At 41.0% G+C, this 63,994-nt stretch overlaps 2 protein-coding genes across 7 annotated transcripts in view; one reads left to right on the plus strand and one right to left on the minus strand.

The window, feature by feature from the left end:
- Positions 1–7,518, plus strand: part of FYB2 (FYN binding protein 2) — a 60,413-nt gene extending 52,895 nt beyond the window's left edge. For 4 of the 6 annotated variants that reach the window (XM_032218463.1, XM_032218464.1, XM_032218466.1 and 1 more), the window contains 5 exons: positions 207–267; positions 2,943–3,027; positions 5,673–5,832; positions 6,620–6,653; positions 6,807–7,518. In XM_032218463.1, coding sequence (XP_032074354.1) covers positions 207–267; positions 2,943–3,027; positions 5,673–5,832; positions 6,620–6,653; positions 6,807–6,813 — 347 coding nt within the window. In that variant the 3' untranslated portion in view covers positions 6,814–7,518. Of the gene's footprint in view, positions 1–206; positions 268–2,942; positions 3,028–5,672; positions 5,833–6,619; positions 6,658–6,806 lie in introns of those variants that run through there. The other 2 variants (XM_032218465.1, XM_032218469.1) reach the window with 1 other exon arrangement.
- Positions 7,519–15,681: 8,163 nt separating this feature from the next.
- Positions 15,682–59,749, minus strand: PRKAA2 (protein kinase AMP-activated catalytic subunit alpha 2). The gene is made up of 9 exons (XM_032217316.1): positions 59,613–59,749; positions 51,188–51,329; positions 48,995–49,088; positions 44,377–44,521; positions 42,064–42,151; positions 41,368–41,592; positions 39,308–39,809; positions 19,705–19,831; positions 15,682–17,963 (listed from the first exon to the last, which is right to left on the minus strand). Exons 1-9 carry the CDS (start codon positions 59,713–59,715, stop codon positions 17,728–17,730), a joined length of 1,662 nt encoding a protein of 553 aa, XP_032073207.1. The 5' UTR covers positions 59,716–59,749; the 3' UTR covers positions 15,682–17,727.
- Between the last annotated feature and the right edge of the window lie 4,245 nt (positions 59,750–63,994).

A 63,994-nucleotide genomic window follows, 5' to 3' on the forward strand; every position in this document is an offset into this window, starting at 1 on the left:
CACTTTATGAATTCAAAGCCCATTCATTTTCTGGGATGCACTGTAACTTTTTAGAGGTTGATGATTGAGTTTGCTTATTTCCTACTGTCACTCCATTTGTTTTTCCTTTCATGTTGCATTTGGTAGACTGTAAGATTTTAGATGCTTTCTTTCTTAATTCTGGGAAATTGTAGATAGTTAATCACACTCTCTGCTTTTAATTGCAGATGTCATGGCCCAGGAAAACTTGGTGTATAATGACATTGACCCAGAACAAAATGATACAAGGTAGGTAAAATAGTCACAAATATATTTTTCTTTCCTATCTAAAAATTTTCATGCCAACAAAACTTTCTTCAGATCTATAAAATTATAGCAGTACCCTTATAATGTATGATAATGTCACTGGCTTCAATAATATATGCAATAGTATAAAATGCAATAATAAGGTTAATTAATTGATTATGTGCTTTTAGAACTGGCCCCTAGTGACCACGTAGATCAGGGGTGTGAAATGCAAGCTCCGTTTTTGCTGGCAGAGGGTTGCAGGAGGCCTTCCCCGCCAAAAATGGAGATTGGGATCCCGCTTTCTCTGGCAGAGCACTCAGGCCACGAGAAGCACCCCGACACAAGTGACATCAAACTAGCCACACACCCCTGGTCTCCCTGAGGTTAAACACAACCCTCATGCAGCCCTCAATGAAATCGAGTTTGACACCCTGATGTAGATAGTCTCCATGATGAACTATCCTTCAGGTTTTCTAGCAGCGGACCTATTAACCACTGAAACTGAATCCATCCAGCTCCCTGCTGGTCATCCTCTTCTCTTTCTTTCCATTTTTCCTAGCATTAGAGACTTCTTCAGAAAGCTGGATCTTTACATAATACATTCAAAGTAAAATAATTTGAGCCTGGTCATTTGTGTTTCTAATGAGAACTCTGGTCCAATTTACTCATGTTTTTGGCTATCCATGGTATTCTCAGGAGTCTTCCCCAACACCAAGATTCAAAAGTGTCAATTCTATTTAAAGACTCTGAAGCACATCTGGGACACTTTTGGGAACATATTTTATTCATTTATTCACAAAACTAGCATCCTGTCTTTCTTCCATGAGGTCAGGCAGCTTCCTCCAATCCTGATCGTCAGCCATACAAGATCCAGTAGATCACACCAAGAAACTGATGCCTAAAGCTCCTTTTATTAAGATTGGCTTTATTAAGAAATGACTGGTATTTTTTTAATCCCTTCATTCTTTTATCTGCAAAGGTTTTGTGTAAGCTTCCAGCAACCTCATGAACTGAAATAGTTTAAACTTTCTGGATGGCATAAATTGTTCCCCTTGTATATAACCAGAAACTTTGTACAACCAGAAGAAGCAGAGTTTTCAGTGCCACACAATAAATGTTTCTCAGGCATTGTGAAGATCACCTTTCCATCTGTCTTCCACTATAGAATTGAAATGTCTTTCATCCTAGATTCTGTATTTTCCTCTCTCCAAGTTCGGTCTTGAGATTCTTCAGTTATACACAAAATTTCAGCTAAGCTTTCTGGTTAACAATAGGGAACTGAGTGCAAACAGTCACATGCGACAACTTTGTTTGTTGGTAGGCATTATGTCTGGGTGACTCTGCAGGTGATATACGTCAACCCTGATAATAAAACTGAACTGGTTCTTCAGCAGCATGAGAATAATTGAGTATTAAATGCATTTTTGTGAGGAATGGAATGCTGTGGAGTCAAAGGCTGCGTGAAATTCAAATAGCCTTTTAATTCTAGCATCAGCTTTTTTTGCTTGCATTAAAACAAAATCCCTTGTAACTTTCCAGCTGGGTGAAAGCTGCTTGGTGCTCTGCTTGCAACCTATTGAACTACAGGTCTGGGTGTACTGTAACTACATGATTCCTATTTGAAAATGGTTTTGTGATTCAGTGGTGCATGAAATGAGGCCTGTTGTGTGGTATCTTAGTTGATCGTGCTGGTACTCATTGTCTCTCTGGAACCTCAGCATTTTCTGACATCCCTGACATTAGGAAACCATGTTCTCTCCCCCACTCTCCTTTTTCAAAAGAGAATATTTGTCATAAAACTGGACATTTACATTTTCTTTGTTGAAAGGAAGAAAGAGAAAAGCAAACAACAATCATGCAGAAAGATAAAGAAAGAACACTGGATGCATTTATTTTTGAAGAGATGGGAATTTCTAAAAACACATTATTTACATTTCTATTATTTATGTAAGAAGCAAAATATAAAGCGGTCCACAATGTTTAATGCTATTCAACAGAAACATTCCACTGTTGCATATTTCAAGCTGAAATTTTATATCTTTAACAATACAAAGGTGGAAGATTTGTGTGACATCAAGTCTAAATTAGGATTCTCTGAAATAGCCATAGTTCAATTTGCCATAATCCAAAATTGGAACTACCCTGTTTTCCCCAAAATAAGACCTTCCGGATAATAAGCCCAATCGGGCTTTTGAGTGCATGGGCTAAAATATGCCCTCCCTGAAAATATTGCAACACAGCAGCAGCCATGAGGTGACCACACACTGCCTCCTGCACCTCAAAAATAATAAGACCTTCCCAAAAATAAGGCCAAGCACTTATTTCAGGGGTCAAAAGAAAATAAGACCCTGTCTTATTTTGGGGGAGGCACAGTAGCTGGTATTTTTCATTTTCTGCCTTTGGAAGTAGAGTTTAACAAACAGAGAAAATTGATATAGTCCAGGAAGCTAACATTTTGGGGTGAGTTCTAGCTTCTTACTGGCAAATAAACACGCAGTTGACTTCTTCGGTTTACTTTTAAGCAGAAAAAAAGTTAGGTGACTGGCTTCAAGGTCATTTGAGGATCTTTCCAGATAAGGGCATCTGGTCTCTGATGCAGATTTAGCAACACCAAAAATCCTGATTTTCCCCTCCCCATGATTGTTAGATTTATTCTGTACATGTGTCTTTCTTAGAAATCTCTTTAAAGTCAAGAAATACATTGTAGAAAAGAATAACAAGATGACAAAAGAGGAACAATCATTTAGAGAAAGATTTATGGTAAGTTTCTCCTTCTTTTAAATAGCTTGGAAGATGTTGGCATGGTTACTGTTGTGTGTATGATATATGAAAATATGCTGTGCAATTTGTCATCTCTTGTCACAATACAGAACTATGAATAGCAACATTCCAGAAAACTATTCTTGTTACATTATATTATCATTAGAAATAGGCATAAATTCTTAGTGGTAACCAAGAATTCGGACCTTGTTTTAAGAGAAAAATATGTGGCTGCAGAGTATGTATGTATGTATCAGGGACTTGCAGTCACTAGACAGGGGAGGTGTGGCCTCACCAGTCATGAGGAAAAGGAAAGAATTTTAAAGAATTTTTTAAAAATAATTAAAGCCAAGGTAGTTGCTGCCATATTCCAAGTCACAGTGACTTGGCATCTGCTTAGTGTTAACTATAGGAGGAGGCGAGAGAACTATGGGCCTCCTGTGCATAAGCAATTTTTCGCCTTTTAAGAGTTAAGCAAGGGTTAAAAAGCAAAACATTTCATATGCAAAGGAGGCACATGTTCTCTCGCCTCCTGTAGAGGGCATTTGACTCGGAGCTCTGGCCTTTCATGAGGGCAGGCAAAAGCAGAGTTGAAATCCTCTCTGAAACAGCTGGAAAAGGTGCGTGTGTGGGGAGGGGGGAGGAATTCAAAAAGTTTGATTGCATGCAGAACCACATTGCCTTTTTAAACACACACACACACACAGACACACAGACACACAAACACACACCTGGATAAAAGTATATAAGCCCAGCTTCACTGATTACAAGTTTGAAAAGGCAACGTGATTCACCTGCAATCAAAGGCTCCGATCGGAAGGCAGCAGGGGAAGGGGTGGGGTATGGCAGAGGAGCTGCTTTCAAGCCTTTGGAAAATATATCCAATCCAATTTCTGTGTTTGTGTTTGTTTGAGAGTGAGTGAGTGAGAGAGGGACCCAACTTCTCTGTGTGCGTGTGTCTGTTTGAGAGAGTGGGGAGGGAGGGAAAGAGGGAGGAAGGAGGGTGAGGGAGAAGAAAAAGAATGGGAAAATTTATTTTGCAAGGGGGGGAAATGCTGTTGCTTTAAATCAGAACTGAGCATGCCTGGCTGTGGAATTCTGGGAGTTGAAGTCCACTAGTCTAAAGTCTATCACCAGCTATAAAGCTCATCGCACGTCACTGGTATGTATGTATGTATGTATGTATACATACATGTGTGTGTGTATAAATTTTATTAAAGATTGTAATTACAATAGTAAAATCAAATACAAACTAAAGTATAAAAGAACAAAAAAGTAAAATAGGTAGAAAAGGGGAGAAAAAGAAAAAATAAGAATATTGCAAAGAAAAAGAAAATATATAAAATATCAACAATTGTAGTAACTTATCACCTTCTGTTAAAATACAGCAAATAATCTTCTTCCCATATCATATCTCTTATCTATAAACAAATCCATAAATATATCTTCATTTCAGTCCTGATGTCAGCAAGAGTCCATTAAGGGTCACCAGGACAACATAATAGCTATTTTAATCTTGATCAAATGAACAAATTTTATAGTTCTTCCCCTTGCTTCTAATAAGGCAATCCTACTTTTGGTTTGCCACTTCTTTCCATAAAGTATTTATTTTCCTGGAAAATTTCACTTGAGAACTGGTGTCACCTCACTTATCCTTCCTCCTGTGCTTTCAACTGCTTGGACCTGTGGTGGAAGATGGTTTCCGCCTCTGCTTGCCATACATATTGCAGGGTTGCCCAGATCCCGGGCAAGCAATGGGAGGAAAAAGACAGTCCCCTGAGGGTGGCACAGCTGGGGTAGTAGCAGCAGAGAGCAACAGGAATAGCTGGTGGAGTGCAGGGCATCAGTAATGGCAGAGATTGGGGGAGGTAGGCAGTGGGCGGGAGTTGGAGCAGAGAGCTTGTGCAGGGCAGGAAAAGGTGAGACAAGAATGCAACTCTGAGGATGGTCAGAGCTACTATTCATTCAGTTCTGTCCTAATGGTCAACCATTCAATGAATGGTCATTGAAGGGTCATAACCCGAGGCCTACCTGTATGTCAAACCACTTTTGAAATTGGAACTTTTGACGCCAGTAAAAAGTATGCTTAATGAGCATTTAAAAACTAACTACAGGGAATCCTTGACTTAAAAACATTCATTTAATGATCATTCAAAGTTACAATGGCAGGGGGGGAAAGTGACTTGTGACTATTTTTCACACTTATGACTGTTGCAGCATCCCCATGGTCACATGATCAAAATTTGGATGCTTGGCAACTGCTTCATATTTATGATGGCTCCAGTGTCCCACTCTCATGTAAGCACCTTTTGCCGCCTTCTGACAAGCAAAGTCAATGGGGAAGCCAGATTTACTTAACAGCTGTGTTACTAACTGAACAACTGCAGTGATTCGCTTAACAAGCATGGTGAAAAAGGTTGTAAAGTAGATCAAAACTCACTAACTGTCTCACTTAGCAACAGAAATTTTGAACTCAGTTATGGTCATAATTTGAGGACTATCTCTATGCAAATGTTTGAAATCTTTGGCATTCTCAGTGTTTCTTATCCATACTGTATCTGTAATAAGCTCTAGTCCTGCTCTCAATTAAGTTTATGTACTGTATATTGTAGCTTGGTTTCTTCCCCTCCCTTTCTCTGCCATAGTATAATAAAGAAATTACAGTTATAAATACGGCAGTCGCACATTGCTCAAATACTCCTATCAGAGGAAACCTGGACTTGAGGATTTTGCCTGGAGAACAACTTGAAGTTATAGACATCACTGAAGGAAATCAACTGATATGTCGGAATTCTGAAGGCAAATGTAAGCTTTCAAAGGAATAAAATAGATGAGCATAATAGAATAGCAGAGTTGGAAGGGACTTTGGAGGTCTTCTAGTCCAACCCCCTGCTTAGACAGGAAACCCTACACCAATTAAGACAAATAGTTATCCAACACCATCTTAAAAATTTCCAGTGTTTTAGCATTCACAACTTCTGGAGGCAAGTTGTTCCACTGGTTAATTGCTCTGTCAGGAAATTTCTCCTTAGTTCTAGATTGCTTCTCTCCTTGATTAGTTTCCACCCATTGCTTTTGTCCTACCCTCGGGTGCTTTGGAGAATAGCTTGAGTCCCTCTTTTTGTGGCAGCCCCTGAGATATTGGAACACTAGCATGTCTCCTCTTGTCCTTCTTTTCATTATTTCCTGCAACCGTTCTTCATGTTTTAGCCTCCAATCCCCTAATCACCTTTGTTGCTCTTCTCTGCGCTCTTTCTAGAGTTTCAACATTTTTTTTACATCGTGATGACCAAAATTGAATGCAGTATCCAAGTGTGACCAAAGCATTATAAAGTGGTATTAACACTTTAATTTAATAATAATTAAACAAAAAACTGTAGGTGGTGTCAGAAATCAGAAAAGCTGATTAAAATTTTTTTTAAAAAAAAATTGGCCATCTCGGTATGATACTGAAGTAGGACTTAAAAAAATATACATCATTTTTGCATTTGAATATTTTTTATTGTAGGTTTAAACAGTTAGTTTGTAACTGTGACTAAAATTTATAACAAAACTCATCCTACAGTAATCAATTTTATTTTATCTTTCTTAGATGGATATGTGCAATTAGAACATTTGAATTTCAGGTAAGGTTTAAAATGACCCAGTTCTTCTGAGACATGGGATTAATTAAAATCAGAACCTGTAATAATTCAAAGCTATAGGTTTTTTTTATGGATGTCATGACACCATTTGTATCCTGGAATAAATGTAGCTTTGTGTTTTTTTTCCTATATCAGGCACTAGTGCTGTACAACTGAAGGCCAACACGTGTGACTTATGGAAGGACGTTGTAGGCACAATATAGGGAAAATAGTCTGCATGAATTTTCGTTGCTTGGGAAAGAAAACAAAAATGGAATTGTGGACAACGCACTCAGTCTGAATTCTTCAGAAACTTACAATTGCTACTTTTTTAATGATTGTCATAAAAGTGACTTTTTTGTATTAGTGCTTGATATTCATGCTATCCTGTCCAGAGTTTATCAATTTGGTACAGGCCAAGGTACAAATAACTTAATGCCATTGTCTGTAAAACACTTTTTTTTCGACTTTGTTTCAAATTACAACTCTTCCCAGAGCAGCTTTTTTTCATGGTAATTGTAAATGTCACTTTGCTTTTTTGGATATTGTACAGCAATACTTAGTCTTTGTGTGCAAGACCTATTACCTGCTATTGACACATTTCTTTTTCTATGTATTTTGTCAATATTAGGAGTATTACACTTGGTTTTATATTTAATCCTGTATTTAACCAGTGTAAGAATTTGTGGACTAAGCATTTAGAAAAAATATTGGGAGTCCATTTGATGCACTATTTTTAAATGTAAATAGGATAAATAAAATATGAATTGGTAATTAACACATTGCTGCTAATTGTAGAGTTTGACACAAAACTTTGCAGAAATTAAACACATACTTAGAAGTGTTTACTGTTTCATTAAAAAAAAAACAAATGTATCCAACTCTGAATATTTACCAATATAACAAATACTGCAATCAGAATAAGTTTCCTTTGTGTTGGAAAGTCCTATTTGCTTTAAATCTGCTGTCAAAGGAGGAAGACAGAGGATAGGAAATATAAAGGTGAAGTTCCATTGTGAAAACAGATACCTGCCTGTGCCTGAGCAACTTTGATGAGGAAATGGATTTACATCCTTCCATAACAACTTATGATCGGGCAACAGTGTAATTTTTTTTTTAAATACACACATACACACACATACTATCTATCTATCTATCTATCTATCTATCTATCTATCTATCTATCTATCTATCTATCTATCTATCTATCAGCTGATCTTCTTGTATTAGGGTCTTTTTCCGTGTATGGTTGAGATTGTCTTGGTGACGTTTTGGCGGGGTCCCACTTGGCATCTCCAGGCTGGTGTTTTTGGCTTCATTTTTGTGCGAGTAAGGCGTGGTCGGAGCTGTCTTTCTATAAATCTTGGTGGGGGTGTGTGGAGTGCTGGCTTTGTTGCTGTAAGTGGGTTCATTGGCTGGCCAGTACATACATACATACATACATACATACATACATACATACATACATATATGCAGGTCTTGGCGTACATATATATATACATACACATACACACACATACAGGCAGTCTCTGTTTAGTGACCATTTGCAGTTATGATGGTAATGAAAACCAACCAATCCTAACATTAATGAGCTTCCCGGGTCCGTAAAACAAAGGAAAGCTGAAGTTGGACCATAATCACACTCACTGTTCCACTTAAATTGCCAGTCTCTACTGTGGTTGCTAAATGAGGACTACCTATAACAAATTTGCATACCGCACAATTCAATTTAATTTAATGCAAATTATAAATTTATAACCTGTCATGTTATCAGCCAAATGTCAGTTAATGTGATGCTTGTCGAGTGTAGTGCACGGTAAGGCGATTAATTTTCTCAAGGACCACATAAGAAACTGGGATTTTTACGGAGGGCTGCCACCGTGAACTGGACAAGGACAGCCAAAGGCCTACAGGTTGTAAAATGCCCATATTGTAAAATGTGTGGTCTAGTGCATACACAGTTGCTGCTGGGGTTTTAGATGCTAATTGTTGCAATGCAAAATGGAGAAAGTTTCCATTTGAGGAAACACACACACACACACACCCCGGACTCATTTTAAAGAACTAAACAGAATATAGGACATTAGGGATATTTTGCATATGGCTCTTTCTCTTCTAGCTTCTCTGTTCACTTGATTTATTTCAAATATTTATGAAATCTATCATTAAGAATTCATGGTAAGTTATTGTCCATTAGAAAGCAACAAAAAATTCCGAAACCACTTAAAAGTAATTTTCTTGCTACCCCTTTGGGCATTACCATTATTTTAAAAATACTTTACTGTGATATTTCATTAATACACACAAACTTTTTCTAAAAAATTTTCATTTCTAGTTTCTATCAAGCTATAATCAATTGCCCTGTTTTCCTTAAAGTACAGTGCATATTTGAATAATGCAACAATGACGTTATTAACCTACTTGTACTAAAGCAAGTAAAAGGAAGTGACTTGACTGTTGTTCAAGTCACTGGAAAAAAAGAATAAAATGAACACAAGGTAACAAAAAAGACTATGAGCATAGATATTGCACATGTTTTTCAAGGTTGTGAACTATATTACAGTTTTTCTTTTTCTATGAAGAACATCATAATTGGATAAATGTAATGAATGTTGGATCTATGTCATTTATCAAATGACACATGGACGGCAGATTTCCACTTATCTTGCTCCAAAAAGAGCAAGGCAAAACACAATAAGGCAGCCCCCCTCCCCCCCCATCCATGGACTGGCAACATGCCAGAAATAGGGCCATGCAAGTTCTATCAGCGGGATGCAGGCAGCATACAAAACCACACTCCCTCTGATCCGAGGCAAAACCTCTCTCCATGGAACTGACTTCTGGTGCCCAAAATAGGGCATACATCCCAACGTGAGTGGCAATAGGTTTACTCATAATAGGCAAAAGTGAAGTTTTTCTTCAAAAGTTGCAAACTGTTGCCAGCAAAAAAAAAAAATGGTTTCCTGAGTTTGTTCTTGGTGTAGAACATTATTCTTTTTGCTTTTAATGGCAATTCCTTGGAAGCTTACATTTTCTCTGAGCAGAGTAATGAAGAAAATAACCATAACCACAGTATTTATATTTCTAAATTTTTAAAGTATAAAAGGGCTGAAGAGTTCTAGTGTTTACTTTTATAATCTGTTTATTGAAGTGCAAATGTCAATCATGAAGTAATAAATCACATGCAATGAGATACAATAAACATTTTTCAGCATAAAAATAGGTACATGAAACTTCAATATCCTTTTTTTAAAATTATAAAACTAAAAAAAATAGTGTGCTTGTGCTGCCTTCTTCTAAATTATATCAGCTGAATAATGATCTGGACTATAAATAACAGTGAAACATGAAAGTATCAGTGAATATTATTTTGTGAAATACAACTTTCCATAAGGATATTGACAAATTTTGCTGTGCCTGGTTATGCGAATCCTATGAATTCTCTTATTGCAAACAATATCTGAGACATAACACTTTGTTTTCTCCATTTTACCACCTGTTGTTCTTGTTGTTAGCCACTTCTGCTAATTTCTACTTAATATTCAGTCATCTTATTTTCCCCTTAACTTACCCTTTAAGGAGAAATGGCCCCTTTCCTCCCCCAGTTTCTTCTCAGAGTTTGTTTCAACAGTGCTATTTTCCAAAAATACAGTAGTTCCAGGATACAAATATATAGTCCTATAGCTTGTATTTTGTACATTGAAGAAAAAAATAGTCACACTGAAGAAAAAAATAGTGCTAGATATACATACATACCACCAGTGTACCTTAATATGGAGAATGTGATTTCACTTCAAATTAGGGATGAAATAATACTGGAAGACTGGTAACCATTCAAAAGTTTTATGAGTTTTACAATAATTACTTAGGAAAATGAATAGACAGACATGTCAACTTTTCAAATAAACATTATGTCACATTATTTTAGATTACTTAAGGCAGTTTCAGTTGTAGTTTCAAAGCAATTAGGGAGAACTTAACGGGAGATACAAAAATGTTTAAACTGGTAACTAACTTTTTATGAAATCTGTCAAGAAATACAATTATAGATACCAAAAGCAGCATTTCCATTTATCATTCATTTAAAGGTTCACTTTCCAATCATCTAGCTTTCATGAACAGAATAATGTTTGCAGTGATGGCAGAGCTTATGAACAACTAAAGATTTGATGATCAAAAGTCATGTGGAGACAAATAAGGAAAAGGTTAGTGAAAGGTTTCTTCCTTTCTCAAAAGCAGCTTTTGTGAGACAAGCTATCTTTGGGGGGAAAACAATGATTTCCTTTCATAGAAATAGGTTTCTTTGTCAAGTACAGGTAGTCCTCGACTTACAACAGTTCATTTACTGACTGTTCAAATTTACAACAGGACTGAAAAAAAGTGGCTGATGATTGTTTTTCACACTTATGACCCTTGCCGCATCCCCACAGTCATGTGATCAAAATTCAGATGCTTGGCAACTGATTCATTTTTATGACGGTTTCAATGTCTGTGGATTAGGTGATCCCCTTTTGCAACCTTCTGACAAGCAAAAACAATGGGAAAGCCAGATTCTCTTAACAACCATGTTACTAATTTAATAACTGCAGTGTTTCACTTAATAACTGTGGCAAGAAAGGTCATAAAATGGGACAAAATTCACTTAACAAATGTTTCACTTAACAACAGAAATTTTAAAATGGTCCACTTGGATGTGCATTGCCGTTTGAAAGTACTGAGGAACTATTAACACTAATAGTTAGGATAAATTCTGGATAGGAGTGATAGAGGCGAAGAGGAGAAAAACCATATTAACATTTTAGCCAAACATGAATGCAGCTTTAATTACATTGATATTATTGTTAAGGGGCAAAGAAACACAAAGAGCTGACTTGCATTGAGTTAGGCCACTTGTCTACATAGGAAGAATGGTGCCTTAGCCATGGGTTTCCTTGATGCAGTGCGTTATGTTAAACAGATGAATGTTTATGCTTTTATGGCTACTTTTCAAAAACGGGCAGTACAGCTAGTCAAGAGATCAAAAATGGAGTGAAGATCAAGTTAAAACATCTCTCTGAAGATCTGAATACACCGATGTTCTTGACTTACCACAATTGAGCCCCAAATTTATGTTGCTAAGTGAGAAATTTGTTAAGTGAGTTTTGCCCCATTTTACAAGCTTTCTTGCCGCATTTATTAAGTGAATCATTGCAGTTGTTAATTTAGTAACAGGATTGTTAGGTGGATTTTTGCATTGACTTTGTTTGTCAGAAGGCTGCAAAAAGTTCATGTGACCTCGGGACACTGCAACCATTATAAATATGAACCAGCTGTCAAGCATTCAAATGTAAATCATATGATTATGGGGATGTTGTAACAGTCATAAGTATGAAAATGGTCATAAGTCACTTTTCCCAGTGCCATTGTAATTTTGAATCACTAAACAAACTGTTGTAAATTGAGGCCTATCCGTAACTTTGTAGCGGTTCATAAGACCTGCCTACTAAAAAATACATTAACTACTATTAAGTTAGAACTCATCACGAATAACTTTGGTTGTACAGCATGATTATAGTAACAAGTGTTGTCATGCAAATGTCATCAATTAGGCAAAGTGGTAACAGACAGTACACTTCAAGTATTTTAAATAACCTGTGCCTATGGTAATGAAGGTAATAGACTTTTCTGCAAAATGAGCAAACGTGATACATTCTGTCATTTTCAGTTGCTGGTGCAAAAAGGCACAATTTTCCATATTTAACTCAGATCACATATTCAAAAACGACAACAATGCTACTATGGAAGAAATTAAGATAATGCAATGGCCATTGGAAAATTCTTCTTGCAAGGAAATTAACCCTACTTAAAATTCAATTTAAGTAGCCTTGTTTGAAATCCGAAACCTAAAGGATTACACCACTATTATCTGTGAATGAAAACTTGTTATATGAGCCACTGCTCTCACTGTCTTTACACATTCTGTATTGATTCAAAGGGATGTTGGGGGAGGGGAGGAATTAGTGATTTTCTAACTGGAACATGCCAATAAACCAGTGGTTGAAAATTGTACTTTCACTTCAACAGTGTAGAAATGTGTTTATCCTGTTTGTTGGGGGAAAATAACATCACTATCAATCCTCACTTAAATAGATTGGTAACAGCTACCTGAATCTATACTGAATATCACATTAGCTCTATAGCTCAAGCAGTGCCCTTTCAGAAGGCAAAAGGGTAATTCATCTTAATTCTAGCCATCCTTTTGACAATTTAGTAGACGGCTGACATTTGTGTACATCCAAATTCCAATCCCAACTCCACAATGAAAATGCAATAGTCAGGAGGGTCTTTACACGAACAAACAAAGATAAATTTCAGTTGGCCGTCAGAATATAATTGTGTTGCAATCAATCGTGTTTTATCTTTCACACATGTGATATTTCTAACTGATACTTATTGAATGAGCCTTACTAGTAATCTGAATTGGATATTAAAAGAAGAGGTAAAGTGCAACATGAATGTAAAATAATAACGTGGACATTAAGAAATTGCACCTTTTGTGAAAACATCTGCTTCCATCCAGATGGAGGAAACATTTTTTAGCAGGGCAGGAAAAATTTACATTCATCTTAAACTGATAGTGATAATAACCATCCTTTTTATTAATAGAGCTTCTCTTTCCCAGCTTCTTTGCATCTCCATCTTCAGCTTTCATTGGGAGCACAGAGAGTATGTTTTTATTCCTTATGGAGTGCAACTCTGCCTTTCTAAACTTTCAAAATTTTGAGAAAAATAAAAGTAGTTCAAGTATTATGCATACTGTAGACCAGGGGTGGGGAACTATGGCCCCCTTATGACTTGTGGATTTCAACTGCCAGGCTGGCTCAGGAATTCTGGGAGTTGAAGTCTACAAGTCATAAAGGGGCCATAGTTCCCTGTGGCAAGAACGGTCATAAAATGGGCCAAAATTCACTTAACAAATATCTTGCTTAGCAACAGACATTTCGGAGTCAATTGTAGTCATCAGTCAAGGAAAATCTGTACCTACATCCATATTCAGCAAAACTGTGACTGTACTTGTATTCCTTTAATTGTATCAAAATTCATTATATGAAAATAATCCTGTAAAATCAATATCCTCCAAAAGGGAAAAAACCGATGGGCATCTCAACAGTCATTTTCAGATAATGACTGTTGAGACGCCATATCAAAAACTGAGAAAAGTTCAATTTTTGAATTATTTGGAAAGGCTTCATGCAAAGTTATTTGGATAATGTTTCCCCCATTTTGCCTAAAATAATGTTTTGATTCCATCATAATTTATACCTACTACATTTCAGGCTGTTATTTTTAATTCAACCTCAATTTATCAACTTATTAATATCAAGTATTATTAATATCAAGTATTAATAAGTATTACAAATAGCTACTGTAAAATTAAAGAGCAGCTATTATGAGAACAAAGCTTAATTAAAAACTCTGAAACAATGAACTGCAGCATCTACAAAGTTTCACCCTCATGTTCAAAGAATACTACCATTTCCAGTAATAAAGTGTTTTGTTACTACACATTTAGTAAACGTGCTGCCTTGAGAAAGCCTAAAGAAAATGAACACTAAACATAAGTCACTCCTGCTTTATCTGTACCTCAGCAAAGTCACAGGCAGTTAAGCTTTAGAAGTACACAAAAGCCCTGAGGTCTGGAACAACACTGTCAAATTCATATTCCAGTTCTCATGAAATAATATTGTAAAAGGATGCTGTCAAGGCAAAAATGTTTTCCTATTGAAGGGGGAAATGACAAAGCTTTACTCACAAAAAAGCATATCTGAAATCTAGAATTCAACAAACTCGTTATGTTTCAAGGTAATTAGTGATTAATGCCCATTAATCTGTTAGTTTTAAAAATGTACTGCGGACAATCTCAACGCAACAGTTACATGTGACTCCCTTATGGCAGATATTCTAGCCAATTTAGATAATGCCATGACTTTAAACTGCTGTATTTGTGGAGTTTTTTGTGATTAATAAAAATGATACATATCAAAATGGCAAGTTTTCTGTTTATCATTGTAAAAAAAAAAACATCAAGACCAATGTTATGCATTCATGATGGAGCATGTCATCACCCAAGACCACTCTGGACTGACTTTTGATTATGCACAGTGACTCGCTGAAAAAATATTCACTGCAGTGTCATTTACTGGCAATATCAATTTGGTTCTAATGCATCTCTCTGTTGCACAACTTTTGGCTCCATAAATTATTCTCAAATTCTGGGGATGAAGGGATGCTAGAGCCAACACAAACAACGAGAGGTATATCATTGTTGGTTTTTTGCCTGTGTTAGAATGTCCCTAATGATCTGGAAGTGGCAAATCAGAAATGAAGATTAAAAACCAACAAAAATGGGCATTAGTAATTGAAAGAGATTGATGATTTGACCAAAGGGTGAACTGGGAAACATCCTTGTCTGTGAAAGATCTCAAATCCATCCACTTTCACAACCGGCTTCTGCAGCAGTGCCAAAAGTGCTCCCTTTGGATCAATGTTTCAAAACTAAAACAAATAGACTCTCCCATCTTTTTTTTAAAAGGATATATTAAATATTTTGGATAGCAATGCTCTATGTTCTTATTTAAACCTAAGTCTACCCAAAGATTTATTTTCTGAACAGAAACGTACAGCAGCAGTCCCCAACCCACTTTGCGGGGGCCATCACCAGCCCACGGCATGCCAACAACCTGCACAAAGAAGCAATGCCCCTTCTGTAGTATGCAGACAGCACGCAAAACCACACCCCCTCTTGTCCATGAAAAATTGTCTCTCCACAGAACCGGTCCCCGGTGCCCAAAGGTTTGGGGGCTGCTAACGTACAGGATTACCCTACAAGTGAATGAAATATGCTGTGTGTGTCAGTAAACTTTTCTTCTCAAAATCTGCCTAAAATTAGCACCTAGTCAGAGGTGGGTTCCTACCGGTTCGGCCGAATAGGTGGCAACTTGGCGGCCTGCCACACCCCCGAACCAGTTCTCTCAATGGCGTCATAGGCGCCACCATCTTGTTTCTGTATGCGCAGAAGCATTTTTTTAGTACTGCACATGCACGCTCAGGGATGCAGGGTGCATCCCTGAGTGACTCGGCAGTAGCAGCAGCCGGAACCCACCCATGCACCTAGTGAATATTGTTATAGACAACTAAAGCTACAGAAGCATTTAAATATTAGTTAGCTTTTTAAGCAAGAAAAACTTGTCTTGAGTGCCCTGTTCTTTTTTTCACTTTTCTTGACTGCTGCTAATGTTCTCTGCTATCCTTTCTCTGAAAAAATGTGGCTAGCCTGCAATTACCTTGCTTTATCAGTTTATTACGCTTTTTTTCTGAAAGAGAACATTAACCAAAGGAACTCACCCCTGAAGGAAAACATTTTTTTTCTTCCTTTCCCCACAATTCTGAGTTTTATATTGCGGCTATAGACGTTTTGATCTGTTGCTGCCATGAGATTAATAAATATTACTAATTTAAATATGCAAACCTAGCATTTTGATATATTTGATGCAAAACGCAGCCTGAAATGATTGATGGGAAAACTAATAATGAGATAAAAAGCAGAGTGCAAATTTTGTTTATGAGATATATTAGATGGTCTGAATCTAACAAAAGCTGGATGATGAACAGCAGAAAGGGCAAAGTGGTTATGAAAGGCTGTGTTGAAAAGAATTCCTTCAATGAAAATGGAAAGTCCTTAATAAAAAACAACAACTTTAATTAAAACTGGGGAAATGTAGCTGCTGGATAGTTTGCAAAAGGAATTGGTAACCCTGACTACCATCCACCACTCGAAAGAATTGTATTGAAGTGATTTCTGAATTTGAATGGTTTTCAACATCTAAGTTTGGGGGATTTCATATATTGAATCATTTAGTTTAATTCATCTCTGAGGATATTTTTTCTACTTGGGTGAAAAACAGATATAACGTATAATCCAGCAGCAACAAAAATGTAATAAAAATGTGTTGAAATCAGGAAGAGGTTACTTACTGCCTAATAACTGAAGTAAGAGATGTCTCTGCATTATTTGACACTTGCTACCTCTAATAAAAGCAGTTGCTTTATTTAATTTTACCACAATGTCACAAGAATTGCTTTATAATGAATCATCTAATCTCATATTTGGAGACATCTGATGCTCCAGGTGCTTAGCTCTAGATCTCTGTTTTCGAGTCAGTAAGTCTTGAATGCTGTTCTACGCTATTTAGGAGGTAGACTGCAATAATTATTTCAGATGAATCCATGAGTAGGATATAAAAGCACTATTGACTTCCATGCATTCCAAAAGCATTTCCATAGCAGAAAAAGAATATATGAAGTTTGGCCAAAAGGATTACCATAATATATTTCCAAACTTAAATATCTAAGTCTAAATTATAATTATTTAAAATCTGATATTTAAAAAAAATCAAAATTCCACTTTTCTCTGGTCTACAGTCCTACTCTATGGGTGATTTCTGAACGTTATAATACTTGGAAGAACAGCAGAGACAACCTTTTCTTCCATGAGTATAAATCTAAATTAATTGGATCTAGGATTCTATTGCTTTTGTTTTCTAAAGTAAGTTTTATTTATTTATTTATTTATTTATTTAAAAAACCTTTTGATGGTCAAGTTTTCAGGAATATTATTGCACTGTTCATTCAACATGACATGAATGTTATGAATTCTTCAATTGTAGAGTTTTTCAGATTTTTGGCAGCAGTGCAGCATTTGATTTTGAGTGGCAGCGAGTAGAGTCCAATAGCTACCAGCTTTTGGCTGAAGTCTTCAGTCTTCACTTCTGTTAAGCACTAACTCCACTGCTAATCATTTCTACCATACCTATGAAATAACACCAACAATCCCAGATTACTGGCAAAAATTCAGCAAAATCTGCAGATAGACTTACCTAAATCGAACACCTTTGTCTTCTCTCCTAAATACCGTATTTAAAGTAATTTCTGGGTACAGAATCTGATATTTGTATGTTCAAAATGAGGCTTTCTTTGCCAAATGGCATTACCAAGGCCTATGCTCATCCACTGAAATCAAACCTCTGAATTATACCTGTCAGCCAGCCAGTGCAATAATGAGACTGGCACACATTTCAAAGAAATCCAGTGTATGGCTCCCAAGACGTGGTGTCACAGAGGACATGCTCCCAGTCAAAGAACCAGTAGGGGATCCGGGAAGTGACTGGCAATCAACAGTGGCGGAGTCAAGACTTAGTCTTGGTCTGTGCAAACGAGCTGCTGAGCTTGAGCGTTGAGGTGTAGAAGAACCCGATCTTTGTTCCATGACATCATCTTGAAAATACAGAGAAATGATTTAAAACTTCTTGAGCTGGCAGGAGGCTAAAATTCCCCTCTACTCTTTCATTTTACTTCTGACTTGGCTTTTCTGATGGTGGACAATTCACTTAACAAAAGCTAGTTTGAAGAATAGACTGAGGTAAGCTCCTGCTCTTATTTGATACCTCCTCTTCCCACTCATCATCACCATTGTCACCCTCCTCTTCTTCCTCATCCCCATTTCCATGAAATGGAAGCTGCTTCTACAAGCAGCCTCCTATGCAATCTCCAGACTTCTCAGACCATGTGTCAATAGTCTCATGTAATTCCCATTCCTCTCCATAAGTCCTATACTTCTGATGTCTTCTTGGGAGGAGAAGAAGAAACTGTTCTGCCTTAATGTCTATTCTACAAGAGTAACATGAGAAGAGGTTTTTAACTGTATTGCTACACTTACTTCTTTCAAGTCATGCTTTTCTTCAAACATTTCACCATAATTATCCTGTTTCCCCGAAAACCTCCCCAGATAATAAGCCCAATCGGCTTTTGAGCACACATGCGCTAAAATAAGCCCTACCCCCTAACTAACCCCCCCCCAATTGCAACACAGCAGCAGCCAAGAGATGACCATGCTTGCTGTCTCCTGCACCCCAACAATAAGACCTCCCCGAAAATAAGGTCAAGTGCTTATTTCAGGAGTAAAAAAAATAAGACCCTGTCTTATTTTCGGGAAAACCTGGTATGCCATTTTTATGCTCTTCGCTATTCTAGAGTTTCACCAAATCCTTCCCTTCCCTTTATCTTAAATAGCTTGTAACTGTCTTCAAAACAACTGACAGCTATCTCAACTTCAGTCCCATTGGTCTCAAGCGAAATGTTACCTGTCCAAGAATCAAATCATATATGCATGTTCCATTAGATGCAGAAAGTATCACTATCAGATAAATCAGTGTTTTTCAAACTAGGCAGCTTTAAGAAGTGTGGATTTTAATTCCCAGAATTCACCAGCCAGAATGCTGGGTTGTCCATTGCCAAGTTTGAAAAGTACTGAGATAACTCGTTTAGGACTGTGATTTTGCTCAGAACTTTAATTTGTAAATAGTATTGAAACTGGACTGAATTTTTAACAGATTTTGATCCCTAGTTTACAAATCTGGGAAAGCAGTGTGTGAATCTTTTATGAAACAATTTTATTAACAAATTGCATTATATATGTTTCTCTAATTCCGTTCAGCATCTATGATTTAGACATCCCACCGCATTCAAGAAAGGGGGGGGGGATCACAAAGGGGTAAAAAGAAAACCAAGGAATTGAGGTAGTTTTTGGAGATAATGAACTGAAAGTGATACTAATGATATAGTTTCAACTTGTAGAAACAAGAATAATGGAATCATCTGGGTGAGGGTGGGGAGGAGGAAATTCATCGCTTGTGGAGAAAATGCTATTAGGAGTTCAGAAATGGTCTGTGATCAGAAAAGGCTTGCTAGACTATTTCCTGCTGAGGGATTATTATGAATCTTGAAAGAAGCAGAAATATTTCTTTTTACCCACGTGTATCATTAATCTGTCACAGTGAACACTAACTGATGACAAATGGACTGAAGAAGTGTGGCTAAACAACAATTGTTCTGACTAGTAGAATCATAAAGTAGATATAAAGTGTGATGGGGGCGGAGAGAGAAGATGGAGCTGTTTGGGTTTCTTTTTTAGTCTTCCTTCAAGCTTGGGAGTATTTGTACAGAATTTCCCACATACCATCAATGCTTTTAAAGTCCAACAGGTAGCTGCGATTGTCCACCTGATAGAGCTGCAAACTCATTTTCACATAATTTCCTGTAACTGGATTCTTTCTACGCACTCGAAGGTGATAGGCATTCACCACCTAAAACACATAATTACCATTTGAGAAAAACATAATTATGGAAAAGGAAAAAGAATTTTGCATAAAACAAAGGAATGTAATCTCAAGACATTTCCCTTCTGTAATAAATCCAATCCAGTTCAGTGGGATATACCTTTCAGGAAAATTTAAAAAACAACAACATGTTAACTAGTTTAATCTCAGTATTGCAGTTTGAGAAAAAAAATATGAATAGGGTTTTCCACAATTGTGCAAAAAATGATCAAATAACCTTTCCTTACAGATATTTTTACAAAAGTCTCTTAAATCCTCTCAGAACCTGCTTTCGGGTTTTTATCACTAATATTTTCTGTTTTAGGCACTGCTAGTATACAATGAAAAATGGTTGAGAAAGATAAGTTATTTATTCTATTTGAAAATTCTCCAACCAGCTTGCTTAATTATAGTTTTGTTCACACCAAACTTTAGCATGTTGCTACTCTGTATTGAGATAAAAGTTATTGGTAGTTGGGGGATTTAGAAATTTTATAGAGATAAATTAGACTGACAGACAAGACAGATGAGAGGGAGACAGAGAGAGACAAAGACAGACAGACATAAGAGGAGGAGGGAGAATGAGAATCCCCAAGGTGTTTTTTTAGGAGGCAACTGGACTTTCTGGTTTTTCTTCATCCAGGAAGCTTCTTCAGCTCTGAAAGAAAGAATAAGAACCAAAAAAAGAACGAAAACACATCAAGGAAGCCTTCATTTTTTTTCATTTCATTTTCCCTTTATTTGTATGCCGCCCTTTTCCCTGGGGGGGACTCAGGGCGGCTCACAGTTCAAAAAAAGGGGGGGGGGAAGGACAAACAATTTTCCGACATGAAGACAATACAACATATTAAAAAGAAAACACAACAGTCACACAATTCGAGTGGGGTTAGAATCTTAACCCCAGGCCAGCCGGGACAGCCAGATCTTTAGAGTGGCGCAGAAGGACTGGAGGGTGGTGAGGGTCCGGATCTCCACGGGGAGTTCGTTCCAAAGGGTCGGAGCAGCCACCGAGAAGGCTCTCCTCCGGGTAGTTGCCAGTCTACACTGGCTGGATGATGGAATTCGGAGGAGGCCTAATCTATGCGATCGTATCGGTCTAGTGGAGGTAATTGGCAGTAGGCGGTCTCTCAAGTACCCAGGTCCAGTACCATGAAGGGCTTTGTAGGTGATAAGTAGCACCTTGAAGTGCACCCGGAGATCAACAGGCAGCCAGTGCAGCTCGCGGAGGATAGGTGTTACGTGGGTGAAGCGAGGTGCACCCACGATCGCTCGCGCGGCCGCGTTCTGGACTAGCTGAAGTCGCCGAATGCTCTTCAAGGGCAGCCCCATGTAGAGCACATTGCAGTATTCCAGCCTAGAGGTCACAAGGGCACGAGTGACTCTTGTGAGGGCCTCCCGGTTCAGGTAGGGACGCAACTGGTGCACCAGGCGAACCTGGGCAAATGCCCCCCTGGTCACAGCTGACAAATGATGTTCGAAGGTCAGCTGTGGATCCAGGAGGACTCCCAAGTTGCGAACCCTGTCTGAGGGGCATACAGTTTGACCCCCCAGCCTGAGAGATGGAACACTTGGCCAATTCGTGGGAGGGAAACACAACAGCCACTCGGTCTTTTCTGGATTGAGCACAAGCTTGTTGACCCCCATCCAGTCTTTAACAGCCTCAAGACCCTGGCTCATCACATCCATTGCTTCGTTGAGTTGGCACGGGGTGGACAGATACAACTGAGTATCGTCCGCATACTGGTGGTATTTTATCCCGTGCCGTCGAATGATCTCACCCAGCGGTTTCATGTAGATGTTGAAAAGAAGGGGGGACAGGACCGAACCCTGCGGCACCCCACACGTTAGGGGCCTAGGGGTCGATCTCTGCCCCCCAACTAACACCGACTGTGACCTGTCCGAGAGGTAAGAGGAGAACCACTGTAAAACAGCACCTCCCACCCCCACCTCCCGCAGTCGTCGCAGAAGGATACCATGGTCGATGGTATCGAAAGCCGCCGAGAGGTCAATGAGCACCAGGATGGAGGCATGGCCTCTATCCCTGGCTCTCCAGAGATCATCGGTCAACACGACCAAAGCGGTTTCTGTGCTGCAGCCAGGTCTGAAGCCTGACTGGAAAGGATCGAGATAACTGGCTTCCTCCAAGGATCGCTGGAGCTGAAAGGCCACCACCTTCTCAACAACCTTCCCCACAAAGGGGAGGTTGGAGACCGGACGATAGTTATTTAAAACAGCTGGATCCAAGGATGGTTTCTTCAGGAGGGGTCTCACCACCGCCGCCTTTAAAGCGGGGGGAAAGACCCCCTCCCGTAGCGAGGCGGTAACAACCGCCTGGATCCAGCCTCATGTCACCTCTCTGCTGTTTACAACCAGCCAGGAGGGGCACGGGTCCAGCACACATGTGGAGGCTCCTACAGCTCTCATCGCCTTGTCCACATCCTCAGGGGTAACAGCTTGAAACTCAACCCAGCGATGGCTTACCAGATCATCCCTTAGTGCCTCGGCTGGTTCTGCAGAATTGGAGTCCAGGTCCGCCCGGAACCGAGCAACCTTGTCTGCGAGGAATTGGACGAATCCTCAGCCCTGCCCTGCAGCGGATCGCCCGTGTCCCTCCTATTTAGGAGGGAACGGGTTATCTTAAACAGGGCGGCTAGGCACGACTCAGCAGACGCAACCAGAGAGGCAATATGTGTTCTCTTAGCCGTCCTAATTGCTCGAATGTACTCTCTGGTGCAGGTTGTTAAACATGCTCGGTTCGATTCGGATTTACTGGACCTCCATAAGTGCTCTAGGCGTCTCCTTTGGCGCTTCCTCTCCCGGAGTTCCTCAGTGAACCAAGGAGCCCTCCGGGATCCACTGCCTCGGAGCGGCCGTAGTGGCGCAATCTGGTTGAGAGACTTCGTCGCTGCCAGGTTCCAGGCAGCAACCAAAGTCTCTGCCGGACTGCGGGCGAGAGTATCAGGAATAACCCCAAGTTCCGTCTGGAACCCCAAAGGGTCCATAAGTCACCTGGGGCGGAACCACCTGGTCGGCTCCTCCTCCCTACAGTGGGGGTTTGGTCTCCGAAAGTCAAGCCTCAATAGGTAATGGTCTGACCATGACAGGGGCAAGATCTCACTACTTCAGAACGTGTGGCTATCCCAAGTGGGCCTTCATAAAATCACATACACACAGACCCTACAGGAGCTCCTCCACAATACATTGCAGGCATATTGGAAAAGCTCAGGAGGATCTTCAGTATCATAATATACGTGCACACTTTAAACCCAAGAATACACTATGGCAGAAGCTTGTCCACCCTAAAGATAAAACACCCAGACATAAACTGAGCAACATCGTATATGCAGTACAATGCAGTGAGCCCTGTACAGATCTGTACATTGGGGAAACAAAACAACCACTTCATAAGTGCATAGAAGACTAGCACATCAGGACTAGATTCAGCAGTCCATCTGCATTTAAAAGATACAGGCCATTCTTTTGAAAACAGCAAAGTCCGCATTTTGGACAGAGAGGACCGATGGTTTGAAAGAGAGGTCATAGAAACCATCTATGTCAAAATTGAACAACCCTCTTTCAACAGAGGGGGATGGATACGATATCATCTATCTCCAGTCTACAACACAGTCATTTCATCAGTTCCAAGAAGGCTCCATACCAGTGGTGGGTTTCAAAAATTTTTGGAACTTACTCTGTGGGTGTAGCCTCCTTTGTGGGAGTGGCTTGTTGGCCATGTCACCGAGTGGGAGTGGCTTGCTGGCCATGTGACCGGGTGGGAGTGGCCAACTTGGAATATGTGATGAAACTCACTTAACAACACTCTTGCTTAGCAACCAAAATTTTGGGCTCAATTGTGGTCATAAGTTCTCTTTCTTTCTTTCTTTCTTTCTTTCTTTCTTTCTTTCTTTCTTTCTTTCTTTCTTTCTTTTATCTCTCTCTCCCACTTTCTTTTTTTTCTTTTTTTCTTTCTTCCTTTCTCTTTCTCTCTTTCTCTTTCTGTCTCTGTCTGTCTCACTCTGTGTGGATCTGTCTCTCTCCCCCTCCTTCTCTCTCTGTCTCTCTCTGTCATTCTCTCTCTATGTCTGTCTCTCTGTATCTCGCTATCTCTCTCTCCTCCCTCCCCCATCTGTTACTCTATGTGTATGTGTGTCTGTCTATCTGTCTCTCCCTCACTCTGTGTGTGTCTCTCTCTGTCTCTCTCCCTCCCTGTCTCTCTATCTCTCTCCCCTCCTTTCCTCTCTCTCTATCACTCTGGGTATATATGTGTGTCTGTGTGTGTCTGTCTCTCACTCACTCATTCACTCACTCACTTAATCACTCACTCTGTGTGTCTCTCTTTCTGTGTGTCTCTGTCTGTCTGTCTGTCTGTCTCTCCCACCCTCCCTCCCAACCCGCAGATGGGCTCTGGAGCAGCGGAGCCTCTTTCTTCTTTTTAACCAGGTGATCTTTCCTAAGACATAAAAAAGAACCTTAATTGCAGGCTCAACAAAAGAAGCTGGAAAGAGATACTGAAACCTGGGACTGGAGAAAAACCTTTTCTATCCTCTTACCAGCTCATCTGGGAAGACGAGTAACACGAGGGTGATCCCTCCCCCCGCGGATGGGTTCCAGACCAGCGGAGCATCATCCTTCTTTTTAACCAGGCGATTATCTTCTTCTTAGACAGGCGATCTTTTTAACTAGGAGATGTTTAACCAGGTGATCTTCGGCTGCTGCACAAGCACATGGGCACGCACTGCCCTTTTCTCTCTGATAGCCGCCTGGTTAAAAAGAAGGAGGCTCCACTGGTCCGGAGCCCATCTGTGGGGGGAGGGATCTCCCTCGCGTTCCTCGTCTTCCCGGATGGGCTTTGGACCAGCGGAGAAGAAGCGGCCAGGGCTGTCACGCTGGAAACTCAAGCCCCATTAGCCCCAAAAGCCTCTTCTGGATGTCTATTGCAGTTGCGAGGAGCCGAGGAGAGCGTGGAGAAGGTTTTCAGTGCTTTGGGAAGCCGCGAAAGCGGCTGGAAGAGGCGAGCGGCTTGGTTTAGTCTCCCTGGACGTTGCAGCAGCAGCCCCAAATGCGCCAATCTCGGCGTTTTTCATATTGGGACGTGCTGCAAGAGGGAGTGAGTGAAGACCTTTTCCAGCTGGCGCAAAGGACTTCCCTGGACTTGCTTTGCTGAGCAGGGGTGACACCTCCACCACCAGCAGTCCGGAAAAGGTCTTCACTCACTCCCTCTTGCAGCATGCTCCGATGCGAAAAACGCCGAGATCGGCGCACTTGAGGCTGCTGCTGTGACGTCCAGGGAGTCTAAACCAAGCCCCGCGCCTCTCCCTGCTGCTTTTGCGCCTTCCCAGAGTGCCAAGAACCTTCAGGCTCTTCTCCGTGTTCTCCTCAGCTCCTCGCAACTGCAATAGATGTCCATAAGCGGTGGGGGCTATATGCTCAGAAAAGCAACTTCGAGAAGATCCTTTGCTAGGAGGCAGGTTCTAGGATGCCTGCCGCAACCAAAGAACCTTCCCGAAGTTGCTTTTCTGAACACGGGGAAAACGGACGGTATTTTGTCCCTTCTGTCTCCCCGTTGCTCAGAAAAGCAACTCCGGGAAGGTCCTTTGGTGGCGACAGGTGTCCTAGAAAGAACGTTGGTCTTACCTGAATGTGTCTTTTAAGTGATGTGGAGGGAGGGGTCATGGCAGGGTCTTATCACAGCCTGATTGGTCCGTTAGATTGAGAGAAAACTTCTTAGCCTTCAGCTATCCCATTGGCTCCCAGTTTCCTCAATGGCGAAGTGTCCTTATCTGCGAACAAAACAAACAGAGACCCCAGGAGAGACCTCCCGGCCCTCCCCAGCACCCTAACTCAACTAGCTAGGGTGGGAACGTGACCCCTCCCTCCACATCACCTAAAAGACACATTCAGGTAAGACCAACATTTTTTTCCCGGTGATTTAAAAGGAGGGGAAACGGCAGGGACATACCTAAGTACAGTCCCAGGGAGGGAATAAGAAAGACCCAGGGGAGGGGCAACTGCCACCTGTTGAAGGATCCTTCTACTGAAGGACGCCTCAGCCGAGGCATAAATGTCCAGCCGGTAGTGTCGTATAAACGGAGTCGGAGAGGCCCACATGGCCACTCGGCAGATGTCTTCAAATGGGGCCCTGGTGGCCCAGGCCGCAGTCGTGGCGGTGCTGCGCGTAGAGTGGGTGGTGATACCTGCAGGGGAAGCCTGACCCGATGCTTCGTAGGCAGTCATGATGGCTTGTCTCAGCCACCTCCCTATGGTGGATGAAGAAACCCCAGTCGAAAAGAGACAAACAAAGCCTCAGACCTGTGTATTGTTGCAGTCCTTCTTAAGTAAATCCACAGAACACGGCGCACATCCAGCCTATGCCACAGCTGTTCGCGCTCATGGGACGGATCCGGGCAAAAATTAGGCAGAATAACCTCCTGAGCCCTATGGAATGGGGAATTCACCTTCAGGAGGAATGTGGGATCTAAGCGGAGGACCACTCTGTCATGATGGAACTGACAGAGGTCGTCCCTAGAAGAGAGAGTACCCAACTTGGATATATGCCTGGCCGAGGTGACAGCTACCAGGAACACCACCTTAAGGGTGACTAGGCGCATATGAACCATCCTGAGTGGCTCAAGTGGTTCCCCTGTCAATGCTCTGAGGACCAGTGGGAGATCCCAGGTGGGGAATCTATGGAACAGTGGCGGACGAAGGTTTGCAGCCCCTTTTAGAAAGCGCTTAATGAGGGGCGCATGGGTGAGGGTATGAGAGCCCTCCCCATCCAAAACCGTGGCTAAGACTGCCACCTGTCTGCACAAAGTGTTCCGGGACAGACCGTCTCGAAACTCTTTCGCAGGAATCCAAGACGACGGAGATTGAGGCCCTGGGGGGATCAAGGTCGTGGCTAGAACACCACTTTGCAAACGCCTTCCAAGTGGAGTTGTATATTCTGGTGGTGGAAGGCCGCCTAGAAGCTTCGATGGTGGCAATGACCCCCTCGGACAGATTAACGCTCCTCAGGAGTCGCCGCTCAAGTGCCAGATGGTCAAATGGAGCCACTGGAGCTCCGGGTGTACCAGGACCCCCTGACACAAGGCAATTTCCTCCCGAGATATCCTCCAGGGCAGGGAGACTGACAGTTGGATTAGATCCGCAAACCACGGTCTCCTGGGCCAGTAGGGGGCAAGTAGGATGACCTGAGCCCATTCCCTGACTATCTTCCTGACCGTCCCGGGAATGAGGGAAATGGGAAGGAATGCCTAAAGTAGGCCCGCTGGCCAGTGGCTCCTGAGAGCATCTGTGCCCTCCGCCTCTCAGGACCAGAACCGGGAGAAGCGCGGTAACTGGGCGTTTCTGGGTGTGGCAAATAAGTCCACCACTGGCATGCCGGACCTCTGGCAGACCTTCTGGAATAGTTCTGGAATGAGCTGCCACTCTCCATTGTCCAGCGTCGCTCGGCTCAGCCAGTCTGCTTGGTGATTCGCCTCCCCGGAGATGTGCTCTGTGGCTATGGAGGCTAGCTGTCGCTCCGCCCACATCCCCAACCATAAGGCCTCCTGCCACAAGGCCCAAGAATGTGTCCCCCCCCCTTGGCAATTTACGTGTGCCTTTGTGGCCACGTTGTCCATGAGAAGTAGGATGTGTTGGTCCTGAAGTTGATGCTGGAAGTATCGGAGTGCTTGCTGTGCCGCCTTCAGTTCTAGCCAGTTTATGTTGTGGCAAAGATCCGGGGCAGACCACCGACCCTGGGCCATGTTGGAGTCCATTGCTGCCCCCCAGCCGAAGAGGTTCGCATCCGTTGTTACAGTTATTCTGTCTGGCTCCCAGAATGAGCCCCCCCATTGTACCGCTGGGGATAGCCACCACAAGAGGGATGAGCGGACTTCTGGTGTCAGGCGTAAAGTGTGGCTGGGATTGCTTAGGTGCCTCTTTTGGAAGGGAATCAAAGCCCACTGGAGTGGACGTAGGTGCAGCCTGGCCCATGGAACAATCCCTATGCAGGGTACCATCTTGCCAAGTAGCCACCCAGAGCAGGTGGTGAGAAGTGACAGATGTGGCTAGGGAGCTAGAGGAAAACCTAACCGTGTCTAAGGTGGCATCAGCAGAGTATTGTGAGGCCGCCATAATTTTGGATGGAATCAAAATGTCCTGATGGAATCGCTCGTCTTCTATCGGGATACGGTTCTGGTGTTGGGACAGCCACATCACCGTAGTACGGTTAAAGTACGATGCTGCGGCCCTAATTGCCCAGTGTGGCACGACAAAACCACGCTAGTCAAAAGAGCACCGACAAATACGTGTCGACAAGTACGCGTCGTCATTAGCGCGTCCACATTACTGCGTCGATATCAGCGCGACGACGGCAGCGTGAAAAAGTGAATGCTTTGAATTAACGTTTGTTTCAAACGCAGTAAAAATTAATGTTTGTTTTAAATGTAAAATGCAGCTTTTGAATGTTTTTTAAATGTTTGTTTTATATGTAAAATGCAGCTTTTGAATGTTTTGAAACAGTGAAATGTAAATAAAAGTTTATTTTGTTGCATCAAATCAATCAGTTTTGTTGACTAGTTTTATTATTATTTATTTATTATTTATTATTAAGTTTATTATGTCACTAAATAAGTTAGGTTTAGGGGTTTTGTTTAGGGTTTAGGACTAGTTTTATTATTATTTATTATTTATTTATTATTTATTATTAAGTTTATTATGTCACTAAATAAGTTAGGTTTAGGGGTTAGGTTTAGGGTTAGGTTTAGGGGTTAGGATTAGGTTTAGGATTAGGTTTAGGGTTAGGTCTAGGGTTAGGTTTAGGTTTAGGGTTAGGTTTAGGATTAGTTGCAACATGCGCGCGATTCCTTGACAGTTGACAGCTTTGACAGCTGCAACATGTTAGCGCGATTGCGTCTGCGTGATGACGCCACGCTAGCGTCGCATTTTGTTGATACATAGCTTGGAAAGGCGCGGATTTGCCCTCCGCCTTTATGTCAGTGTGGTAAGGTCGATTTCGCTTCAGCGATTCGAACGGCGCAGATTAGCCCTTCGTGCTTAGGTCTCCGCGGAGAAGGGCTTCGCGATATTGTGGTGGAACCATTGCCCAGGCTGTGGCATTAAAAATTTTCCTGAGGGTAAGCTCCGCACATTTATCTTCAGGCTTCATCTTGTCCGCCGCGTCCCCTGATACAACCGGGGAAAACGAGACAAGAGCTGCAATCGGAGTGTCGATCGCAGGCAACTGCAGGGCCTGAGAGAATGCCTTCTCCATGTTATAGATGCGACGATTGTTGCTGCCCATGTGGAGAAGTTAGTGGGGCGAGACCAAGGCCCTTTGAGTACCTCCAGAAAAAGTGGAGGAGCCAGAATCTCCTCTTTATTGACGGCGGTGTTGGAGAACATCGCCATGTCAGGATCCCTGGGAGGTGGAACAGTGGGATCCCCGGTCCCTATTTTAGTGATCTTGCGTGCCTTGTGAAGCAAGGTCTTGAATGCTGCGGGTGGAAGAAGGTTAGAAATCAATTGTAAATTGTAAATTTAATTAATTTATATGCCGCCCAATCCCGAAGGACTCCAGGTGGCTTACAAAATACAGGACTAAAAAGATAAAAAATTAAAAATAAAGAAAGAGACAAACAGGTTAAAAAGCAACACATTATACACTCAATCTAGGTGGGGCTGGACCTCATTTGTGAGGTCAATAGCCCCAGGCCTGTCGGAATAGCCAGGTTTTTATGGCCTTTCGGAAGGCCGAGGAGTGGGAAGGGTCTGGATCTCTGGGGTAGATCCTTCCACAGGGCCGGAGCAGCTACAGAGAAGGTCCTCCCTCGAGGAGTCGCCAGCCGGCATTGTCCGGTCGACAGCACCTGGAGAAGGCCCATCCTGTGAGATCTTATCGGCTGTTGGGAGGTGGGTGGCAGTCTCACAGATATCCGGGTCCAGGGCTTTAAAGATGATAACCAGCACCTTGAAGCGCGTTTGAAGACCAATAGGGAGCCAGTGCAGCTCGTGGAGGATAGGTGACATGCGTGTATCTAGGTACACCCGATATCACTCGCGCGGCTGCATTCTGGACCAATTGTAGTCTCCGAACACTTTTCAGGGGCAGCCCCATGTAGAGTGTAGAGAGTAATCAAGCCTTGAGGTGACAAGGCTTGATAGTGTAGAGAGTAATCAAGCCTTGAGGTGACAAGGGCGTGAGTGACCATTTGAAGTGCCTCCCGGTCCAGGTAGGGCCGCAACTGGTGCACCAGGCGAACCTGGGCGAAAGCCCCCTGGTCACAGCTGACAGATGATGTTCTAGTGTCAGCTGCGAGTCCAGGAGGACACTTCCACCGCTGGGGAATGGGGAATCCGGACCGGAGTCCTCATCCTCGGAAAATCCCATATCATTTCGGTTTCCATCACCCCACGTGGAACCCTCGCTAACTAGGGCAGGATGGAAAATGGCTGCCCAAGCTAAATGCTTGGGCTTGCGAGGAACAAAGGATAAACAAATTCATGGGACTGAGACTCCAGATTTTAAAAAAGGGGAACCCTTGCAGGAGATTGACCACCGGACAAGCCAGGAAAGCGATTATCTGGAGGGTGTCGCTCTCGGGCGGCCCCTGGACGGCATTTCTGTGCTTCCATACCTCTTTGCTGACTGGTGGTGACGGCGGCGGCGTTGCACGGATGGCAGCGGCGACATTGTACGGGCAGCGGCAGCGACATCACACGGGCGGTGAGCGTTTTTCGGCGGCGCTGCTGGTGGGAGACTCTGGATCTAGGCTGGACCTGCTGGACTTTTGTTGGGCAGTGTCGGTGCGGCGGTCTGTGCCTCACCCTGAGGAGGGGGCGGTGAGTCGCTGCAATAATGTGTTCTGGGACTGGGCAGCTGGTCTTTGTCACTGCTGCAGTTCTTCTAGCCCCCCCCCCCTCTCTTGGTGCGGCCTTCTTTTTGCTTGGTTGTTGCCGCTGCGGGGCTTTTGCGCTGCCTGATACCTTGCTGCCTGACATTTTGCTCGTTTCTTACTACGGCCAGTGCGGCCAGCGCCATCTGCTGCTCCCTCAGGGGTACCATCTTCGACAGCACCTCTCGTGGGTCAACAACGAGAAGCATTAGGGACGAGGCCGTGAACCTACTACCTTTTTCAAACTGGCGCCTAGCCCCCCCCCCCGCAACCACTCCAGTCATCTTAGACTTTGGGCCCTCGGGCCCCTTTTGCACTTTCCAGACTTACAAGAGGGAAGAGGGATTGAGGAACTCTCCCTCCTTCATCATTATTAGTTCCGGCCTCTGAATCTGCACGAACCCGCTTGAGTGGAATTTTTAAGATCTGTGCAATTTTCTGTGGATGGAGTGTGTATGGTGTGAATATTGATGAATGAACCCACTTAATTTTAACTAATTTTATACTATTGTGTTATTGTATTTTTGTATCTTTTTAAACGACCATAGTGGGGTGTGCATGAGAGAGTGACTGTGTGTATGAGAGGACCGAGAGCGCAGCCTGGTGCCTCCTCCACTGAGTGCATAAGCAGAAGTGGAAGGGGGCCCAGGCCTATCTCTCATCCTAGAATGAATGACAGATGCGGCCTGCCAGGAAAAGCGGGGGCCATGGGTGAGGGGGGGTGTCTATGGGGATGGGGGCGGGCCAGAGCATCCCGGTCATGAAGGGGAGAGGCAGCTATGATGGAAGCTACAGGGCTAGCCATTACTGGGGAAGGAGGGCTCGCTACGTCACAGAGATCCCTTGTTCCGGCCCTGCAAGCTCAACTCAAGGACCTGGTGGCAAGAGAAGCCAGGGCCCTGGTCTCAGGCTGCTGCTGCTAAATGCCAGGTCTGTGGTCCATAAAGCTCCCCTTGTCTGGGACTTACTATTAGACGAGGGGGCAGACCTGACATGTAATACTGGGCCACGAGGGCTGGGCCACGAGGGAGGAGTCCCTCTCTCAGAAATGTGCCCAGAAGGGTTTCAGGTGCTCCACCAGCCACGACACCAGAGAAGGGGTGGAGGAATCGCAGTCATTATCCGGGAGATATTAGCTCCTCGCAGGATCCCTGCTCCAGAGAATGTCGGGTGTTAGTCCGTCCTTGTGAAGTTGGACTTAGGGGGTCAAGTGGGCTTGTTGCTGACGTACCTACCACCCAGCTGCATCACAACAGCCCTGCCTGCGCTCCTGGAGTCAGTAGCCGGGTTGGCAGTTGAGTTCCCCAGACTGATAGTAGTGGGGGACTTCAACCTGCCATCCCTAGGCGAACGCTCTGATGGGGCCCAGGACCATGGACTTGACCCAGGTAATTCAGGGTCTGACTCATAGAGCGGGACACACACTCGACCTAGTGTTTCTCTCAGGGCAGTGGAGACGTGATCTTGAGCTAAGGGGAATAGAGATCTCGCCCTTGTCATGGTCAGATCACTTCCTGTTGAGGCTTGATTTTCGGAAGTTACTCCCCCACTGCAGGGAGGTGGAACCGATTAAGTGGTTCCGCCCCAGGGACCTGATGGACCCGCTGAGATACCTGACTCTCTTGCCCACAATCCGACAGAGTCCTTGGTCACCGCCTGGAATACAGCGCCGACTGAGGCGCTAGACTGGATTGCGCCTTTGCGGCCTCTCCACGGCAGTGGATCCAGGAGGGCACCTTGGTTTACCGAGGAACTCCGGGAGATGAAACGCCAAAAGAGATGCCTAGAGCGACGCTGGAGGGCTAGCAACTCCGAATCCGACCAAACACTATTAAGAGCCTTTATTAGGACTTATTTAGTGGCGATACGGGCAGCAAAATATGCACATTTTTCCGTTCTTATTGCGTCCGCAGAATCTCACCCAGCCACCCTGTTTAGGATAACCCGTTCCCCCTGAAAGGGGAGGATACAGGGGATGCCTTACAGGGACGGGCTGAGGAGTTTGCTCAGTTTCTGTTGGACAAAATCACTCAGATTCGGACAGACCTTGACTCCATTTGGACAGAACCAGCGGAGATGCCGAGGGAGAGTCTTGCTCAGATTTCCTGGAATGAGTTCCAGCTTGTCACCCCTGAGGAAGTGGACAAGGCCATGGGAGTGATGAGTGCCTCCACCTGTTTACTGGATCCGTGTCCCTCCTGGCTGGTTTCGACCAGCAGGGAGGTAACACGAGGCTGGCTTGAGAGAATTATGAACATTTCTCTGCGGGAGGGATCTTTTCCACAGCCTCTGAAGGAGGCGGTGGTAAGACCTCTCCTCAAGAAGCCTTCTCTGGATCCAGCTATTCTTAAAAAATATCGTACAGGCTCCAACCTCCCTTTTTTAGGGAAGGTTGTTGAGAAGGTGGTGGCCCTTCAACTCCGACGGACCTTGGATGAAGCAGATTATCTAGACCCTTTTCAGTCTGGTTTCAGGCCTGGTTACTGCACCGAAACCGCTTTGGTCGCACTGACCGATGATCTCTGGCAGGCCAGGGATAGAGGACATTCCCCTAGTGCTCCTCGACCTCTCAGCAGCCTTCGATACCATCAACCATGGTATCCTTCTGCGACGGCTGGAGGAGGTGGGAGTGGGAGGCACCGTTCTGCGGTGGTTCTCCTCTTACCTCTCCGACAGGTCGCAGTTGGTGTTGGTTGGAGGGCAGAGGTCGACCCCTAGGCCCCTTAATTATCGGGTGCTGCAGGGGTCGGTCTTGTCCCCCCTCCTATTTAATATCTACATGAAGCCACTGGGTGAGATCATTCGCCGGCACAGGATTAAATACCACCAGTACAAGACGACACACAGTTGTATATGTCCGCCCCATGCCAACTCAGCGTAGCGGTGGAAGTGATGTGCCAGTGCCTGGAAGCTGTTAGAATCTGGGTGGGAGTGAACAAATTCGCACTCAATCCTGACAAGACTGAGTGGCTGTGGATGTTGCCCCCTAAGGACAGCCCAGCTAGTCTGTCCCTAAGCCTGGGGGGATAAAATTTACTCCCCTCAGAGAGGGTCCAACTTGGGGGTCCTCCTGGATCCGCAGCTGACGTTAGAACATCACTTGTCGGCTGTGACCAGGGGGGCCTTTGCCCAGGTTCGCCTGGTGCACCAGTTGCGGCCCTATTTGGACCGGGAGGCACTGCAAACAGTAACTCATGCCCTCGTCACCTCAAGACTGGATTACTGTAATGCGCTCTACATGGGGCTGCCCCTGAAAAATGTTCGGAGACTACAGTTAGTCCAGAATGCAGCCGCACGAGCGATACTGGGTGTACCTTGGTATCTACACCTATCCTCCGCAAGCTGCACTGGCTCCCTATTGGTCTCTGATCACGATTCAAGGTGCTGGTTATTACCTTTAAAGCCCTACATGGCCTAGGACCCGGATATCTACGAGACCGTCTTCTGCCGCACACCTCCCTACGACTGATTAAATCGCACAGGGTGGGCATTCTCCTGGTGCCATAGGCTAGACAATGTCTGCTGGCGGTGCCTCGGAGAAGGGCCTTCTCTGTTGCCGCTCCGGCCCTATGGAATGAACTACCCCCAGAGATCTGGACCCTACCCACTCTCATGGCCTTCTGAAAAGCTATCAAAACCTGGCTATTCCAGCAGGCCTGGGGCTGTTGACCTCTTGACCGAGGTCCAGCCCCTATTAGACTGGGTGCATGATGTGTTTCTTTTAATCTGTTTCCTTCTGTTTGTTTTTAACCTTTCTTAAAATTTTATTTCTGTAAGCCGCCTGGAGTCCTTCGGGATTGGGTGGCCTTTAAATTTAATAAATAGAATAGAAATAGAATAGAATAGGAGAGACGTCCCTGGACCGAGTCCTTGAGGAATAATGAGACTTGGCATGGTAAGAAGGTTTATCCCTCTCGCAATGCCACAAGATATGGCAGTTGAGATCAACCTCTTGATACTCTCTGGGAGGCGTTCTAGATCCTCCATGTCCTGATAGGGATCTGGATCACATTGATGAGACCCAGGACAGTCACCTCTAGAGGAACCCTCCAAGAGGTCTTCAGGTTCATGCACCTGAGGTAGGGGGAACCCTGGCAGGGAGTAAAGGGACCCCTCCCTCCTAGAACTGATGTAAGATCTGGAGGGGGAAGCTGATGGGAAGGAAGGACTGAAGCAACCCCGAGGAGAAGGTGAGTGTCGTGGATCGGGCCCTACTGGGGACCTAGACCTGGATCGGGGCCTGCTGGATTGGGCCTGTTTCTCTGCCCTAGCAATTGACTTCTCCAAGGCCTTTTGCCTTCTAAGCTCATCCTTTTCAGCCGCTCTGGATGGTCTTGTGCTAGCCCATGGCTTAGGTGCAGTAGACCGGGACCTGGGTTGGTCTGGTGTAGTAGACCGGGACCAGTGTTGATCTGGGAGGCTCTCCATGCCCATGGGGGTTGGGGTGACCTCTGCTGGCAGAGAGTTGGCCCTGGCCGCCATTTTGTGGCACTCACGCGTCCTGAAGAGCTGCTCCAAGGTCGACAGTCTCCAGCCGGTTCTTCTTTAAGATGGTCTGGCACAGTAGACCAGGACCTTTCTGCAAGCTGGCTTAGGTGCAGTAGACCAGGAGCTGGGTTGGTCTGGTACAGTAGACCGGGACCTATGAGGCACGGGCGAATGTTTGGGCTAGGCCATGTGTCAATTTATAAAATGGCTGCCGGAGCTCCATTGGAGTTTTTAAAATGTTCCGCTTCGCCGCCGCTTGAAAGGCTAGCCGCTGGTGGCTCACTAAAGCCCCCGACGAGCTTCTGCAGACTCGGAGGGAGCCTGCGACAAAGGAGCAGCTGGAAAATCACTGTTAGGCTCGGCTGGGTTGCTGGTAAATGCGAGGAGGTTGCGTCAGCGTGCGCGATGTGCTCAGCGCCCCCTCGCCTCTTTCGCGCCAAAAAGCCTCCAAATCGAGCCGTCTGTGCTGTGGGATCTTCCGCGGCTGCGAACGGCCCCCGGCACCCCCGCAATGGCCCCGGGGATGCAGCCGAATTTATTCAATTTAAGTAATTTAGACAATTTAGAATGGCCAATAATACGAATTTAAGCCAGGAATTGTAGAAATATCACTAGTAAAAACGTTTCTTACCTAGAGAGCCAAATCAACAGTCCTAGGACCAGAAAGACTGAGAGGAAACTGGGAGCCAATGGGATAGCTGAAGGCTAAGAAGTTTTCTCTCAGTCTAACAGACCAATCAGGCTGTGATAAGACCCTGCCGTGACCCCTCCCACTACATCACCGGAAAACCTGCCTGCTAGCAAAGGACCTTCCTGAAGTTGCTTTTCTGAGCAACGGGGAGACAGAAGGGACAAAATACCATCCGGCCGGGACTGGTATACACGGCCGGGGGCGGGGCAGGCTTACTTCCGGGTCCAGTCACTAACCGGTTCGCAAGAACCGGCGGGGACTGGCAGCAACCCATCCGTGCTCCATACCCATTTGCACCACTCGGGTCACAGATAAACCTCCAAGTGGCCTCAATGACTCTCTAAAAGAATGTAAATGATCAGCTGTCTGCAAGGAGTATAAATCTTTTTATTCCCCACCAACCACTCAGACCTGAAGAAGTTTCTTGGATAAGAAGTGAAACATCTTCAAAGAAAAACCAGAAAGTCCAGTTGCCTCCTGAAAAACCACCTTTGGGTCAACCATTACCTGAATGACTGAGAATCTCCATAGACAGAGAGAGAGAGAATAAATAAAAAGTTAAGCTTTCCTGAACAGATTATTGATTCTAAGACTTAGCTCTCTAGGAAGAAAAACTGTACACCAAGATGTAAAATATTATTTGGGGGCAGTCTATGCATGCTATTAAATAATATCCTTAGGGGAGAAAGTCAGGAGGAGCAGAAATAAAGAAATATATTGCCTCTGTTCAGACTCTTTGTCCATGAGATTTTAATCAATTAGACAATAAGTTTAAGTTATGTTCAAGGTTTATTCCCATGTGATATATGATAATTTTCAACATATAAACAGAGTGATTTTTCATTAGTAGTTTTCAATGAAGATATTAATAACTATAGAAAAGAGATTCTTCTCCATTATGTTTATCAGGCAGTGGAACACAAATGCTAGTGAATGGATTGGCCATCTCCTCTGCAAAAGGAAGCTACGATGCTTGGAAATCCGGATCAGCTGCTAAGTGCCCGGATTGCGTGTGACCTTTGAGGTGCTGCAATGGTCAGAATTTTGAGACCGGCTGTATTACGAGTATTACTCGTTTGAATGGTCACTGAATGAGTAATGGTTAAATAAGGGCCACATATATTTAACCATTCAAAACAAGAGATAGGCTTGGCACAGTGGTGGCAGCATGTGTGTGAAAATGGGATGAGCTCAGCCTCTACCATCTGCCCTGCTCAACGCCACTAACCCTGAATGTCTCAAACAAAGCTGCTGCCACCAAACAGCCCATGGCAATAGCAGCAGGGGCTGTGAAAATGAAATGCACACAGCCTCCACTGCTGCCTGCCCAGACCTTAATTGGCCCAAACACCACCTTTGCTGCTGAATGGCCCACAGGGGAGAAGTGTATGAAAATGGGGCACCTCCAGCTACCGCCACTCTGCCCTCTGCCTACCTGGCTCTCCTTCCAGCTGCCATAACAAGTTGTCCCATAGCCAATTGACCGTATTGAGTTATCCTGCAACAATTTGGTGGTAGTGAGCTGGCCACGCCAAGGTGGCCATGCAGAGTTACCCCAGACCCGATCATATGGGGAAAAACTCACTTAACCACTGTTTTGCTTAGCAATGGAAATTTTGGGCTCAATATATGTATACAAGTAGTGCTCGACTAACAAGTTTGTTTGGTAACGATTTGAAGTTAGAACGTCACTGAAAAAAATGATTTATGGCCATTTTTCACACTTACGACCATTGCAGCATCCCCTATGGTCATGTAGTCAAAATTCAGATAGCTGGCAACTGACTCATATTTATGACAGTTGCAATGACACAGGATCATGCGATCCCCTTTTGTGACCTTCTGATAAGCAAAGTCAATGCGGAAGCCAAATTCACTTAACAATCATGTTACTAATTAAACAACTGCAGCGATTTAGACAACAACTGTGACAAGAAAGGCCATAAAATGGAACAAAACTCATTTAACAAATGTCTCGTTCAGCAACATAAATTTTGGGTTCAATTGCAGTTGCCAGTCAAGGACTACCTGTAGATCATAAAATTTATAAAAGTAGGAGAAACAGGAACCTCAAAAAAGATCTCTGCCTGATGCTGACTTTACGTGTCAGAAGATTGCAAAAGCATCACCCCAGTATACTGTAACCATCCTAAATACATGCCAGTTGCTAAGCATCCAAATATTGATCATGTGATTGTGGGGATACTGCTATGGTCGTAAGTGTGAAAAATTGTCATAAGTGTTCTAATCCCAGTCTTAGCAAGTAATCAAAAGCTACTTAAAGGTAAAGGTTCCCTCGCATATATATGCTAGTTGTTCCCGACTCTAGGAGGCAGTGCTCATCTCCGTTTCAAAGCCAGAGAGCCAGCACTGTTCAAAGACGTCTCCGTGATCATGTGACCGGCATGACTAAATGCTGAACCACACAGAACACTGTTAGCTTCCCACCAAAGGTGGTTCCTATTTTTCTACTTGCATTTTTACATGCTTTCGAACTGCTAGGTTGGCAGAAGCTGGGACAAGTAATGGGAGCTCACTCTGTTACGCGGCGCTAGGGATTCAAACTGCTGAACTGCCGACCTTTCTGATCAACAAGCTCAGCGTCTTAGCCACTGAGCCACCACGTCCTTTGATGATAAACTGCTTACTCGCCAGTAAATACAAACCCCTTTTCAAACAGGGTAGGAACAGTCTTTTATTCACATGGATAAACAAAGAAAAGCAAATGTAATTAGTCCCAGCAGAACCTGGTTCTGGCCTAGAAATCCGAATTGCTTGCTGTCTCCTAAAAACAAACAGTTGTCTGCGACAACCAGCCACTCCCAAACCACTACTATTTTTTCCCCAGCCAGGGAGAGGCTGGCTAATTATCCACATCTGCTTTCCTTTGCTCTCCTCTCTTTTCTTCTCTGCTCATACACACATCTGGGATGGGCCCCATCTGTTCCTCCCCCTCATTCAGCTCAGGCCCCGAAGACAGCTGCCTCTCCACCTGGGGGAGGACGGAAGGCCCTGTCTATGTCTCTGATGCTGTTTCTTTATCAGAGCCTTCCAAAAGCTCCAAAGCTGGCCCAGGCTCTCCCTCCACCTCCTCCTCGTCTGTCTCTGCTGCTAGTTCTGCTGGCGGCCAAGGTCACTTTTTTTCAGTGCATTGTAATGTTGAATGGTCACTAAAGAAATGGTTGTAAGTCAAAGACTACCTTTAATATACTATATTTAATCTGTTTTATGGGCATTATGCCTTAGCTGATTTTTGACTGTAACCAATAAAACTAAACTAAACTGATACAAGCCTCCCTGGACACATCCAAAGGTAGCATTCACATGCTTTAAATTAAAACGTACATAAATACATAAAGTTGCTCATCTGAAAAGCCTTCAAGAGCCATACGGCACTGCTACTCTTACCTTCCATTCAAAATCCAAATGTTTCATTGCCCGGTAAACCTCCGCCATGATATCGTAAGGCTTGCTTTGACTTCGTATTCCTAAATGCCACTTGGCTTTTTTCACAGTCGACGGTTTTGGCTTAGTGGTGTTCAATGCATCCAAAGAGCTTTTTGCTTTGGGACTATCCGCAACGAGAGGCGGCATCCTTTCTGGATGAGGTTTTACCCCTGGGGGGATATGCATAGAGTCATCCATAAAAGAGCCACTTGGTGGGCTGGAGGCGAGGTAGAACTCACTGGCCTGATTCATGATTCTCCGGTTGTCAATGATCAGGTGATACGCAACCGCAAGCTGGTCCTGAGGATCTCCACTGTACAAGCTGGCCATCACTTCTGACTCGGTGCATTCAAATTTCTCACAAACTTCCCTCACAGCATCATCATCCATGACATTGGCATCATATGATGGGTCTTCTGGGAACAAATAACTGGGCAGATCTTGCTTGAACCATTCGTGCTCTCTAGAAGAAAATAAAAATGGTACTCCAGTTAGAACAATGCCATTTGTTAACTGTGTATTGAAATCTCTTTCAAATTCCCAAGTGGTCTTTATCATGTTATACAACTTTTCAGGACAGTTGGGGGAAATTGGAAAGTCTTCTTGAGATTACTCAATTGTGGGGAGAAGCAGACATGCTATTCTTGTGGTATTTTTTTCTTATTATTATCACATTAATCATCCCACATCCCTGAACCATTCTGCAGTATTCCTCACTGCCCAAACTTTCTGATATGAAAAAGTTTATGTCTAAGGCAGGGGTGCCAAACTGGATTTCTTCGAGGGTAGGATCAGCATTGGAGTTATACTCCACAGGCTGGCTGGAGGGGGGGGGGGAAGAGGGGACTGGCGCACACACACACACACACACACACACACACACACACACACAAAGTTTTGGCCATCAGGATACAGGCTGTCGAGGCCAAAAAGGGGTGCGGGAGGCCACATGTGGCTCCCCACGACCCTTTTTGGCTGCCAGAGGGACCAAGGGCTGTTCCTTTGCTTCTTCCAGACCGGCCCCATGGGCCAGATTTAAGCACCCCGTTTGACACCTTTGGTCTAAGGTCTCCCACTGGAATTTAACTGAAGTATGAAAACCCAGAAATACTGCAGAATGCTGGAAATATGACTGTATATTAAAAGATATGACATTTAATCATCTTGTAACTACATTAATACAAGTTCCCTCCATCTCCCTGAAGATGTTATTCTTTGCAAGAAGAAAATGAAAACTATTTCTTTTCCATCAAATTAAGACAGAATTGTAAAGCAAACCAGTCATGGAAGAGAAAATGTTAAATGGTGATAACAATTATGTATGCTTGCACACTTTCAGTTTTAATGACCAGAGGGTTATGACTGATTTAGGACTGATTTGTGTGTTCTTGATAAACCTCTAGATATGAAAAAATAATTGTAGAATATACTCAGCCAAGAAACTGTTGAATCCAAGGAAAGGGGGAATTTTAATTTGACAGACCTAGAGTCTCCTATGAAAGAGATCCTGTGTATCCCCCAACAGAACATACATGCACAATCAATAGTTCAAACCACATATTGCATGAAGATTTCAGAGTTTTGGAACGTGGCACACCTGGAGATATTGAAATAAGGCTGAAACAAAGGACAGAAATCCAGTCCATGGAGTGGTATAATAGTTGTAGAGTATCATGATATAATTAAGGCTCTTATACATATTTTTATAGCTAAACAGTTTTGCAATTTATTAAAATGTACCTTTATTACATGCTACTTTATTTACATTCTATTTTATTACTCAAGATTATTTTAAATCTCATCTCAGGTTTTCTAATAACTGTCTGTGGAGACTCCAAATTCAATTTATTTTAATTTAATTAACAATTTTCAGCCTACGTTTAATCAGATTGGGAAATGATTGTCCAATCTCTTTCTAATCATCAAATTACCCAATAAACACTTTTGTCTGGCATTCCTCTTCTTTCTTACTTTAGAAAAATGTTAACCAGCAGCATGTTAGAATTTTGGCCCAGGCTTACCGTATGTCTTTGATGGTGGCTCGTTTGAGTGGATCAACCTGTAGCATATGCATCAGCAGGGTTGCTATTGAATGGTTGAGGTATTCAGGAATGTAGAAGACGCCTCCCCGGATTTTTTTAAACAGGGTTGGGACATGCTCATCATCAAAAGGAAGAGTCCCACAGAGGAGAGCATAAAGAATAACACCACAGCTCCAGATATCAACTTCTGGGCCAGCATACAATCTGAAGAAAAGAAAAAAATGTCATTAATCTATGTCTTAATGTAATATTAAATAGTTGGGAGAAGAGGAGGAAAGCAGTGCTAAATAATTGCCTTCATTCAAAATGAAGATCAGAAATTATACAACCCTCCTCCTCCTTCTCTTGATCATTTTGTCCTGATTCCTCTCCTTTTTTATCTCTCTTCAAACCTTCTCCAAGTATTCCTAATATATTCTTTGACACTCCAGGTTGTTGATACTTAGCAACGTGGCACAGAAGAATCTGTTTCATCATGTTTTATCAGCTAAATTGAAATAAAATGTTTCTACCTATTGGTCAACACATGGTATCTGTCACCCTCTTTTTTAGGCTGCTGTTTCTTTTTAAAAATAAAATCATGTAGCTCTCATTACCTAATTAAATTAATAACACAAATCATTTCACTTCATTCCCCAAGCATTTCAATATGCAATCATTTCTTTCATCTTCTACCTTCCAGAGATTACTTCTGGTGCTGCATAGTTGGGTGAGCCACAGCTGGTTCTCAGAAATTCACCATCTGACATCATATTGGATAGCCCTAAAAAAAGAAAACTGTTTAGGTATTCACCTATATAAATGAAGCAAAAAGGTAGAAGAACTCAAACTGAGAAATTACAGTTGGAATGCAATAGAATGGAATGGAATAGAATAACCAACTATAGAATAATAAGAAATGAATCCTAGAGATGTGCAACTTTTTTCTTTTTTTTTCCTTTTTATAAATTTTTATTTTAAACACATAAACACATCAACAAAAACAAACACATGATTTAAGACAACATAGGAACAAGAAGTTCCATCAGATATCATACAGCAGTTCCGTATCGGTTTCTTTGCAGTTAATGTTTTCCCTTCTATACCTTTCTTTCTTACATTCATTGTCTCCTTATTCGTTATCCATTTTTATGTAAAATTCTATATTTATTTATACTTAGCTATTTATAACCATATATTGTTTACCTATATTGTGCTATATATTCTTACTATCATTTATTCTCTTACATACAATTCTAGGTATACATTCACATGGATATTCTTTTTCTTTGCCATTCTTATACTATTACATTTAAAAGATTATAAGGTACAGTTTGGATTGTTTTGTTTACCAACCCTAGCGCCTGTTATGACACCACCTTATTTTCTCTTTCTTTTCTCTTTCCCTTCCTTCTCTACTTCCTTCCTTCCTCATCTCCTTCCCCTTCTTTCTTCCCTTACCTCTCCCCTGCTCTTACCCTCTCTTCTAGTTTGTATCTGACTTTTCCCTCTCGTGCGTTTCTTCTCTGCTCTCTCTCTTTCTTGCCTCTGTTCTTCTCTCCTGTTTCTTTCGTTATGTTCTGATGTTTCTTCTTCTTGACCTCTACTTTCTAATTCCTCTTTGCTTCCTTGTTCTATTTCCCTCTTGCAGTATTCTTCGCAACTTTTTTTCTTACAAACTAGTCACCAAGCACTCCCCGCCCCACAAAAAAATCTGCTTGGCTTGTTTTGCTGCAAGGATGTCAGCTTCTTCTAGACATTTCCTTCATATATATAGAATCTCATTTTTTCTACAGATTCCTGCATCCAAATTAATCCTACCAATAATTAAATCTTGCACACAGAGATCTAGAAGAGAAAGTTCTGGATACCAGACAAAAAGTATAAAACTTTGTGTTTTATACCTGACCTGGAATATTCTTATTTATCTAGCATAAAGATGAGCATTAGTTTAAGTGACATATTTTTATTTTTTGCTGTTTCAATTTGAAGGGGAAGTAAAACAAATGAGAAGGGGAAAATGGAAATTATTTATTTTAAAAGTATATACAGTATACTACATAGATTGTGTTTAAAATGAATTTGTTATTTTGCTCACTTAAGACTGGTGTTATGACAAAAGATCTATCACTAGAGCAGATATTTTTGTAAATATATTTTCTTCATTATGATAGGAAAGCAAAGAGAGCTAGGAGAAACACTTGCCACCACTGATAATTCACAATGTATTTTCCAATGAGTTTACTAACAAAAGCAATTTAGGTTATAGTGAACTTCACATGGCTGAATATTACTCCCCACAAAATAAATAGTAGAAAGATAGTTGTTCTAGAAATGGCTCAGAATCTGCCTGGAATCTAACTTCCTAATTTTGTTGTTGTTCTATTGAAAACCTTTCAGACATGGAGTTTCTTTACCTATAGTTTACTACCTTTGGAGAAGACTGAAAGCCATCTTTTATTTTGGGTCTCAGGCCTGCCACACTTTCTATTATTCTACTATGCATTTTCTATTGTGGAAAAATGGGAGGGGGTATTATGAGTTGTGTGATATGTAGTCATAACAAAAAAATTTCTAGAAAGCCAAGGTGAACTTTTGTCTCTGCACCTCTACACCTGACTGGAACTGGATGGGTGGAAGCTGCCAGCATGGCAGTGGAAGATTGGACCATGTGATGGACTTATGGGTGTGGGGCAAGATCTTGAACTTTCAATTGGGTGGGAAAACTGGGAAGCTTTCAGATTAGGGTTTTCCCAGATGTGCCAACATGGCTCTCTTAATAAATTGAAACTTTGAGGAATCCTTTGCCTCAGACTCTGATTTACTTTTGGATGCTATTTGGAACCCTGAGATTAAGCCAATGTTTTCAGTTAAAACAGCTCTTCACAGTAACACAGAAGCTTCTAATGTTGATGGAAAATAACACTGAGTTCCCTGAAAGACATTGACACAGTCCAGGGAATGGCTCGTAGCCAATTACATTTTTGGAATGCTATTAGGGTCACATACCAAAATCAGCTATCTTGGCATTCATGTGTGCATCCAGCAGCACATTCTCTGGTTTCAGATCTCTGTGAACTACCATATGCCTATGGCAGTAATCCATAGCTGACAGAATTTGCTGAAAGAGGCGCCTGGCTTCAGCTTCTTCTACCTGCAACAACAACAACAACAACAACAACAAAAGCTAATAAATGCTCTACGACACGGATGTCAAACTCGCCGCGTCACATTGTCATCAAGTGATGTTTTACGACATTTTCCCCATTTGCGGAGCTGGGGTGGGCGTACCCTGTACGTAACACATCTGCCCCATGGGCCGCCAGTTTGATATCCCTACTCTAGGATTTTCTGTATACCACACAACAATGCAGCAATCCTCTTTTGGATGAACCACAAGACAAATTTAGAATTACAGTACGGTTAATAGCACTACATTGAAAAACAAGGAGAGGTGATATTTTTACACAGTTTCTGAAAATTAAGGCTGTCCAACAATTAAGCATCTCCTCACCTGGTTCTCTCTGAGTTTTCCCTATATGGCCTAGATCACTTCATTTAGAGACCAGTCTAACTTTGGATTAAATTTAGATTTTTTTTTGTCACAAACTCTGGCCTTTTTTAACCGTATATATACTGTATTTTCTATGAATCCTAGAAACTGAAGAAACAGTGAGAAATTCTCCAACTGCTAGTGGGAATGAGTTATGATCAAGCAAGAAATTTGCTGATGGGGATACTCAGGAGAAATAAGGCAACACTTCTGCAAGGGCAGGATTTGATTACACAATTTGCAAACCACACAATAAAACAAAGAAGCAGATTTCTTCCCCAAGTAATGCAGTGTGTTTACAGTGAAAAAGATGAGATGGGATCAATGCCCTAGAAGTAGCAAGTGGTGTTGTCACATTGAAGATAGTCACCAGGGGCCTTTCCCTTTTATTTTTGTGTGAAACTATATTTTATACTGTTTTTATGTAATTTTATGTAGCTTGAAAATCTTTTATTTTATTATAATCTAAAACAACATAATGAATTTTTGATACTGGTCTGTGACTGTAATAAAACTGATTGATGAACTGACAATTTCAGTCATTCTCAAACCACATGCCCACTAGCTCAGGTGAGCTGGGCTGAAAGATATAATAAAACACATCTGGAGGCAAACTAGACCGAGGTTTTAAAACTGTGATGATCAAAGAATCAATGTATTACTGCATAATCCTCTCCAAGAACTTTCCAAAGATCTATAGACATTCATAAATGATCTTGAACATTTTTGTGCCTATTCCTTATCCGACCCCTAACATAAGTCACAGTTGGCAAAAATGCAGGGAAGTGTTTTTACATCAGTACTGGAGTCCCTGATTGGCATAAAGAGGCATTTACCTTGCTGATACTGTTGCTTCTATCTATGGGCTGCTTCATCCTTTCACACAGCAGGATGAGAACAAATAGTGATGCTAGCAAGGAGAAGGATCAGCAGCTACTATGATGTGCTTTCATGCCAGTCATTTCCCCAAGCACATATACAAGCAGCAGTAATAACAAGTGAAGGACTCCCTAAAACAGCTGTCCTGCTTTCAGCGGCAACCAACATATTCTGAAATATGTTATTCAAAAATAATTGTATACAAGGATAGTCTAGGAAAATGGCAGATTCTTATTTCTGAAAACAGACCTTGATTTTGACAACAAATTTCCTGATGCCTTATGCTTAATCCCATTCTTTTGAGTGCACAAAGAATATTGAAAACTTTTCCTCCAGAACCAACTCTAATTCTTTATAAGATCTAATCCCAAGGTATTGAGTTTTATTCTAACTATGACTTTATCATGGCTTGATTTAGGAAGCTTCTATTAAACCAAAATACAGTTTCCTGAGCTTAGACAGCATAAGAAATCCTTGCATTTCAGCTTTGATGCAATTGTTGATTTTAAAATACAGAAAAAAAATGTAAGTGTAAGCTCTAAGTCTGATACAATTAAAAAAAAACTAAAATGACATGAAATCTACCCCTTTAAAAATGGGAGAAACCACACGAGTGATTCATATCTATCCATTTCTCCCGCACACATCAGAACAAGTCTGGTGTTCCTACAGCTTGGTTCCTGGAACATTTTATGTTTATAAAAATAATTAATGTAAATTTTCAAAATGAACTCTGCATACATTTTATATGTGGAAATAATAATAAAAAAATTACATACTCCAGTGTTCTGAAGTAGAACTAGTACATGAAGAGTAGGATGAAGAGATAGAGTACTGTGATGGTAGAAAAGGTGTGTGAGTTCACATTTTTAAAAAATATTATGCATAAAACCTAGAAGCAATTCCCGGTGTGTGTGTGTGGGGGGTGTCAGTAAAGGTCATTTTAAGTCAAATCCTTCTAAATGATGTATCTGCGGAGAGAAGTTAATTTTCACACAAGAGACATTTTTTAAGTATACTATTGAAACTTCAAGCTACAAGATGTCATCAATTACAACAAGACAACCTAATTTGGCTTTGTCTGTTTATAGAGAATGATGTAGTTGAGTTCAAAACTAAAGTGGAATTACTTCATTAATTAATGAGCCTTATCAGCTGATTATAATGATAGAATAATCAAAATAACTGCATACTTTACATTTTATAATTAACTATTATGTAACACATTCATCACTGACTAAAGTTATAAACAGTAGACTAAACTACAAAAATGCAAAATAATGGTAGAAAATGTTACTCCTATATTAGATTTATATAATATGCATGAGGAAGCATTTTGCTCTCCTAATATTTTCCAAAGATTAAAGAAAAATGGTTTACAGATGGCACCTGGAACCAACAAGGTTAGCTAAAATCTCAACAAATACCTCCCCAAAATGCTGGAAATGTGAATCAATACATGGAACATACTACCACCTATGGTGGACCTGTGAGGAGGCTAAAAATTCTTGGAAAAGGATCAAAAAAGTTCAAAAAGTAGCTAGAGGTAATAACAGGTGTTAAAATAGAATGAAAACCTGAAGGTTTTTTTTATTAGGAATAATGACTGTGAAATATAAAAAAGAAATTCAGTATTTAATATTACATATAATTACGACGGCGAGGATTGCCTTTACCCAGAAATGGAAAAACAAATTAATTCCAAGTGAAGATGAAATAATAAGAAAGGTTATGGACTGTGCTGAAATAGACAAATTAACAAAAGAAATCCAGGGAAAGAAGAAACAGAATACTACCAGATATGGGATAAATGGTATAGGTGGATGGAGGAAAGAAATAAGGATCAATGAAGAAAGACAACAAAGCCCAAAAATGGTAGTTAAGGAGAATTAACACCTATATATGTATCCAAATGGTTTAAATTTACTAGAGGTAATCAGCCAATATAGCAGACAGATGAGTAAGATAAGAGGGTTAAGAATGGTGAAACGCAAATGAAATATAATAGAAGGGGAAACAATGTAAGGTGAGCGATATCACTTGGCAATTGCTCTTAGAAAGAACAGGAAGCTCCTGTTCGTATTGTATTGTGTAAATGTGGTGTATGTCTAAGTTTTGTGTGTGTGCATTTTACATGTTTGTAAATAAATTTTTTTTAAAAATTAAAAAAGAAAAAGAGAGAAAGAAAGAGTAAAAATTAAATCTGCTTTTACTTTACAAATTACTTAGATTCTCTTATAATGTTCATCAATAACTATTTTGAAAAGAAAAATAATCCAAAGAATAAAGTACTTTGAATTGTATTATTTGTCTATAAAACATGTTTTTGCTGAAGCATTTGTGCTGTTCTTAGCCTAAATTCTTATTCATATTATTGACTAGTAAGCATATCACTAACTAAACATACCTATAAATCTTTCCACAACACCAAATAAATTCTTATTCATATCATTGGCTAGTAAGCATATCACTAACTAAACATACCTATAAATCTTTCCACAACACCAAATAAATTTTAAGATTGTGTGTGAAATGACAGCTGTATCTATGTTTGCATGTTTCTACAAAATCAGATGAATTACTACCTCCAAATCACTGTTACTGTGTATATTTGGTATGATGTAAACCTTGGCCACTTTAAAAGGTCTGGCTGGCTGGGGAATTCTGGGAGTTGAAGTCCAGGCCTCTAAAAATGACCAAGGCTGAGAAACTCTGATCTAAAGTTAACCATTGGGCTGTAGAAGATTTAAAACAAAATAAGGTGATGGAGATTGCTTCTGCTTAGCGCTTATATTAATTTCCAATTATTTAAGATATATTCGCTTTGAGCCATGATGATGATTAGACTTGCTGAATTGTAAGACTGCATAGCAACTCTCCCAATTTAAAGTTTATTTGATGTGTTGGATTTTAACATCATTATCCAAGTGAAAATGGTCCAATTGTTAAATGCAATGCATCTGGTGGGCACCAGATGGGGAAGAGTATTGTAGCCAATAGCTATAATAAAGGAAGAAATATACATCAGTGATTTGATTCAATAACAAGCCATTTTACATATGTCTAATAGGCATGGCCTATTCTTGATCTTACTGACTTAAAAGAATCTAATTTAGCAAAGCAACTCTATTTTCCACTATTGTCTCTTTGTCCTTTTACCACATGCATTTTATTCCAACTGGATAAGACACTTACATGTCCATGTTTACAGATATAATCAAACAATTCTCCACCAGACACATATTCCATCACCATGAAAAAATCAGTAGGGGTGCTGATCACCTGATACCTATTGAAAACATACAAGAAAATAATAGCATCTTAAATGTTTTTGCTAGATGAAGTTCGTAAGAACCCTTGTCGAATCATAAAGCAGTCCTTAACAAAATCACTGGAATTTACTTTCTATATCATTGCTTTTCAATTCTAAAAGATAAATTGTTCCCTTTTTTTTTTGCAGAGCAAATATAAATTCCTTTGGGACTCTGCTCAATTAAAATGTTTGATAGATCTTCATTCCTCCTACTCCACCCCCTACATTAAACTTCTTCACTCCTCTAAGATCTTTGTTCAATAAATCTTCTCAGAACTAATATTCTGAACATTGCTACCAAGAGAAAATTAAGACACTTCAGACTCAAAAGTCAAAATATGTTAGTATACGTCTAATGGTTACATAATAGGAACGGTTCCTTCACCTCACAATGCAGGACTGGTGGAGTTTTCATTAGCTTTCTCATTTAGTCCCAAAACATGGTGCAATAATAATTATTCCTATTTACAATCTGTCTGGATCCATAATACAGATAGTTCTCAACTTACGACCACAGTTGAACCCAATTTTTTTGTTACTAAGCAAAATATTAAGTGAATTTTGCCCCATTTTATTATCTTTCTTGTCACCGTTGTTAAGTGAATTACTGCATTTGTTAAATTAATAACACGATTGTTCAGAGACTCTGGCTTCTCCATTGACGCTGCTTGTCAGAAGATTACGACAGGTGATCTTTATGACCCTGGGACATTGTAACTGTCATAAATATGAGTCAGTTGTCAAGCATCTGAATTTTGATGACTGTGGAGATACTGCAACAGTTGTAAGTGCGAAAAACAATCATAACTCACTTTATTTAGTTCCGTTGTAACTTTGAATGGACACTAAATGAATTGTTATAAATTAAGGACTACCTATATAAAGCTATTATATATATTCACTATTATTAAGAGCATACAATATGTCTATACCAGTGGTGGGATTCAATTTTTTTTACTACCGGTTCTCTGGGCGTGGCTTGGTGGGCGTGGCAAGGGAAGGCTACTGCAAAATCCCCATTTCCTCCCGATCAGCTGGGACTTCGGAGGCAAAGAATAGATGGGGGTGGGGCCAGTCAGAGGTGGTACTTACCGGTTCTCCAAACTACTCAAAATTTCCGCTACCAGTTCTCCAGAACTGATCAGAACCTGCTGAATTCCACCTGTCTATACATGTATTTACAATAATGCAGCAATTTTAATGGAGGTCCAAAATGGACAACCCAGAAAGATCTCAACCATGCTATAAGAGGAAAAAAGACTTGCTTTTTTTCTTTAGGCATTGCTCACAGAATTGCACAGCTACTGTGCTTGAATAAACCGAGTACTTTCTTTTTATGCATTATTCAATGAAATTGGAAGACATTTCAATTTTGCTTTTGAAATTTTAATACATAAATATACTATTGAAATAGTCTATCTCAGTGTTTCTCAACCTTGGCAACTTGAAGATGTCCGGACTTCAACTCCCAGAATTCCCCAGCCAGCATTCGCTGGCTGGGGAATTCTGGGAGTTGAAGTCCGGACATCTTCAAGTTGCCAAGGTTGAGAAACACTGGTCTATCTAGACTTAAAGATCTATTTCTCACTTCATGAATCTAACATGAACACCTACAATATGTGCTTCTTTGCTTTTATCAAGCAACTGTCCAATCTTGTACCAGTTATCCCAGAAAAGTATAAGATACTGTACTGTTTGTTACAGAGCAAGAAATATAATCTAGTTTGAAACATTTTGAAGAACATTTTATAATGATCCAGAGTCATCAACCGTGATATGGGTAGCATGTAAATTTAATTAATAACAGCAATTAATATGGCAGTAATAACCTAACTGAATCTCAATATGTATTTTGCTGATTGAGTTTCAAAAGGAAGAATGTCCATACAAGAATTCTATGGACATGGGAGTAAATTCGATATAAGAGCAATAAAACTTACTTTGTGATTCCAACACTTAATTTATATTATTCTTAAACATATTAGAAATACAGCAAAATATTTGCAATACAGAAATACATAGTTCACACTTTTTTTGTATTTTGCTACAAAGAGAAAAAGAGTAAGTACACTTACAGTTTGATAATATGGGGATGCCTGAAAAGTTTTAAATTTTGGATTTCTCGTTTGATCTTTCCAACAACATCCAAACTACGAATTTTTTGCCTGTTTAAAATTTTCACTGCTACTTTATGTCCAGTAAGCTGGTGTTCTCCAACTAAATAAAAGAAAGAAAAAGTTGAATGTTAATTTCTGCTTACATAAAAGAGGTTACTGATTTGTGAGATGCGTCATTTATGCACTAAAACTACAATAAAATAAACCTCCCTTTTTATGACACTTTAATCCCTGAATTCAGAGTAAAGCCAGGGCGACTGGGTGGGGCTGAACTGGCTGCATGCCCTTCCTGATTCCACAAAAATACAGAATCCACAGAATATTTTTTTTTCTGTATGCCCTGGGAGAGAAAAAACTGCTGCTACCTAGGATTGAACTCTCGACCTTCTAAACAGGAGGCCACTAGGCCATCACGTTGCTCAGTGTTGTATTAACACTACAATCTCTACTCAGAAAAAAGTTTCCCTGGGTTTTTCAAGACTTTTTAGACTGCAAGACTGCAATCTCTGCAAGGCTATGAAATCCTACCAAAATAATAGGAGTTAATGAAACTTATTGTATTGTTGAGTTGGTATATATGGAATTGCATTATTACAGAAATATGAAAATAAAGTTTATTCCAAAACTGTGTATTTATCTTTCTGGAAGTTACATTATTCCAAAACCAATAGTTAAGATATTGGATTGTGGATAAATTTGTCTAATTACTTTTACAACATTGATAAAAGTAGTAACAAAAATATAAATTAAGTCTGAGTTGAAATGCTTTTTCTTACATCAAGGGCAGCATAAGTTTTAAAGAGTATTGTATCATGATTTTTTTTTATATGTGCCACCAAAAGGAGCCATTTTTTTCCAGTTCACTTACTAGCAATGACAACTGTGCACTGAAGGAAAGTACCGGTAGGTACCAGTTTGCCTCTCTGTATAAATGAGATAAAGGACATGTCGCTGGTGACATGTCATTGTTAAGAGCTAAGGCTGAATGCCCCAAAAGATTTGCCACATGATGACTTCTAAAGCTACTTTAATACTTACTGCTTTGACTCTAATAAAACAAAAGTAGGGAAGGACAGTATCCTGCAGCAATCTGGTTATCGCCACTCTCAAAATCACTAATGAGAAGAGAAAGCTTTCATCATTTCTTCTTTTGTGAATGCTATTTTCAACTAATTATTTGCATTAATTAGGGCAACCTTGCTTTGCCGACCTTCTTCAATAATATTTTATATTATACCCCCATCCCGGATCAAAATTGGTTGTGCTAGCTCAACCTGACAGGAGCTCCAGTTCAAAATCATCAAGATTTCTGTACATTTCTGTCCACCTGTCTTTCAACAGGCCACTTGCTACATAAAATTATTTATAGCATTTCATTATTTAATTGAGTTCTATTAAAAGCTTTCTCTCACCCATTTGCTATTGGTTGCAAAACTTTCTATTTTATAAGTTTTGAAACAAAAGGATGGCATGTTTCGTTGCATTTAACATACACAATTAAGAAAGAAAAATCAAAATTCTTACAGTATGTTTATTTAGAAGTAATTCTAAATAATTGCAAGGAACTCACTTCCAAGTAAAAGTATATAGATGAGACTGCAATCATATGTGATTGTTCTGTAGATGTTTATTTGACCTTTAGCAAAAAATAAACTTTTCTAAATAAAAATTTTAAATATTTAGTTTTTAGAGCAATATTTTTTGGAGGGGAAATAGAAGATACAGAAAATGAATCAAGCTGAACTAAATCCAAACTACTTCACAATAATAAGTATCAATACAGATAATCCTCGATTAACAACAGTTAATTTGGGGACTTTTCAAAGTTACAACAGCACTGAAAAAAGTGACTTATGACTGTTTGTCACACTGACGACTATTGTTTTCCCATGGTCATGTGATAAAAATTCAGATGCTTGGTAACTGGTTCATATTTATGACAGTTGCAATATCCCATGTTCATATGATCACATTTTATGACCTTCTGACAAGCAAATTCAATGGGAAGACAGATTCACTTGACAACTTTGTTAGTACTGTATTTTTCGGACTATAAGACGCACTGAAATATACGACGCACCATGATTTTGAAGAGGTAAGTTTTTTTTTAAAGTTTTTGTACTCTACAGGCCTCCCAAACCCTGTGCATGCCTTGTTTTTTTGTGAAATGAAGCCTGCAAAGTGCTCCTGGGGGGCTGAGGGGGCAAAAACAAGAAACAAACGGCCTGTTTTTTGCAAAAAAGGGGGGCATGCAGAGGCTTTGGGAGGCTTGTAGTGTGTTCCTGAGGGCTGTGGGGGACATAAACGAGCAAACACGGCCCATTTTTTGCTCATTTTTGTCTTCCCCAGCCCCCAGGAGTACTTTGCAGGCTTCCCAAACCCTCTACACGTTCATTTTTGTGAAGGGGCAGTGTTTCGGTAGGCCAAAAATGTGTATAAGATGCACTCAGATTTCCCCCCTCTTTTTTGGGGGGGGGGAGTGTGTCTTATACTCTGAAAAATACGGTAATTTAACAACTGTGGTGATTCACGTAACAACTGTGTGATAGGAAAGGTTGCAAATAGGTGCATAACTCACTTACTGTATATACTCGAGTATAAGCCTAGTTTTTCAGCCCACTTTTTGGGCTGAAAAAAGCCGCCTCGGCTTATACTCGAGTCAGTGAAAAATTTGCCCGAAATGGAGGAGAAAAAGGGGCGGGGCCATGCCGCTGGGTGACACTCGTGAATGGCCCAGTGCCCCTGTGAGTTTCCCCTCCCTCTGTGTCAGTTTGCCGCGCAGTGCGCACCGCACCATCCCCCCTCCTCACGTTCTAATGTAATGCAGGGCTGTCTTACAATTCCCCTTCCTCCCCCTCCTGCCGCTCTGCAACGATGTCCCACCTCCTCCTTGTTATGGCAAGCAGCCACATAGCGATGTCCCACCTCCTCTGGTACAGTGATCCAATGATAGGAATCACTGTGCCGTGTGTCATAGGAGGTGGGACATCGCTCCCGCGGCTGCACGGGACATCATCATCACAGCGGGACATCAGCATCATGAGGTGAGTGAAGTATTTCATTGAATACACCGCTAGTTTACTGTTTTTCTTTGAAATAAATATTCAAAAACATTATTGGTATCTATTTTTATTTTTGAAATTTACCGGTAGCTGCTGCATTTCCCACCCTAGGCTTATACTCGAGTCAATAACTTTTCCAGTTTTTTTGTGGTAAAATTAGGTGCCTCGGCTTATATTCGGGTCGGCCTATACTCGAGTATATACGGTAACAACAGACAATTGTGAGCTCAATTATGGTCATAAGTCAAGGACTTCCTATGTTCATTTCAAAGTCTATCCTGAAGGATCAGACAGTCATATCTTATTAGTCTTTAAGGCCAAAGAAACCAAGGTTCAAGTTCACCTCATCATCGAAACTCCCTGGGTGATTTAGAATAGTCACTCTCAGCCCAGTATTTCTCACCTAAATTTGCTATTCACTCTGCCTTGAGCTCCTGGAACAATAGAATATAAATATAAAAAATAATTACAAATTATATTATGACTGAAATTCTAGATAATGTAGCTGAGAGTCTTATCCATTTCAGGCGATATAATATATTACTGCATCACTATAGTCTTGTTAAGCAATTGATTTAAAATTTATCATGGAATATTTCCTTTTTTCTTCAGGAAAATTACTGCTTGCTCATTTTCCTCTTAGAAATTATTTATCTATTCCTTATATTTTCAGACTAATAATAATATTTCCCTATTCCCACTAGAACTGTCCATCTAATGTGCAGTTTATTAGCTTCCAATCCAGTATTTTTGAAACAACTGTTTTAGGGGGGAAATTAAGGCAAAATTTAGCAATTAATAATAATTGTTTTTAAAAGATCTAAGCCAAGAGGGAGATTTTTGTAGAATCACCCATGGTTGTATTCCATAAAGTAACAACAAAAAAGGCACACACTTGGAGAAACATACACATTCAATTATATGTATAGATTTCCAAGCATGCATTTCCTTCTAGTATCAGATTTATATATAAAAAAACAACTAACATAATATTTATCCTGGAATTCAAAGAATCCTTATGATATTCTAAAAGGAAGAAGTAAATAAATAGGCTGCAAAGTTTAGCACCCCAGCTTTAAAAAATCATTACATTTTAAAACCAAGTGAACTATGAACTAGAAAATCTGCAATTAAGAGGTTGCCTGACTAAAGGAGAGGGTGGAGTGGTAATTTGGTGGCTGTATAAATTGAGCAAGTCACTATTATTAGCAGAGATAAGGGCAGCCTCAAATTCTTTCCTCAATAAGAGTGTTCTAAAAATAAACTGGCTTGCCATGCTTCAAAATGAAAATAGTTTCGCTTGCTCATTTTATGTTCCTATACAAATTCAGAATGAAAAGCAAATTTTGAGATAAATGATGCTTTATTACATGCAAGATATATAGACCAGTATCTCTATTTTACCTCTACTGGAACTATGATGTATAAGGATTTTTCCAAGAAATGTAAAGCAACTTCACAAATGGTCCAAATGATTACAGAGAGGAAACCAGCAATTTACAACATCACCCAGACACTGCTGTGGTGATAAATTGCTAATGCAGACAGGTTACATACCATCATGGCAATGCCTGAGTGATGCTGTAAGTTACTATTACAGAAACAAACACAAAGGCTCAGTAAGAACTATCATTTATTTTCCATTTATAAGAATTCAGGATTTAAAAAAAAAACCACCACTATTTGATTACCTAGCTTGTGCTTGAAGTGCCAGAAAAGACCTGTATTAACCAGGCACAAAAAGTTTGCAGTGTCTTGAGAATTAATACAAATATGGCAGCATGTAATTTTGAATAAATGATAAATTATGAAATTTTGGACATCTTGAAGGCTCTCCAACTATCTTCACTGATTTTGTTTACTCTTAATTTTATATCACTTTTAGACTTCATTTTAAAAAGTGTGTTCTCCTTACTGGCTGGTATTCTAGAAATAGTAATAATATTGGGAAGGTATCAATAGATATGCTGGAGATATTTATGTACAGAAAAGGACATTTAGAAAAGGAAATACATAGCTTTTCTTATCCTGGAAATATATCCATTCACATTTCATTATGAAATGTAATAAAAAATGATAAAAAGTAAAGAGTAATATCTTTCTTTGTATATAGTCATACCTTTATAATTTTTCTTAAACTAAGCTCTCTGAATCCTAGCAAACACTTGGTTTTAACACCCAAGTTGTAAATCAGTACAACCGCAATCTTCATATTGCCTTATGTACATGTATTTACCAATAATATGCATATGGGTTGCAAAATCCATAAGGCTATTAATTGACAGCAAAGAGTTAATAATTTGCAGCTATTTAGTAAATGATTAGCTTTCTGCATCCCTGATATGGTAATTTTAATTAAGAATTACTTGTTTGGTACATATTAGCAATTGATGATGATCATCCCAAAATTTTTATGATTGAGACATTTGTTCAGTGAGTTTTGCTCTATTTTACGATTTTTCTTGCCACTCTTGTAAGTGAATCGCTGGAGCTGATAGGTTAGTAACCTGGCTGTTAAGAGAATCTGGTTTCCTTGTTGACTTTGTTTGTCAGAAGGTTGCAAAAGGTGATCACACAACCCTGGGACACTGCAACCGTTATAAACATGAACCAGTTGTCAAGCATGCAAATGTAAATCACATGACCATAGAGATACGGTCATAAGTCACATTTTTCAGTGCCACTGTAACTTTGACTGGTCACTAAACAAATTGTTGGAAGTTGAGGACTTCCTGTATTCTGTAAAATACTTCTACTAATTTTTTAATATTTTGTTTCTATTTCTGAGAAGAGAGACTAAGAGTGGAGAGGGAAGATTAGGGAATTCCTTTCTAGTAATCAAAACACTAATCTTTAGCTAAATATGTTGGGAAATGATACAACAAAGATGCTAGTTATATACATATCTGAAATAAGCTGTCTACAAATAGCAGAAATAACACTGAGTTATTTCTCAGTTAAAATAACCAAGCATTTCTAGGTGTGTTAGCTTGAGATCCATCAAGGCCTCAGGCTAGACACTGGGAGACCATGAGTTCTAGTCTTATCTTAAGCATAAAAGCCAGCTGGGTGACCTTGGCATAATTTCTTACTCTTAGCCCTTGGTAGGAGACAATGGAAAACCAGTTTTGAAAACCTTGTCAAGAAAATTGTGGAAATCTATCCAGGTTACTCAGAATTGGGCATGATTGAAAAGCAACTATAATCATCACCACTCATCCCCTTTTCCCAAATGTTTAACTGAGAGTCTGTTAATGATAATAATGCAGCAGATGAATATAGTTGTTTGCTATAATGTCAGAAGTAATAATAATACGTAATTTATTAAACTTGTATGTCACCCGACTCTCAATGAGTCTGAGCAACTTGCAACAATCAAACTTCCACATTCATTTGTGCAGCCCCATCAGATGATCTGATATTATCTCATGTATCTGTCATCTCCAGGAGCATTTGTGGAAAAATATTCCACAGACATAACCAAGAATGAGGAGTCCCAGTTGTAAAAGCCGATGACAAGACTGGGCTCGGCCCAATTCTAGGGTGATTATTTGTGTTTTATTCAGTGACCTTGATTGAAATAATTTAAAAAATACATTAGCTAACTTCAGCCAACAAAATAAACAAGCTTGTATGTACATATTCCTACTGAGTAGTCCATTTATAAAAGATATGTGTCTACAAAATCTTTTCTAATACATTAATCATAAATAATAAACAGCCTGCTTTGTAATCCATCATTTGCTTACAGTAAGCAACAGATACAGAGATATTATTGTTTCACTCCTTTGGGACTTTTTAAGTCTACTTGAATATCTTTGTAGGATGAAGTCACAAGAGAGGGTATTATTTGTTGTGTAGTGTAACAGTGTAGGTTCCTAATATGGATGTTTCTAACTCTACAAATGTAAAAAATGGTTCAACATTTCCAAAAGGGTTGCCATATTCCTCTGTACATGTATGTATGCTATATATAGCTGAATAGTAAAAAAGTATGAACAGTGAAAAGACAGTATCTTCTTAATTAAACTCAATTACTATATTACAACTTTGAAAATTAAATTCTACTTAGTGTTCTGTTCTCTAAAATGCACACAAAGGCATTTCAATTTTGAAATGAGTTCAAACATTATTAACCCCAAATAAGTTTGTGTTAAAACATAATTCTAGAATTAGAAAATCAAATTAGAACAACTAAATCAATCATTTGTAATGCATTGATCAATAAAGCAGCACTCCAAAGTATATTATCTTAAGAGTATGGCTTTCTGAGCTCCCAAATCTCAGGAATGCTATAGAAATAAAATATATATTACCTAAAAGTTTGAGGAGAATAGTTGATTAAAAAAAGATAAAACAAATGTGGCTGCAATCCCGTGTCAATTAACTGTGAATAGCTAATGGATCAAAACAAAATTCATTCTAGAACACAACATGGTCAATTCTGATTCTGAATAAATAAACATTGAATTCCCAATAGCAGTGTTAGGAAAGGCATTTCTTGAGGTAAAAGTTTTTCCATGGATTTATGGAAAATCAAACTGATCTGTGGGAGGCATTTTCTTCCCCAAAATCGGAATCACAACATTGACCCAACATTGTGTTACTGTCTTATTTCTCAGTGAGAAATGCCTACTTAAATAGTTGTGGTACTGTTGGAGCAAAAAAAGTTGCATTATTCTTCAAGTGAATGGTCCAGGTCTTACTGCAATATTAGCATGCCCATTTGCTTTCATTAAATTTCTCTCCCCCTCCCCAATGTCACACTTATTGTATAATCAACCTATAGCATTGTAGGTTGGGTCTTCCCTCAAAAACAAAAAACAAAAAACAACAACCATTGAACTTGACTTCTCCAAAGTCGAATTCTGTGGATGAACAGATTTCAAGCCCCATCGTCCCCAGGCAGCAATTGCTATACACTGGGGATGATGGAAGTCGTGCTGGGAGATCCACTCCAACCCGGTCATTGGAAGGTTGTGCGTGTGTGTGGGAGAGAAAAGATTCGAGCAGTTTAGTACACTCGGAGGAACAGACAGGTTGCTACGCCGCCTCGCAACTCCCAGCAGTGCCAAGCCCCGCAGGCCGCCTTTCCACCCCCGTTCCCTTCCAACGCAGCCGCCACCGAAGAGACGGAACCCCTGCAGTGGCGACCCTGGAGGATGGAGAAAGGGTGGTGGGGGCGAAGAGCCCCGGGGACGATGCCCGGCTGCTCGCTAGCTCCAATCCCAGGCAAGCGCTCCGGCTTGCTACTCTCGCCGCCGCCGGCCTGCAAACCGGTGCCCCGTCCTGCCTGCCCGGCCCCGTGCCCCGTACTCAGCTCTTGACTTTGCCGAAGGTGCCGACCCCCAGCGTGTCCCCCAGCACGTAGTGGCCGATCTTCACCCGCCCGTCGTGCTTCGGCGGCTGCTTCGGCTCAGCCATCTTCGCTTGGCTCGGCTCCGCTCTTGCCGTCGCCGGTCCGGCCGAACCACAATGCAGCAGGGCCGGGAGGGGAGGCGAGACGGAGACAGGCGGCGGGATCGGAGGCAGCGACGAAACGGGGAGGGGGGAGAGGTTGGACAGGTGAGTAAGGAGATGGGAGTTGGCTCCGGAATATGGGTCCAAATAAGTAAACCACTCTTAAGGAATGTCACTAACTTGGCGTGCGTTCACCATAAACCCAACAGATTAATGATCGGGCTGCTACGGTGCTGTGGGGAAAATACGGTAGAGGAGAATGTGGTACACGGGGCATGGCATAGTAGTGGATAGCAGTTAGTAACTATTATTTCTCCGAGTTAAAGGCTGAGAAGAAATGGTAGTAGTGGTAGGACTACAATACCAAACATGAATGCAAAACTTTAGACGATCGCTGGGTGGCAATGAAGAGATTAAAGAAACCTTTAAATCCTTTGCTGCCAGCTATCGGTTGTCGGAATGATTGCAGTTCACCTTGGTTAGTCCTTTTGGTAAGGAATAAATGTGGAAGGGTTAATTGTGGGGGGAGATCCTTTTTTTACATTCATGTATGAGACCGTTTTTTGGGGTAACTTATGAGGCAGGATATTTTTTTAAGAAGGTATTTTTAAAGACATACATGATAACAGATTACAGTGAAAGATCTCTGCAAGGTAGCATGCAAAAACTCAGAATAATGCCAAGAAGTATTTGAAGTTGGAAGTCAAACATCAGAATAAGATGATCACAGACTGAGTTGATGACCTTCCAGAGCTGAACGACATATTAAGTGTTCATAGAATCACAGCGTTGGAAGTGGTAATTTAGCTTATCAAGTCTAATCCCTGGCTGGGCAAGGAATTCAAATTAAAGCATTCCTGACAGATGGCTTTATAGACTTTGTTTGAACATGGTGGGGGTCAGGGGAACTCTCTATCTCTCTGGGTAATTGGAATCTGCTGTAATTTCAGCAAAGTACCTTAGGACACTTTGATTCACCTGTGGGTTTGATGAGATGACAGTTAAATGAATACATACCTCTCTCAAAAAGTCATATTGAAAAAGTGCTCATCAATGGCTCCCCACAAGACTGGAGAGAAGTATCAAGTGGGCTGCCCAAACATTCAAGAATAGAAGCTAGTGCCTCTATTATTCAATACTTGTATTAATAAATTGGATAAAAAGATGGCCAAATTACTTTTCCAATTTGCACAGGGTAGAGCAGTTAATATCTTGGAAGAGTGAAACATTACTGCGTGGAAGATTTGATGGGATAGGCTACATATTTCTTAAATGATTTCTTTAATGTCATGGATATTGTTCCCACTGATGATCCTGAAAAAAATAGCTGTTAAATATATGATAAAGAAATAATGTTAATAGTAGCTTTTGTTCATATTTCCATTGAAATGAGCTGCCTATGCAATTTTACCATATACCACATGTAACTTGCTTGTAAGAGGACAAAACATAAAGTGCTTTAATGTATATATTTAAAATATTTGTAAGAAATTGAAGCTTTTCAGTTTTTCTTATACCCAGGCAGATACAGTCTAGGCATTTTTACTCCTTCGCTTGGGTGACAGTCCTAAGATCATGTTCCTAGGTTAATGATAGATACCTTGTACTCTGTATTAATTATAAGACTTCATGAGCATAGCCAAACCACTAAAAATCAAGTGACAAATAACTGGCAAATCAAATACATATAGTCCTTAATTTATATTCATTCATTCCGAGACCGTTCAAAGTTATGGCAAACATGAAAAGTGGGATTATGACTGGTCCTTGAAATTTCAGCTATTGCAATTCCTCCATGGTCACATAGTCAAAATCTGGACACTGGGATGACCATTCATGATTATGATGTCACAACAAGCTGCAGTCACCATTGGGGACTATCCTGCCAACTTCCCACAAACAAAGTCATTGGAGAAGTTGCCAGGGAATGTCACAAGTTGTTCCAGTAAGTCAGTCTCCCCTGACTGCCCAACAGCCTTTTGTAGGCATGCCGAAGATAACTTTTTCCAGTCATATTTTGTGGGGTTACATCATTCCCAGATTTCATAACAACAGGCCAGATATCACAGTTGTCAAAAAACCAAAATATACAATTTATTGATATTGCTGTACCAGGAGATGCCAGAGTCGAAGAAAACGAACTGGGAAAAAAATATATCGTGACCTGGTCATCAAAACCACACGATTATGGATGAAACATGTAACAGTGATACCCATTGTCATCGGGGCACTTGGTACCATGTCCAAGAATTTTACAAAACACATCAAGAAATTGCAGCTTCCTGCAATAACACCAGAGGAACTGCAAAAAACTGTGCTACTCGGAACATTGTACATCTTAAGAAGGTACTTGGTTGATACCTAGGACACTGGCAGCAACCTGTATGAACCATCAGCCAGTCAATGATATTTGTGATAGATTTTTAAATGTTCAGTTGACTGAGTTTCATGTTTAATGAATAAACGTAACAAAAATGACGCATTGGAATTTATGTACAGGTCAACCTTGCTTAATGACAGTCATTGGGACTAGAATTCTCATCGTTAAGGTGTCCTTGCAGTCCCCATTGCCATTGTTAAGCACGGATCACAAGTTCTTTTTTTTATTGAAAGTTTTAAAGAGTTTTACAAATATATACCTTCCCTCCCCCCAACCCCACATCCCCTCCCCCCTCCCCCCCCCAACCTCCCAGAGCAAATATGGGATATAAACATTTAGCAATCATATACTAAATTAAACTAACTAACTTTAGCATCATCCCTCGCTTGTACTTTAACTCCCCTTTTGTAAAGCTAACTTTAGGTAAGTTGTAACATTCCCTGCTCATTCATGCATAAGCTATCTGGAGTTTCTTAGTCCCATATTTATTTTGAATGTAATCAATCCATCTTCTCCATTCCAGCTTGTATTTCTCATCTGAATCTCCTTGAGATATGCTGATATTTTAGCCATCTCTGCTAAGTTTGTTACTTTTAACGTCCATTCTTGAATAGTAGGCAAATCTTCCTTCTTCCAGTACTGCACCACCAACAGTCTTGCTGCCATTGTTAAGTTCAGAATCAAATTAGTCTCTATAACTGTATAGTCTGTAATTATACCTAACAAGAATAACTGAGGAGTAAACTTTATCCTCTTTTTAAGAATATTTTGCATAATCCACCATATTTTTATCCAAAATGCTTTGACCTTTTTACAAGTCCACCATATATGATAATACATAGCATCAGCACAATCACATCTCCAGCATTTAGGTTGTAAGTTCATATACATACAAGCTAACTTTTTAGGATCTAAATGCCATCTATAAAACATCTTGTAGGTTCCTGGGGGCGGAGCCTGTCGCCGAAGGAGCTCAACGGAGCCCCTCTCAGAGTTCTGGTCTGTATATCTAATTAAGATCAATAGATATCACCCCTTTCTGGCAGAAAGGGGCAGGCAGAAGCTCAGGTGCTAGGATTTATTCGTAGTTCACAGCCCTTTTTCTTTTTTTTTGGGCTGCGAACGGAGAAGAGATCCAGCGTAACTGAGCTCTTATCTCCAGCCAGTTCCTCACAGCTGCCTTTTTGCAGCCCTAGACAGGCGATCCCCCCCCTCAGGACAATGATAAATTGCTTAAAGCAACTTAAGGCTAACACGAGCGGGTCTTACTCCTGTGATGTTTTTTTTTTATAACTATCTAAACACCAGCCTTGTTTTTCCTTTGAAACTTCTTTGTTCAACCGGTTACAAAATGGCGTTTTTACTGTGTTGGTGATTGATGACGTAATTAACCAGCTTTATCTCCCCGGAGACTGCTACTCATTAACAAGCAAAATCTACAAATAATTTATTGAGAACTGACCAAGTGAAGACACTGTTTATCTGTTTATTCTCAGCTTTTATCTATAATGCCTCCCAGGTCTAAGCAGGCAAAAAAATCCCCCCCGCATGTGCTTAAAGAACTTGTTAGTAAATCGCTGCCTTTGCCTCCTACACCCCCTACTGGAGATTCCTTGACACAGGAGCTTCTTTTTCAAATACTCAATGATTTTAAACAAGAAATCAAAGAATTTGTGCTGGATTTATGCGACAAAATACAGACTAAAATTGCCCAAATAAAGGTGGATATGTTTGAAGCTATGTCTACTCTGACAGATTATATCGAAGAAATGGAGACTAAGCTGGAAACTTTGGAGGAGGCTAATTCTAATTTGACTTCCAACATCCAAGCATTACAACAAGAGATTAGAGATACAACACAAC

This window comes from Thamnophis elegans, chromosome 5 (assembly GCF_009769535.1).
Source record: "Thamnophis elegans isolate rThaEle1 chromosome 5, rThaEle1.pri, whole genome shotgun sequence".
Taxonomy (NCBI): domain Eukaryota; kingdom Metazoa; phylum Chordata; class Lepidosauria; order Squamata; family Colubridae; genus Thamnophis; species Thamnophis elegans.

Excerpts from the sequence above, each read along its gene's own strand:
- PRKAA2 (XM_032217316.1), bottom strand. The coding sequence starts at position 59,715 with ATGGCTGAGCCGAAGCAGCCGCCGAAGCACGACGGGCGGGTGAAGATC. Across the intron at positions 51,330-59,612 it reads CACCTTCGGCAAAGTCAAGA|TTGGAGAACACCAGCTTACT; the intron begins GCTGAGTACGGG and ends TCTTTTATTTAG. Across the intron at positions 44,522-48,994 it reads ATATCTGTAAACATGGACAT|GTAGAAGAAGCTGAAGCCAG; the intron begins GTAAGTGTCTTA and ends TTGTTGTTGCAG.